The sequence below is a fragment of the Somniosus microcephalus genome, chromosome 10, assembly GCF_052327205.1.
Source record: "Somniosus microcephalus isolate GS21.2 chromosome 10, FLI_Smic_1.0, whole genome shotgun sequence".
In the NCBI taxonomy this organism is placed as follows: Eukaryota; Metazoa; Chordata; class Chondrichthyes; order Squaliformes; family Somniosidae; genus Somniosus; species Somniosus microcephalus.
In genome coordinates this window covers 67,524,643-67,596,731 of record NC_140996.1, presented here as the reverse complement: position 1 = coordinate 67,596,731, position 72,089 = coordinate 67,524,643, and the positions used below count along the sequence as shown (strand labels likewise).

At 46.0% G+C, this 72,089-nt stretch overlaps 1 protein-coding gene across 1 annotated transcript; it reads left to right on the top strand.

The window, feature by feature from the left end:
* Positions 1-13,895: 13,895 nt before the first annotated feature.
* On the top strand, positions 13,896-62,270 carry wbp4 (WW domain binding protein 4). Its single transcript, XM_085999897.1, has 10 exons — positions 13,896-13,913; positions 21,730-21,876; positions 31,312-31,374; positions 31,482-31,608; positions 33,658-33,801; positions 49,935-50,005; positions 52,005-52,080; positions 52,796-53,028; positions 59,177-59,349; positions 61,523-62,270. The coding sequence occupies exons 1-10, from the start codon at positions 13,896-13,898 to the stop codon at positions 61,722-61,724; spliced, it is 1,254 nt and encodes a 417-aa protein (XP_085856023.1). The 3' UTR covers positions 61,725-62,270.
* Positions 62,271-72,089: the final 9,819 nt, after the last annotated feature.

Genomic DNA, 72,089 nt, shown 5'->3' with positions numbered 1-72,089 from the left:
CCTGCCCCCTCCTCCTCCCCCCCCCCCTCCCTCCTCTCCCCCCCCCTCCCTCCCTCCTCTCCCCCCCCCCCCTCCCTCCTCTCCCCCCCCCCCTCCCTCCCTCCCCCCCTCCCTCCCTCCTCTCCCTCTCCTCCCCCCTCCCTCCCTCCCCCTCCCTCCCTCCTCTCCCTCCCTCCTCCCTCCCTCCTCTCCCTCCCTCCTCCTCCCCCCCCCTCTCCCCTCCTCCCTCCCTCCTCCTCCTCTCCCCCCCCCCTCCTCTCCCCCCCCCCCTCCCTCCCTCCTCTCCCCCCCCTCCCAATTTACAATTTTACAATTTAAATCGCTTTATTGGCATGATAAGTTACATCTTATGTTGCCAAAGCATCAAAATACATTTATGGTTTAGCACATAAACGCAGTTCTATTCATACAGTGTATAAACAGGTATATCCCTGAGTGTATAAATATACATTCGCATTGTTTATATATATTTTTTTCTTAGTTTACTGGTTGTCCCTCTGTTCATGGCAAGCTGTAACATAGTGCGCCGCCAGTGTTATAGAGCTTCTCTCCTCTCCCAGTAGGAATGGAGTTTTTGGTTGTCATTCAGATTTCTGAAATCAGGGCATATTTGTGAGAATTTTTGGTAGAAATTCTCCCTGATGCCCTGATATTTTCCACAAGCTGTGAGGAAGTGCATCTCTGTCTCCACCACTCCCTGACTGCAGTGAGAGCATATCCTGTCCTCTCTTGGCAGCCTGGTCTGCCTGTGTCTGCCTTTTTCGATCGCTAGGCTATGTTCGCTAAGTCTGTACCTTGTCAAGGTTCTTCTCAGTTTGTTATCCTTTACCATGGTCAGGTAATCAGCTATGTTGTATTGTCTGTTTAGGGCCAAGTAGCAATTGAGTTTGCTTTGGGTTTTTGTTGTTTCTGCCCAATATGTCAGATATTTTTCCTTTTGCTTAGCGACGATTGTGTTGGGTCGAATTCTTTGTGTTACCCTGTCACTGTCCTGGGGCTGGTTATTGTTAGTATTGTTAGTAGTTACTTCACTGAGTCCCAGGACTAATTGACTGAGGGTATTCTTCTTTATGGTCAGCTCTTGGCATTTCAGGGTGTCGTAGTGATAGCATTGGGATTGCTCATTTGTAGGTGATTCCAAAATTTGGTGGCTCTTTTTTGGATAGTGATTATTAATGGATATTGGCCTAGTTCCGCCCTGCATGCATTGTTTACTGTTTTCCTTTGAGTCCGGAGGATACTTTTACAGAATTCTGCATGTAGGATCTCAATTGGGTGTTTGTCCCATTTTGCAAATTCTTGTTGAGTTAGCGGTCCCCATACCTCACTGCCATAGAGTGCAATTGGTTCAATTACTGATTTGAAAATTTTGAGCCAAATGCTAATTGGGATTTCTATTTGGATTGATTTTTTGATGGCATAGAAAGCCCTTCTTGCTTCTCTTTCAGTTCATTCACAGCCAGTTTGAAGTTTCCCGTAGAACTGATTTTTAAGCCCAAGTATGTGTAGTTAGTGGTTTGTTCAATTTTGGTTGTTCCTACTGTGAAATTTATTTTGGGTCCCTGATGTTTGGATCTTTGCTGGAACACAAGGACTTTGGTTTTTTGGGGATTTATTGTCAGGGCCCAAGTCTGGCAGTACGACTCCAGCAGGTCCAGGTTTTGCTGTAGCCCCTCTTTAGTAGGTGACAGCAGAACCAGGTCGTCTGCATAGAGGAGGAATTTAACCTTGGATTCATATAGGGTGAGGCCGGGTGCTGTAGATTGTTCAAGTAGTTTTGCCAATCCATTTATGTAAATATTAAAGAGTGTCGGTGAGATTGGCGAGCCCTGCGTCACCCCCCGCCCCTGTGGGAAGTATTTTGTTTGTTTGTCTCCAATTTAACTGCACATTTGTTGTTTGTATACATTGATTTAATTACATCATATGTTTTCCCTCCTACCCCACTTTCGATAAGTTTCAGGAATAAACCGTCATGCCAGATGGAGTCGAAAGCCTTCTGGAAATCTACAAAGCATGCGTAGATTTTGCTTTTGTTATTGTGAACGTGTTTGTCAATTAGGGTCTGTAGGGTGAAGATATGATCGGATGTTCTATAGTTTGGCAGGAATCCAATTTGGCTTTTACTCAAGACATTGTGCTCCTCAAGGAAGTTTATAAGTCTTTTGTTTATGATGCTACAGAATACCTTCCCCAGGTTACTCTAAACCCCATTTCATTCACTCACTAATAAATTTACCTCAAATACCCCAAAATACACATTTCTAACATCTACCAAATTAACCTCACATCCTTTCCCACCCTCCACCTCCCCCTAATCCTCTAAACTTCCCTCCCTAAACCAAAATAATACATATATAAACCACCACACTAACTACATCCCACATACCCTCCTCTCAACCCCCATCCTCCCTTCCATCTAACCCCCCACCCCCCACCCACCACACCCCCCCACCCACCACCCCCCCCACCCACCACCCCCCCACCCACCCACAACCCCCCACCACCCACCCCCCTCCCACCACCTCCACCCCCCCCCACCCACCTCCCCCCCACCCACCCTCCCTCCCACCTCCCACCCACCACCCACCCTCCACTCCCCCACCCCCCCCACACCCCCCCCTCCCCCCACCCTCCCTCCACACCCCCCCCCACCCCCCCTCCCTCCACACCCCCCCTCCCACCACTCCCCCCCCCTCCCTCCCTCCTCACACCCCCCCACCCACCCACCCCCACCCACCCACCACCCCCCCCCTCCCCCCACACACCCCCCCCTCCCACCCACCACACCCCCCCACCCTCCACACACCCCCCACCCACCCCTCCACCCCCCACCCCCCACCCACCACCCTCCCCCCTCCACCCCCCCCCACCCTCCCCCCTCCTCTCACCCCCCCCCTCCCTCCACCTCCCCCCCCCCTCCCTCACCTCCCCCCACCCCCCACCACACACCCCCCCCCACCCCCCCCCCCACACACCCCCCCTCCCACCACCCACCACCCACCCCCCCCCCACCCTCCCACCACACTCCCCCCCCCACCCCCACCCCCCACCCCCCACCCCCCCCCACCCTCCCTCCCCCCACCCCCACCCTCCCTCACCACCACCCCCCCCCACCCACCCTCCCCCCCTCCCACCCACCCCCCCACCCTCCCTCACCCCCCCCCCTCCCTCCACCCCCCCCACCCTCCCCACCCCCCCCCCCTCCCACACTCCCCCCCCCCCCTCCCACCCCTCTCCCCCCCCCCCCCTCCCTCTCTCCCCCCCCACCCCCACCCTCCCACCCCTCCCCCCCCTCCCTCACCCCCCCCACCCTCCCACCCTCCTCACCCCCCCCCCCACCCTCCCTCCTCACCCCCCCCCACCCACCCACCTCACTCCCCCCCACCCTCCCTCCCTCCACTCCCCCCCCCTCCCACCCTCCTCTCCCCCCCCCACCCTCCCTCCACCTCACTCCCCCCCTCCCACCCTCCTCACACCCCCCCCCTCCCTCCCTCCTCTCACCCCCCCCTCCCTCCCACCTCTCCCCCCCCTCCCACCCTCCCTCCTCTCTCCCCCCCTCCCTCCCTCTCCCCCCCTCCCTCCCTCCCTCCTCCCTCCTCTCACCCCCCCTCTCTCCCCCCCCCCTCCCTCCCCCCCCTCCTCCCCCCCTCTCCCCCCCCCCTCCCCTCCCTCCTCTCTCCCCCCCCTCCCTCCCTCCTCTCTCCCCCCCCTCCCTCCCTCCTCTCTCCCCCCCTCCCTCCCTCCTCTCCCCCCCCCCTCCCTCCCTCCTCCCTCCCTCCTCTCTCCCCCCCCCCTCCCTCCCTCCTCTCTCTCTCCCCCCCTCCCCCCCTCCCTCCCTCCCTCCTCTCTCCCTCCTCTCTCCCCCCCCCTCCTCTCTCCCCCCCCTCCCTCCTCCCCCCCTCCCTCCCTCCTCTCTCTCTCCCCCCCTCCCTCCCTCCTCTCTCTCTCCCCCCCTCCCTCCCTCCCTCCTCTCTCCCCCCCCTCCCTCCTCTCTCCCCCCTCCCTCTCTCCCCCCCCTCCCTCCCTCCCTCCCTCCTCTCTCCCCCCTCCCCTCCTCTCTCCCCCCCTCCCTCCCTCCCTCCCTCCCTCCTCTCTCCCCCCCCCCCCTCCCTCCCTCCTCTCTCCCCCCCCTCCCTCCCTCCCTCCTCTCTCCCCCCCTCCCTCCCTCCCTCCCTCCTCTCTCCCCCCCTCCTCTCTCCCCCCCTCCCTTCTCTCCCTCCCTCCTCTCCCTCCCTCCTCGCTCCCCCCCTCGCTCCCTCCCTCCTCTCTCCCCCCCCTCCCTCCCTCCCTCCTCTCTCCCCCCCCCTCCCTCCTCTCTCCCCCCCCCTCCCTCCCTCCTCTCTCCCCCCCCTCCCTCCCTCCCTCCTCTCTCCCCCCCCCTCCCTCCCTCCTCTCTCCCCCCCCTCCCCCCCTCCCTCCCTCCTCTCTCCCCCCCCTCCCCCCCTCCCTCCCTCCTCTCTCCCCCCCTCCCTCTCTCCCCCCCTCCCTCCCTCCTCTCTCCCCCCCTCCCTCCCTCCTCTCTCCCCCCCCCTCCCTCCCTCCTCTCTCCCCCCCCCCTCCTCTCTCCCCCCCCTCCCTCCCTCCTCTCTCCCCCCCCCCTCCCTCCCTCCTCTCTCCCCCCCCCTCCCTCCCTCCTCTCTCCCCCCCCCTCCCTCCCTCCTCTCTCCCCCCCCCTCCCTCCCTCCTCTCTCCCCCCCCCTCCCTCCCTCCTCTCTCCCCCCCCCTCCCTCCCTCCTCTCTCCCCCCCCCTCCCTCCCTCCTCTCTCCCCCCCCCTCCCTCCCTCCTCTCTCCCCCCCCTCCCTCCCTCCTCTCTCCCTCCCCCTCCCTCCCTCCTCTCTCCCTCCCTCCTCTCTCCCTCCCCCTCCCTCCCTCTCTCTCCCTCCCCCTCCCTCCCTCCTCTCTCCCTCCTCTCTCCCCCCCCCTCCCTCCCTCCCTCCTCTCTCCCCCCCCTCCCTCCCTCCCTCCTCTCCCCCCTCCCTCCCTCCTCTCTCCCCCCCTCCCTCCCTCCTCTCTCCCCCCCCCCTCCCTCCCTCCTCTCTCCCCCCCCCTCCCTCCCTCCTCTCTCCCCCCCCTCCCTCCCTCCTCTCTCCCCCCCCCCTCTCTCCCCCCCCCTCCCTCCCTCCTCTCTCCCCCCCTCCCCTCCCTCCCTCCTCCTCCACCCCCTCTCTCTCCCCCCCTCCCCTCCCCTTTTTTGGTTCTGAGTGTGTTTCTGTATTGTGTTAGTGTCTGACAATAAGTAAGGCGTCGTTCTCGTCTTTCCGGATGTCTGTGTTTTTGGTTTGATATTTTTCTAAGTTTTTTCCTCATGTTATGGCAATCTCGGTCAAACCATTTTTCATAGTTTTTTGTTTTGGGTTTGTTCTTGCGAGCTTTCAAGTTTGCATTTGTTGCCAAATTATCAAAAATATTGTTTAGTTTACTAACTGCCTGGTTTACGCCGCCTTTATTGTGAGTGTATATGTTATCCAGAAAGGTGTCTAAGAGAGCTTGAGTTGATGCATTGCTAATTGTTTTCTGGTATTTTTCCGTGTCGTTTTTGGCCCATCTGTACGATTTTTTGGTGTTGTACAGTTTACTGGGTTGTGTTTCTATGTTTGTTTCTGTCTTTTTGAGGAACATAGTAATTTGACTGTGATCTGACAGTGTTGTTTGTGGTTTGACTGTGAATGCTCTGAAAGAGGATGGGTCTAAGTCTGTAATCATATAGTCTACTGTGCTGCAGCCAAGAGGTGAGCAATAGGTCGATCTTCCTAGGAGGTCTCCTATGAACCTAGCATTGACAATGTACAGACCCAGGTTTCGACAGAGCTGTAGTAGCTGTTTTCCGTTGGTATTTGACTGCTTGTCGCAGTTATGCCTGTATGGAAGGGAAGGGATGTCAAAGTGGTTATTCCCGAAAACGTAATTGTTTCCCTGATTATTGGTGAAGTCTGGTTCTTCGCCCGTTCTTGAATTGAGGTCCCCACAGATCAACACGTTCCCCTGGGCCTGGTATTGGATAATTTCCCCCTCCATGTTGGAGAAGGTGCCCTCTTTAAAGTACGGGGAATCGATTGGAGGGATATAAAGTGCGCAAATGTAAACATCTTGGGTGTTTGAGATAATCTCCCTCTCAAGTTTGAGCCACATATGGTTTTCGCCCTTTTTTATAAATTTGATGTAATTCTTAAGTTCTGTTTTAAACCAGATCAGTATGCCTCCGGAGTCTCTGCCTTGGGTTACACTTGGTAATTTATTGGAGGGGACCATCAGCTCAGTGTACCCTTGGGGACAGCCAGTGTGTCCTTTTCCTTTATACCAAGTTTCCTGTAAAATGATAATATCTAGGTCTTTAGTTTCATCTATGAACTCTGGGGTCCTACTTTTCACTTCTCGCAGTGAAGAGCGTAGACCTTGGATATTCCAGGTCGAAATATATAAGGATTTCATGTTAAGTTTGATCTTTTACTATGATAGGTTAAAGAGTGGTACGTGTTTGTCGTGTCTAAGTGTGGGGAAAAAAAAGATCACATCAGTTGTCTACAAAAGTTAATACAATTTGGTTACAGTTCTTTCTATTAATTAGTCCTTGATCCATAAGGCGGAAGTAGATGCTGCTGCACATCTGCTTATTGTCTCTTAATGGATTGTTTCTGTCTCCCTCCCCCCCCCCACTCCCTTCCCCCCCCACTCCCTTCCCCCCCCACTCCCTTCCCTCCCCCCCAACTCCCCTCTCCCCCCAACTCCTACCCCCCAACTCCTTTGGCCTTTGATTTCTCATATTATTGAAGTTTTGCTGAGCAAAATAACTGAGTTTCAATGCTCCGACCACCATTTGAGATCCCATCATTTGTTTACATTTTTGGTTGGAACACTCCCTTTCTAGATGAAGTATAAAACTAAGCAGGGAGCTCAGCTTAGTTTCAGGCATTTTATTGCCAAAGGGAAAGCCCTGACTGGACTTCCTCGATAAATACTGTTATCTTGTCCTTTTCTGTAAATATCAGGACTTGCATTAGTCATGGCATGTGGGCAGAGTTTGATAAACAGTTACTGTAGTGCAAAATTCTCTAATTTGCCTTTAGAATTTGGATTCTGGTAAATAAGGTTCGGACAATGGAAACCTCTACACATAATGGTTCTAAGGATTCTGCATACTTTGGAATATTTGAGAATTGTTTTGGAATGAAAATTAAATATGGGCAAGAACGGAACCATTGTTTTCGGCACCCGTTGCAAAGTCCGTTCCCTAGCCACCAATTCCATCCCTCTCCTTGGACACAATCTGGGGTTGAACCAGACTGTTTGCAACCTCAGTGCCCTATTTGACTCTGAGTTGACCCGTATCCTCTCTCTCACCAAGACTGCCTACCTCCACCTCTGTAATATCGCCCGTCTCTGGCCTTGCCCATCTGCTGCTGAAACCCTCATCTATGCCTTTGTTACCTCCAGACTTGGCTATTTCAATGCTCTCCTGGCCGGCCTTCCATCTTCCACCCTCCATAAACTTGAGCTCACCAAACCTCTGCAACCTGTATCCTAACTCGCACCAAGTCCTGTTCACCATCACCTCCTGTGCTCGCTGACCCACATTGGCTCCCGGTCCAGCAATGCCTTGAATTTAAAATTCTCATCTGTGTTCAATTCCCTCCATAACCAAATCCCTCCCTATCTCTAACCTCCTACAAACCTCTGAGAACTCTGTTCCTTCAATTCTGCCCTCTTCCCACCACTTCACCATTAGCAGTTGTGCCTTCAGCTGCCGAGGCCCTAAGCTCTAGAATTCCCTCTCTAAACTTCTCCTCCTCTCTACCTCGTTCTCCTCCTTAAAACCTACCTCTTTGTCCAAACTTTTGGTCACCTGTGCTAGTATCTCCTTATGTGGCTCAGTGTCAAATTTTGTCTGATAACACTCCTGTGAAGCGCCTTGGGACATTTTACTATATTAAAGGTGCTATATAAATGCAAGTTGTTGAATGGAATGTGCATGTTTTTAATGGCAAATGCTTTATTTATTTTTTAAAAAAAAACAGCTTTGTTGCACTGCTGCTGCCTGTCTAAAACGCCAAAAGATATCCAAGGGGTAAGGCTAGTGGTGGTGAATATAGACCGACGCATTTTATTTGTATTTGTACAGCAGCTGTTCTTTTATTAAAAAAAAATACCAGCCACCAACAATCTAAATTGGGCAATACATTGGTCCTTTGGCTGACTTCTAATGTAAATTCCATCCAGATTTGGGCGTCTAGAACTGGCATGTTGCAAGCAGCCCTCTAAGAACTTCCACCACTTTGAAAGTAGACGCGTGTGGTGCAGCCGACAAGGGAACTTTGAGACTTGGGCTGACAGCTGCTGGCAGAAGTTAGCTGGAGGGCGAGCAGGAGAACGTGCTCATATCTTCAGCGTTTATTGCTGAACCATGATCCAAGTTTATTTTACTCTCTCTGATTCCATCTCTCTCCTCCCGCTTAATACACTTTCTGAATTCAAAGTAAAAAGGGTATAATTAGTACACTGTTCTTTTTTACGTGTAGACGCCTCTCTTTTTAAAAAAAAATCTTGCCTCAATAAAAATAAACTTACCTTTCTTTTAAAGTATTTAAAAATAATAAACCTGTGGAAAAAATGTTTTAATTTTACTTAATTCACCACTTACCTTGTTAAAAGCAGGCCTTGCGACTGCTTTTTAAAAGCGTAGCTGCTGGAGACTTACCCTCCCGGAGAAACCTGCAAAAAAAACAAGTTCCAGGTGTACGCGCTGCCTCTCCGGCGCACGCGTTCGACCTGTGAACCCCTTCCTTGAAGGGAATGGAAGTTCCGGTTTCCCACGCATGTGCAGTACATGCACGAAACTGACACTTTCATTGGCTCTATGTGTGAGTACCCAGCGCGTACTCACCCATGGGGACCTGAATTTCTGGCCAATTGTTCTGTGCACAAATATCATGTCCATGTTCAGACTCATGGGAGAGGCTGAGGCCTTCAAGTAAAATTTTGAGTAAAAACATTAAAAGAAACAAAAGATACATTAAACTATGTTGTTGTTAAATATGTAATTTGAACAGAAATTTTAGTTGGACAATAAAATGGTGGATCAAAAATTTTAGATGACGAATCGGCTCTACAATTCCACCCATTGGCCAGAATATGAAACTGCATGCAGACTTGAACCAAATGTGTTTAATAGAAGAATTGCAGAGTCACAAGGGTTGTGTGATGCAGAAGATGTGACAAGGGGTTAAATAGGAAAACCCTAATACAGTGCCACCTACAGGCATCACAAAAAAATTACAAACATAGCCAGTGTGGTTGCAGTTAACATTGAAAAACCCATACAAAATGTTTTGTAGGTGATTGCACATACCAATTTTAAGTAATTATATCACTGTCCATTAAAGTGGTACCTGTACTTGTAAACAGGGATCCTGAAGCTTTCTTTGATGTTGAATGGGTCATTCGGAAAAGTATACGCCCATGCTTTCTCTTTAATGGATTGTTTGGGGAATGATTGCATTGTTGATTGTTAACATTTTATTAGGTAAAAGACGTTCTATAAATACAAGTTGTTGGGGAGGAGAGAGAAGGGGTGGTGGAACAGATTGTTGTTGAGCAGGATCAGGCATTCTGGTGTGCAGAGAAACAATTGCTGAGTACTGGGCAAGTTATAGAAGCTGCACAGCTTCGAGCTATTTGTGTTGGTTCGTGAATAACATGACAGGAATGCGTAGCTTTTTTAAGGCCTATTTTCACTTACTCTTGGTTTTTCTCATACCCAAATGTGAAGTTTATTCAACAGGCCTCAGCTTCTGTGGGGCATTTGGAAGAAAACATGGAATTTGTGTTTTTTTTAAGAAACAGTCCTGAGGAGGTGTTTGCGATGAGGAAGAGTTGCTGAATTGTGATTGCTCCATATCCCTGTAGAGCCATTGTGTTTATTGTTTGACGTGTCCACTACGTTCCTGTCTGGTAGTTCAGAGATCAGACTGAGAGCTCGTACTAGATGACCCTGCTCCCTGGCAGCAAGTTTACTCTTGTTTCATTTTAGAGGTGTGTAGTCCTTTGCGGTGCTCGCAGTTGTGTTTTGTCTGTCTTGTTTGACATTCTTTTGGGAGTTTTGGCAATTGATTGGAGAAAGATGGGTGTGTTTTCCATCAATTTCTTTCATCAGTTATGGAGTTGTAATGCCAATTTGTGTAACTTTATTCAGGGTATTGGTCATTTTGTGTAACTTTATACATGTTTTAGTTGATCTATGGCATTGGTTACAGGGGAAAAAAATTGTCGTCTCATAAGTGTTTCCCTGCTTCCCGATTCTTTAGAAGTACCCAGGGTTGGAGTAGTGAGGCTGGGGCTTGGGACTCTGGGGGTGGGGTTGGGGGGTGGTGGGGAAGCTTGTTCTGGCACATCTCGAGAGAATGCAGTCTGGATCTGGACCTGTGAGCATCTGCTTGGTAGGGAGGGGGGAATAGTTTGGGCTCAGGAAAGCAAGAAAGGATGGGCCTGTAGGAACTGGGGTTCCTAGCCGAAGAATTGAGATCGACTCAGAAAATCAAAAACAATAAAATTTAATGAACAAACGAAGCTGTACAAGAAACTGTAGGATACAATGCAAATAGGTCTGGTCTGCTTGAAAGCCTCTCTGGAAACTGCCAGCAGGTTCAGAGCTCAACTGCCAGCAGGTTCCGAGCTCTGACGTCATGACGTCGTCACGTTCTTCCCGCCGTTGAGAGATCACGTGACGGACGGCATGACGTCATCACGCGGAGTACAGGAAAGAAGCCCTAGTACAGCTAACAGATACATTAAAGGTGCAGCCCCCAGCTGTACTACATTGCTGTAAAAGGAATTATATACAATTGCCCGTAATCCTCTGGTGGTTCTGCCACATGCGCCCCCCCCAGAATTGCTTTTAACAGAGAAGGTAAGGCGAGAAGGGGGTCTGACGAGTCTGTTCAACCGACTGCGATACCCCAGCAGCTGGAACGGAGCGCTAGAAGACGAACTGGCCGTTGGCTGTGGTTGGGATGACGCCGCAGACGGAGGAGAAGAGGAGGCCGGCTGTGGTCGACCCGGTGAGGCGGGCACTGGCGACTTGGCGGATGACTGTGGCTGTACTGGACCGGCAGTCGACGGTGGACGACCACGACGAGGCGGCTGAGCGGTGACGACTGGTTCGCTCAGATCCAGATGCGCCGGTTTCAACCGGTCGATGGAGATGTGGTCAGGCTTACCGCCGACGTCGACTGTGAAGGACTTGTCACCTGACGAGATGACGCGGAACGGACCTGTGTAAGGCGGTTTGAGCGGGTTTTTGCGAGCATCCTGCCGAATGAACACGTATTCTGCGCTCTTAAGATCCACCGGGACATGGGAGCACTGCAGGTCATGATGCGACGTAGGCACTGGGATGAAATTTCTAGCCGCTTCCTGGTGGCTGACGAGCTGCTGAGCTGGGGACCAGGTTTCCGTGTGAGGAGGAAGAAAATCGCCAGGCACTCTGAGTGGTTGGCCGTAAACCAGCTCTGCTGAAGAAGAATGTAGGTCGTCCTTAGGCGCCGTGCGAAGACCTAGCAGCACCCAAGGGAGCCTGTCCACCCAACTAGGCCCACGGAGACTAGCACGCAGTGCGGTTTTAAGGGACCTGTGGAACCTTTCACACAGACCGTTCGCCTGTGGATGGTAGGCGGTGGTACGATGAAGCTTGGTGCCCAAACCTTGAGCTACGGCGTTCCAAAGCTCAGAGGTAAATTGAGGCCCCCGGTCGGAGGAGATGTCAGCCGGTACCCCGAACCGAGCTACCCACGACGAGATGAAGGCTCTGGAGACGTCTGCCGCTGTGGTGGCAACCAAAGGAATTGCCTCTGACCACCTGGTGGTGCGGTCTACCACGGTGAGGAGCTGAGTGTACCCGCGAGAGGAAGGGAGAGGACCAACCAGGTCCACGTGCACATGGTCGAATCGATGCTCCGGAACCGGAAAAGTGGCAACTGGGGCCTTAACATGGCGTTGTATCTTGGACTTCTGGCAACTCACGCAGGTATTGGTCCAGTCACGGACGTCGAGATGCATGCCCTTCCAGACAAACTTCCTTGCCATGAGTCATTGTGATGCTCTCATGCCAGGGTGTGACAACCCGTGGATAGTGTCGAAAATTCTCCTGCGCCATTCGACTGGAACGATTGGACGTGGGACGCCCATCGAGATGTCACACCGGAGTGTGGTCCCTGTGGCCTGGAAACTGACATCAGCCACTTGTAAGCTGGAAGGTATGCCTGCACTTCAGGGTCTGCCTTCTGTTCTTTTGCCAAACCAACATAGTCGACTCCCAGGTGTACTGCGTGGAGCTGGGCGCGGGAGAGACAATCCGCCACCAGGTTGTCTTTGCCTGAGACATGTTGTATGTCGGTTGTAAATTCAGATATGTATGTAAGATGACGTTGCCGTGCCGACCATGGTTCCGCTGTCTTGGCCATCGCAAAAGTAAGTGGCTTGTGGTCTACAAAAGCCGTGAATGGGCGTCCTTCCAGTAGGAAGCGAAAATGGCGGATGGCCAGAAACAATGCCAGAAACTCCCTATCAAAAGTACTATACTTGCGTTCGTTCTTCCGCAATTGGCGGCTGAAGAAAGCCAGTGGTTGTCATGTGCCGTCGACCCACTGCTCCTGTACTGCCCCGATGGCATAATCAGATGCGTCGGTGGTAAGGGCAATGGTTGCGCCCGGAAGGGGATGTGCCAACATGGTCGCAGCAGCCAAAGCGTTCTTAGTGTCGAGGAAAGCCTGGTCCATCTGGGGTGTCCAATCGATCGGGTCTTTGCCCGATTTACCTCTGAGGGCCTCGTACAAAGGTTGCATCAACAATGCCGCCTTGGGGACGAACCGATGATGAAAATTGACCATTCCCAGAAATTCCTGGAGGGCCCTGATGGTCTGAGGAAGAGGGAACGAGGTGACTGCTTCCACCTTCGTGGCCAGCGGGACGGCGCCTTCTGAGGTGATTCTGTGTCCCAGGAAATCAATGCTGTGCAACCCAAACTGGCACTTGGCCGGGTTGATAATAAGGCCATGTTGGCTGAGACGAGAAAAAAGGATACGTGTTCTTTCGTGCTGTTACTGGCAATAAGGATGTCGTCTAGGTAGACGAAGATGAACGGCAGATCGCGCAACACGGAATCCATGAGACGTTGGAAGGCTTGTGCTGCATTCTTCAGCCCAAACGGCATACGAAGGAACTCAAAGAGCCCGAAAGGTGTGATGACAGCAGTTTTGGCGCTGTCAAGGGCGGAGACCACGTAATAATAACGGGTCGAATCCGCTGCTACTCCCCGGATTGCAAATTGGGCTTCTGCCTGGAAAAACCACGCGGCCGGTTGTTGCTCCCAAAATTGCGGCAGTTTGAGGGTGACGGCGTTCGTGTCCATGATGTAACTTCAACGAAAATTGTTCGAAGAAATCGGGGTCACCAATGTAGGAACTGGGGTTCCTAGCCGAAGAATTGAGATCGACTCAGAAAAACAATAACATTTAATGAACAAACGAAGCTGTACAGGAAACTCTAGGATACAATGCAAATAGGTCTGGTCTGCTTGAAAGCCTCTCTGGAAACTGCTAGCAGGTTCTGAGCTCAACTGCTAGAAGGTTCCGAGCTCTGACGTCATGATGTCATCACGTTCTTCCCGCCGTTGAGAGATGACGTGACGGACGGCATGACGTCATCATGCGGAGTACAGGAAAGAAGCCCTAGTACAGTTAACAGATACATTAAAGGTGCAGCCCCCAGCTGTACTACATTGCTGTAAAAGGAATTATATACAATTGTCCGTAATCCTCTGGTGGTTCCGCCACAGGCCCATCAGCCGGCTGCTGAAGACAGGATATTTATTGACCTGTGGGAAGTGGTCCATGCCCAGAGTATGACTGATTGTGATGATGTGAGTTCCATGCCTGTCTGTAGTTGTCTCTCTGAAATTGCTCCCTCCTGAACACCTATTGGATTCAGAGTCTTTTCAGTCCATTGTATGCACCCAGGCCTGGGCATGCATTATGGAGGTTGGGCTGTCTTATTGGTGCCTGGGATTTGTAGTCCCGTTCTTAGGCACAATTCCAAGGGTCTGGGACAGGCTCCCTTCTATATGGGGGAGAGGGACCCATGTGTGGCTGTGGTAGAGGCTGTTTCAGCCCAAACAAATTGTTAAGTTTGCCTATGGGAAGTTTGTTTTAGAGCACTTAGAAAACGGAATGGACAAGTTTTTGCTGCTTTTCTGAATAGTTAGTTTTTATATATTGGATATCCTGTGACACTGCTCATGGGAAAATCTTGGATCTAAATAGCAGGGAGTGGAGTACCCAGAGTAGCACTTGGTCTTTTTAAAGGGACTCCATAGCTTCTGATCATGGAATTTTGCTTTCTTCATCCTCTTATCTCAGTAATGTGTTGTCAACAGTGTACCAGGGAAAATATGGCAGGAAGAATGTGTGACATGAGAAGTGTGAGCTACATGCAAGACAAACACAAATGAGAAGCAGTAAAAGGCATTTGACAAAAGTTTCGCACAAGACTATTATTTAAGCTCAAAGCTATGGGGATTCAGGGTAATGGATAAGAAATTGGCCATCAGTCTGAAGCTATCTGCCCAATATTAGGACTTGAATGAGCTGCATCAACTATGGCACCTGCCATCTCCTGCATGTCTGGAGTATAATTCTTTCCACCTCTTTGACTGCCATCTTGGTGTACTGCTTGACTTCGAGATCAGCTTCGATTTGTTCAGTGTTCTCCCTGCTGGCCTAATTGCTTCTGTACCGACAAAACAACCACTCCCCAGAGTACAGAGGCCCATAACCCCATCACCCGTGTCTCCCAGAGGCCCATAACCCCATCACCCGTGTCTCCCAGAGTACAGAGGCCCATAACCCCATCACCCGTGTCTCCCAGAGGCCCATAACCCCATCACCCGTGTCTCCCAGAGTACAGAGGCCCATAACCCCATCACCCGTGTCTCCCAGAGGCCCATAACCCCATCACCCGTGTCTCCCAGAGGCCCATAACCCCATCACCCGTGTCTCCCAGAGTACAGAGGCCCATAACCCCATCACCCGTGTCTCCCAGAGTACAGAGGCCCATAACCCCATCACCCGTGTCTCCCAGAGGCCCATAACCCCATCACCCGTGTCTCCCAGAGGCCCATAACCCCATCACCCGTGTCTCCCAGAGTACAGGGGCCCATAACCCCATCACCCGTGTCTCCCAGAGTACAGAGGCCCATAACCCCATCACCCGTGTCTCCCAGAGGCCCATAACCCCATCACCCGTGTCTCCCAGAGTACAGGGGCCCATAACCCCATCACCCGTGTCTCCCAGAGTACAGGGGCCCATAACCCCATCACCCGTGTCTCCCAGAGTACAGGGGCCCATAACCCCATCACCCGTGTCTCCCAGAGGCCCATAACCCCCATCACCCGTGTCTCCCAGAGTACAGGGGCCCATAACTCCATCACCCGTGTCTCCCAGAGTACAGGGGCCCATAACCCCATCACCCGTGTCTCCCAGAGTACAGAGGCCCATAACCCCATCATCCTCAACCTTGACTTTATATTCCTCCTGACCTCACCCTATTCCAGTGATCTCAATCCCTTGCACTCCTCTGACACCTAATTCTTCCTTATTATTGTTGCCTGTTCCTTCAGTCACAACGCTTCCATACTTTGGAACTTCTGTCTCAGCTTCCCTGCCTTAAGAGCATAATAAAGACCCTTTCTCACAGTTTTGCATTTGTCCTGATAAGCCTCTCCTTTGTTCTTTTAACAATATTAAATATATGCTCTCTAGTTAACGACTCATCAACCAGTAGTGATCATTTCTCCCGATTTGGCTGGGCAAAACTCCTCATAATTTTGAACACATGTCGGATCTCCTCTTGACCTTCTTTGTTCTAATGAAAAGAACCCCACTCAGTTTATTCCCTCGAAACTAAAGCTTCTAATCCCTGGGATCATTGTAATCAATCTCTTCTGTACTCGCCCTATGGTCTTAAACATAGAAACATAGAAGATAGGAGCAGGAGTAGGCCATTCGGCCCTTCGAGCCTGCTCCGCCATTCATAAGAACATAAGAAATAGGAGCAGGAGTAGGCCAATCGGCCCCTCGAGCCTGCTCCACCATTCAATAAGATCATGGCTGATCTGATCCTAACCTCAAATCTTCTATCACTCTGCATCCACCCGAACCCATGTGATCTCCCGGGAGAGGCGAAAAACCAGATAAAGACCCAATGGCCAATTTGGGAGAAAAAAATCTGGGAAATTCCTCTCCGACCCATCTAGGCGATCGAAATTCTTCCAGGAGATCACTCTGTCCCTATATTTTCTACAGTACTTACCTTCTGTAAAGGCGATCTCCACCCCAGCCAAGAACAGGAATAAAACCATCTCCTGAAATCTAACACAGAATTAGAACACAGTAGGAGCAGAACAAGGCTACACGGCCCCTGGGCCCACTCCACTACCCACAGGGCCATGACCATTCCGAACCTAGACTCATGTCCAATTTCCTGCCCGCTCCCCGTAACCCTTAATTCCCTTTACTTCTAGGAAACTATCTATTTCTGTTTTAAATTTATTTAATGATGTAGCTTCCACAGCTTTCTGGGGCAGCAAATTCCACAAACCTACCACCCTCTGAGTGAAGAAGTTTCTCCTCATCTCAGTTTTGAATGAGCAGCCCCTTATTCTAAGACTATGCCCCCTAGTTCTAGTTTCACCCATCATTGGGAACATCCTCACCGCATCCACCCGATCAAGCCCCTTCACAATCTTATATGTTTCAATAAGATCGCCTCTCATTCTTCTGAACTCCAATGAGTAGAGTCCCAATCTACTCAACCTCTCCTCATATGACCACCCCCTCATCCCCGGGATTAACCGAGTGAACCTTCTTTGTACTGACTCGAGAGCAAGTATGTCTTTTCTTAAGTATGGACACCAAAACTGTACGCAGTATTCCAGGTGCGGTCTCACCAATACCTTGTACAACTGAAGCAATACCTCCCTATTTTTATATTCTATCCCCCTAGCAATAAAAGCCAACATTCCATTGGCCTTCTTGATCACCTGCTGCACCTGCATACTAACTTTTTGAGTTTCGTGCACCAGGACCCCCAGATCCCTTTGTACTGCAGTACTCCAGTTTCTTGCCATTAAGATAATAACTTGCTCTATGATTTTTCCTGCCAAAGTGCATAACCTCACACTTTCCAGTATTGTATTCCATCTGCCAAATCTCTGCCCACTTACTTAGCCTGTCTATGTCCCTTTGCAGGTTTTTTATGTCCTCCTCACTCACTACTTTCCGTCCCATCTTAGTATCATCTGCAAACTTTGATATGTTACACTCGGTCCCCTCCTCCAAATCGTTAATATAGATTGTAAAGAGTTGGGGACCCAGCACTGACCCCTGCGGAACACCACTAGTTACTGGTTGCCAATCTGAGAACGAACCATTTATCCCAACTCTCTGCCTTCTGTTAGATAGCCAATCCTCTATCCATGCCAGAATATTACCCCCAATCCCGTGATTTTTTATCTTGAGCAATAATCTTTTGTGTGGCACCTTGTCAAATGCCTTTTGGAAGTCTAAATACACTACGTCCACTGGTTCCCCTTTATCCACCCTGTATGTTACTTCCTCAAAAAACTCAAGCAAATTTGTCAAACATGACTTCCCCTTCATGAAACCATGCTGAGTTTGTCCTATTAAATTATGTTTATCCAAATGTCCCGTTACTGTCTCCTTAATAATGGACTCTAACATTTTACCAACCACAGATGTTAGGCTAACAGGTCTATAGTTTCCAGCCTTCTGCCTACTACCCTTTTTAAATAAGGGTGTTACATTAGCAGTTTTCCAATCTGCCGGGACCTTTGCTGAGTCCAGTGAGTTTTGGAAAATTATTACCAATGCATCCACAATCCCTACCGCTACTTCCCTCAAGACCCTAGGATGCAAGCCATCAGGTCCAGGGGATTTATCCGCCTTGAGTCCCATTATTTTACCAAGTACCACTTCCTTAGTGATTTTAATCGTATTTAGTTCCTCCCCCCCCCCCCCCCCCCTAGAGCCCCCTGTTTGTCCAGTGTTGGGATATTCTTAGTGTCCTCTACTGTAAAGACTGATACAAAATAATTGTTCAGCGTTTTTGCCATCTCCATGTTTCCCACCATTAATTTCCCGGTCTCATCCTCTAAGGGACCAACATTTACTTTAGCCACCCTTTTTCTTTTTATATAACTATAGAAACTTTTACTGTCTTTTTTATATTTTTTGCTAATTTACTTTCATAATCTATCTTCCCTTTCTTAATCAATCTTTTAGTTATTTTTTGCTGTCTTTTGAAGACTTCCCAATCTTCCATCCTCCCACTAGATTTGGCTACCTTATATGCCCTTGTTTTTAGTCGGATACTATCCTTAATTACTTTACTTAGCCACGGATGGCTATCTTTTCTTTTACACCCTTTTTTCCTCAGTGGAATATATATTTTTTGGAAGTTGTAAAATAACTCCTTAAATGTACACCACTGATCATGTACCGTCTTACCCTTTAATCTATTTTCCCAGTCCACTCTAATTAATTCCGCTCTCATACCTTCATAGTCTCCTTTATTCAAGCTCAGCACGCTTGTTTGAGATCCAACCTTCTCACCCTCTAATTGAATATGGAATTCAACCATGTTATGGTCACTCATTCCAAGGGTTCCTTTACTAGGACATTTTTAATTAATCCTGTCTCATTACACAGGACCAAATCTAAGGTTGCTTGCCCCCGGTCGGTTCAGTTACATACTGCTCAAGAAACCCATCCCTAATACACTCAATGAACTCATCCTCAAGGCTGCTCTGCCCAATTTGATTTGTCCAGTTAATATGATAATTAAAATCCCCCATAATTATAGCTGTTCCCTTATTACAAGCCTCAACTATTTCCTGATTAATACTCCGTCCAACAGAGTTGCAACTGTTCAGAGGCCTATAGACTACACCCACTAGTGTTTTTTTCCCCTTATTATTCCTTATCTCCACCCAAACTGTTTCACTATCCTGCTCCTTTGACCCAATATCATTTCTCTATTATAGTGATTCCTTCCTTTATTAACATAGCCACCCCACCTCCTCTCCCCTCCTGCCTGTCCTTCCTGATTGTTAAATAACCTGGTATGTTTAATTCCCAGTCATGGTCACCCTGCAGCCATGTTTCTGTAATGGCCACAAGATCATACCCATATGTCATTATTTGTGCCGTTAACTCATTCATTTTGTTACGAATGCTACGTGCATTCAGATAAAGAACTTTCAAATATGTTTTGTAACACTTAGTTCCTGTTTTTTCCCTTTTTAGTACTTTACTTTTTACTCCATACCTTCTGTCCCTTCCTGACACATTCTGTTTTTTAATTCCCCCACTGCTACCTAAGTCTATGACCTTCTCTGTTGTCATTTCTATTATTTGCTCTCTAGAAACCTCCCCCCCACTAATTAGTTTAAAGCCCTCTCTACAGCCCTAGTTATATGATTCGCCAGGACTCTAGTCCCAGCACTGGCCAAGTGGAGTCCGTCCCAACAGAACAGCTCCCTCCTGTCCCAGTACTGGTGCCAGTGTCCCAAGAAGCAAAACCCATTTCTCCCACACCAGTCTTTGAGCCACGCATTTAACTCTTTAATTTTATTTATCCTAGCCAAATTCGCTCGTGGCTCAGGTAATAACCCAGAGATTATTACCCTTGAGGTTCTGTTTTTTAATTTGACCCCTAGCTGCTCATACTCCTTTAACAGAACCGTCTTCCTTGTCCTATCTACGTCGTTTGTACCAACATGGACCACGACAACTGGATCCTCCCCCTCCAAGTTTCTTTCCAGCCCAGAAGAGATGTCCTTAACCCTGGCACCAGGCAGGCAACACAGCCTTCGGGACTCCCGCTCTTGACTGCAGAGAACCCTATCTATCCCCCACCACTACAACATTTCTTTTTACTCCCTCCACTTGAATGGCCCCCTGTACCACGGTGCTGTGGCCAGGTTGCTCATCCTCCCTGCAGTCCCCGCTCCCGCCCTCACAGGGAGTAAGAACCTCGATCCTGCTGGACAAGAACAAGGGCTGCGTCTCCTTCAACACTACATCCTGGATCCCTGTACCTTCCTCACTCGTAGTCACACCGTCCTGTCCCTAACCACGGACTACATCTGCAGTAATTAACTTCATAGGTGTGACCATCTCCTGAAACATAGAGTCCAGGAACTTCTCCCCCTCCCTGATGTGTCGCAGTGTCTGAAGCTCGGTCTCAAGCTCCATAACATGGAACTTGAGTTCCTCTAGCAGCAAACACTTGTCGCAGATGTAATCACCGTGAGCCTCAATGGGGTTCACCGGCTCCCACATCTCGCAACAGTAACACATCACCTGCTCCATTCTATATAATTAATTAAATTTCTTATTATTAGTTATGAAGACCCTGCCCGGATATATATGATAATATCACACCACTATTCAATAGGACTTACCAACTTAAAGGTATAAAAGAGAAGAGAAGGAAGAAAACCAACCAACCAGCTGATCACCAACCTCCTCCTTGAATGCTGTCTGTGGAGCCTGTTTGGTTGACTCGTCTCGCTGCTCCGCCTCCGCAGTGCTGTCTAAGCCTGGGAGTGGGGAACAAAACAGAGCAAAAAACACACCCTCACCTCCCACTTATCAAAACTCCAACAGCACTCAATGCACAAAGCATTCAATGAGATCATGGCTGATCATCCAAACCCTAGCACCCGGTCCCTACACCGACAGCCATCCCACCCAATCCCTATCCCCGTAACCCCACGTATTTAATCCCCCCTAACACTAAGGGTCAATTTTTATCATGGCCAATCAACCTAACCCGCACATCTTTGGACTGTGGGAGGAAACCGGAGCACCCGGAGGAAACCCACGCAAACACGGGGAGAATGTGCAAACTCCACACAGACAGTCACCCGAGGCCGGATTTGAACCCGGGTCCCTGGCGCTGTGAGGCAACAGTGCTAACCACTATGCCACCGTGCTGCCCTTGACTTCCTTCCTAAAGCAAGGCACCCAAAATTAGACATACTATTCTAATTGACCAGACCAATGATTTGTATAGGTTTAGCATTACCTCTTCGGTTTTGTACTCTATGCTCTTGTTATAGAAAAATCACTTGTTGAGAAGAGGGAAGGAGAGGAGAAGAAAATTTGGTGAAGAAAATTGGCATAGGAGGGTAAGAGTTCTGAGAGTCACAGCACGAGACTGGTCCCAATTTCTTTAAGCTGCTGAATTTTGATAATTCTTGACAAACCAGATGAAATGTTTTTATGGCATATAGTGTGAATCAACAATAAGGACTGCGCAACCATGAAACGTATCTGCTTTAAGAAAAAAAACAACTTTTGATGACTAGTGTTATATATTTAGGAATTATGGGCTCTTGCGACTAAAAGCAAAACTAGTTCTGTAACTTAGTACAGTCGATGCATTTTACATGCCTGTTCATTGGTTAGGATATTTACTAGAGTTAATGCTGTATTTTGTTTTAATCCACCACCATAAAAGTGCAACATGGGAGCTCACTCAGCAGGTTTCCATCCTGTGGCATAGGGAAGCACTGAGGTTACTTAATCTGCCTACTTGCTGCATGAGAAATTTCATAATGAGTACTGGCTTTGTAGCAGCTAGAAAATGTTAGTATATTGTGTATATAAGGTGCCTTTGTACATACAAACAATGTATCAACATCTGTGTTTTTTATATAATCTGCAGGGCTGACTACTGGAAATCTCAGCCAAAGAAGTTCTGTGATTACTGCAAATGTTGGATAGCAGACAACAAACCAGTACGTTGTATTTTGTTTATTAATTGCGATGTTAACCCTTTTGATTAGTGGAGAATTTCAATAGAGAAGTTTAAAAAGAAATGTTTTCAGCGTAATTCACAACATGTTAGTGAACTGGATTTTGATAGTGGTACTTCATTTCAGATCAAGTCTGGTAAGATTAATTGCTATTCAGATCATTTTTCTGTGCACCAAACTATATCTTTCTTTGTTCATCATAATGCATTCTTAGAGGGAAACTATATTGTAATATCAAGTCGGACTATTTTTTATATGTAGGTGAAGGGCAAACACACCTAGTGTAGGACACCAAGGTTGAAAAGAGTTGGGAAGGCAAGATAAATTGGGCAGTAGGGATGAGGTGACACCAAGCGTGGGTTTTTAAAAGCCTGTAGATGGTAAAAGGAAAGCAAAGGGGAGGGAGGTAGGTAGGTAGAGTTTCACAGTTATACAGTCCTGGGAAAGAATGTGATAGAACAGTGGTTCTCAAACTTTATCGGCAGGGCCTCACAAAAAGAAATGATTCTAGTTTCTTGCACCCTACTAGCTAACAGTGACTTAGGTACCTTAAACGTGGCAACAGAACTGAGTACAATGTCAGTTCAAATGTGGAAATAGTGTCTCTATAGCTATCTTTCCTGCAATTCCGTGTTTGATTCCCTCCAATCAGGTTTCCACCCCCCCCCATCACAGTACTGAAACAAACCTTATAAAAGTCACAAATTACATTCTATATGACTGACTGTAGTAAACTATCCCTCCTCAACCTTCGCGACCTCTCTAGCCTTTGACACGGCTGACCACACCATCCTCCTCCAGCGTCCCTCCTCTGTTGTCCAGCTAGGTGGGACTGCCCTCGCCTGGTTCCATTCTTATCTAGCCAATTGTAGCCAGAGATTCACCTGAAATGGCTTCTCTTCGCACTCCCTCACTGGATCTATCCTTGGCCACCTCCTATTTCTCATCTACATGTTGCCCCTCGGCGACATCATCTGAAAGTACATCCGGTTCCACATGTATGCTGACGATACCCAGCTTTGTCTCACCACCTCTCTTGACCCCTCCACTGTCTGATTTGTCACACAACTTGTCCGACATCCAGTATTGGATGAACAGAAATTTCCTCCAACTAAATATTGGGAAGACCAAAGCCAGTGTCTTCAGTCCCTGCCACAAATTCTGTTTCCTAGCCACCGACCCCATCCCGCTCCCTGGCAACTGTCTAAGGCTGAACCAGGCCGTTTGCAACCTTGGGTGTCATATTTGACCTCGAGATTAATTTCCGACCCCATATCCGCTCCATCACCAAGACTGCCTACTTCCACCTCTGTAACATTGCCCGACTCCACCCCGCCTCACTTCATCTGCTGAAACCCTCATCCATGCCTTTGTTACCTCCAGACTTGACTATTCCAATGCTCTCCTGGCCGACCTCCCATCTTCTACATAAACTTGAGCTCATCCAAAACTCTGCTGCCCGTATCTTAACTCACACCAAGTCCTGTTCACCCAATACCCCTGTGCTTGCTGACCTACATTGGCTTCTGGTCCGGCAACGTATCAATTTAAAAATTCTCATTCTTGTTTTCGAATCCCTCCATGGCCTTGCCTCTCCCTATCTCTGTAACCTTCACCAGCCCTACAAACCTTCGAGTTCTCTGCCCTCCTCCAGATGGCAGTTGTGCTTTCAGCTGCCTAGGCCCTAAGCTCTGGAATTCCCTCCGTAAACCCCTCCACCTCTCTCTCCTTTTAAGATGCTCCTTAAAACTTAACTCTTTGACATTTTCAGGTTGGCAAACTGTAACTAGTGGGGTGCCACAGGGATCAGTGCTGGGGCCTCAACTATTTACAGTCTATATTAATGACTTGGATGAAGGGACTGAGTGTACTGTAGCCAAATTTGCTGATGATACAAAGATAGGTGGGAAAGCAAGTTGTGAGGAGGGCACAGTGTCTGCAAAGGGATATACAGGAAACTTTGTGTTATCCGGAGGCTAAATGTCCGGCAAGCTCGAGCCACCGGCAAAAATCAGGAGCCGTTTCGTTAGTTTTTTTTTCTTTTCGTTGCTTTTTTCTCAACAGTCAAGCTCTGCAAGGTCTCGCTGAAGCTGTTGCTAAGCTACAGAGACGCTTGCAAGGTACGGCCGACTGTTTAGAAGCTGTTGCTAAGCAACAGGGTTTGTTGCCAGATACGGAGCTCAAAATCTCCGTATGTTTCAACATTAGCGCTGGTTTGTCCGGCAGTTTTGATGGGACGGCAACAGCTCGGTCCCGTCGGTGCCGGATAGCACAAAGTTTCCTGTAGATAGGTTAAGTGAGTGACCAAAAATTTGGCAGATGGAGTATAATCTGGGAAAATGTGAGGTTATCCACTTTGGTAGGAAGAATAGAAAATCAAAATATTATTTAAATGGAGAGAGACTACAGAATGCTGTGGTACAGAGGGATCTGGGTGTCCTCGTACATGAAACACAAAAAGTTAGCATGCAGGTACAGCAAGTAATTAGGAAGGCAAATGGAATGTTGGCCTTTATTTCAAGGGGGTTGGAGTATAAAAGCAGGGAAGTCCTGCTACAACTGTACAAGATATTGGTGAGACCACACCTAGTGTACTGCGTACAGTTTTGGTCTCTTTATTTAAGGAGGGATATACAGGAAACTCTTTATTATCCGGGACCGGCGTGGTGCCGGTTTATCAAAAAGTCCGGATTACAGAGAGGTATAGTTAAAAGGTACGAGAGCTCCGTACACAGCAACAAATCCAGGCTTCCCTGGTGCTTAGCAACATGTGCAGGAACTCCGGCCACAGACCAATTGTCCCTGTTGCAACAAGTGCAGGAACCCCGATTACACAGCCACAGATCCAGGAACGGCCACTAATATGAAGTAAAACTTACCTGAACCTACTCCTGAATTTTGCCGGTTAACGGAGATTTCCGGTTATTTAGGTGCCGGTAAATCGAGAGTTTCCTGTTCTTGCATTGGAGGCAGTTCAGAGAAGGTTCACTAGGTTGATTCCTGGGATGAAGGGGTTGTCTTATGAGGAAAGGTTGGGCCTATACTCATTGGAGTTTAGAAGAATGAGAGGTGATCTTATTGAAACATTAGATTCTGAGAGGCCTTGACAGGGTAGATGCTGAGAGGATGTTTCCCTTCGTGGGGGAATCTAGAACTAGGGGTCATAGTTTCAGAATAAGGGGTCGCCCATTTAAGATGGAGATGAGGAGGTATTTCTTCTCTGAGGGTCGTGAATCTTTGGAATGCTCTATCCCAGAGAGCTGTGGAGGCTGAGTCGGTGACTATATTCAAGGCTGAGATAGACAGATGTTTGAACTACAGGGGAGTCTAGGGTTATGGGGAACAGGCAGAAAAGCGGAGTTGAGGCCAAGATCTGATCAGCCATGATCTTATTGAATGGTGGAGCAGGCTCGAGGGGACGAATGGCCTGCTCCTATTTCTTATGTTGACCAAGCTTTTGGCCATCTGTCCTGATATCTCCTTCTGTGACCCGGTGTCAGGTTTTGACTAACGCTCTTGTGAAGCACCTTGGGACATTCTGCTATGTTTAAGGTGCTATATAAATGCAAGTTGTTGGTTTGTTTGATGCCCTCAATTATTTTTTTTTTTAAATGACTAGAGTTTTAGAAAATGCCCCGTGGCAATAAGGTGGATTATTTGTACCTGCTTCAAATGAAAAATCTAAAATATGCATAAGGCAGACAGAAAATAATTGAAAATGAATGGATGGCAGATGGCAAGGCCTCCTCACTGGAATGCATGGAAGTATTGCTGGAGACTTGAGAATCCCTTTCCCATCATTACTACAAGCACAGAGATGTCATTGTATCAGCATAGAAATTTAACTACAACTGCTGTGGGAATGAGAAAAGCACAACATTTAAGTAGCTAAGGGAACTGTAGCTAAGGAAGAAAGGTTGGAACATGAGAGGAAACTCTTCCTGGTCTGGGAACTGGAGAGGAACCTGCTTGGCAACTCGTATAATGACAGAAGACAGAAATACCCTGGGAAAGTCATGCCTGTTACCAGCAGCTGAATGACAATTTGCATTTATATAACCTCTTTACTGTAGAAAATGTTCCAAAGTGCTTTAGAAGGAGGGGAAAGATAGCTAAAGGGAATGAAGGAGCAGATACGGGGATAGGGTGGGATATGTGTTGGTGTAGGGGTTACGGGGATCGGGTGGGATATGTGTCGGTGCAGGCTCGATGGGCCTCTATCTGCACTGTGGGGTTTCTGTGATTCTGTGATTGTGATAAGTGCATGTTAGGAGAGGTGATTGAAACCTTGATGGAAAAGATGAGTTTTGAGAAGGTTCTTACAGGTGGATAGATGCAGGTTTAGAGAACATAACACAGAAATAGGAGCAGGAGTAGGCCATATGTCCTCTTGAGCCTGCTCTGCTATTCAATAAGATCATGACTGATCTTTGACCTCAACGCCACTTTCCTGCCATATCCCTTGATTCCCTTAATTTCCAAAAATCTACTGATCTCTGTCTTGAATATACTCAATGACTGAGTATCCACAGCTCTCTGGAGTAGATAATTCCAAAGATTCACAACCCTCGTGAGTGAAGAAATTTCTCATCAATCTTAAATGGCCAACCCCTTATCCCGAGGCTATGACCCCTAGTTCTGGACTCCCCACCCAGGGGAAACAACCTCTCAGCACCTACCCTGTCAAGCCCTATAAGAATTTTATACGTTTCAATGAGATCACCTCTCATTCTTCTAAACTCCAGAGAGTATAGGCCCATTCTACTCAATCTCTCCTCATAGCCCTCTCATCCCAGGGATCAGTCTGGCGAACCTTAGTTCTGGAGGGAGTTCCAGAGAATGTGGCTGAGGCGGTTGAAGGATGTGTGAGCAATTGTGGGACAAAGGATGTGAGGGGATATCCTTTAGTCCACGGTTGCAGGGTGCGAGAGGGGCTGGAGGATATTGTGCAATGGACACTGTCTAGGCTGCTTCCTGTACTATTGCACAGGCCAATCTCAGTGATGGTGACAGTGCTGTAATAATGAGATTCTGGAGGCTGTTGATGGTGGGGACTGGCTATACTCTGGCTACAACATCTGACCTCGAATTAAGAATGTTACAGTACAGGAAAATCCTAAGATGTTTTATAAGTATATTAAGGGTAAGAGGATAACTAGGGAAAAAATAGGGCCCATTAGGGACAAAAGTGGCAATCTGTGTGTGGAGCCGGAAGATGTAGGAGGGGTTCTAAATGAATTTTTTGCATCTGTTTTCACTATGGAGAAGGACGATGTAGACATAGAAATAGGGCGGGGGGACTGTGATATGCTCGAACATATTAACATCGAGGGGGAGGAGGTATTGGCGGTTTTAGCTGGCCTAAAAATGGATAAATCCCCAGGCCCGGATGAAATGTATCCCAGGCTGCTGTGTGAGGCAAAGGAAGAGATTGCGGGGGCTCTAACACATATATTCAGGACCTCTCTGGCCACAGGGGATGTGCCAGAGGACTGGAGAACCGCTAATGTAGTACCATTATTCAAGAAGGGAAGTAGGGAAAAACCGGGGAACTACAGGCCAGTGAGCCGAACATCAGTGGTAGGAAAATTATTGGAAAAAATTCTGAGGGACAAAATTTGTCTCCACTTGGCGAGGCAAGGATTAATCAGGGATAGTCAACATGGCTTTGTCAAGGGAAGATCATGTCTGACTAAATTTGATTGAATTTTTTGAGGGGGTGACTAGGTGTGTGGATGAGGGTAACGCAGTGGATGTGGTATACATGGATTTCAGTAAGGCCTTCGATAAAGTCCCGCACAGGAGACTGGTCAAGAAGGTAAGAGCCCATGGAATCCAGGGTGCCTTGGCACATTGGATACAAAACTGGCTTAGTGGCAGAAGGCAGAGGGTAATGGTCGAAGGTTGTTTTTGTGACTGGAAGCCTGTGGCCAGTGGGGTACCACAGGGATCGGTGCTGGGTCCCTTGCTGTTTGTGGTCTACATTAATGACTTGGATATGAATGTAAAAGGTATGATCAGTAAGTTCGCGGATGATACAAAAATTGGTAGGGTGGTAAATAGCGAGGAGGGTAGCCTCAGTCTGCAGGACGATATAGATGGGTTGGTCAGATGGGCGGAACAGTGGGAAATGGAATTTAACCCGGAAAAGTGCGAGGTGATGCACTTTGGGGGGACTAACAAGGCAAGGGAATACACAATGAATGGTAAGACCCTAGGCAAGACAGAGGGTCAGAGGGATCTGGGTGTGCAAGTACACAGATCCCTGAAGGCGGCGGAACAGGTGGATAAGGTGGTTAAAAAAGGCATATGGGATACTTGCCTTCATTAGCCGAGGCATTGAATATAAGAGCAAGGAGGTTATGATGGAGCTGTATAAAACACTGGTTAAGCCACAGCTGGAATACTGTGTGCAGTTCTGGTCGCCACACTACAGGAAGGATGTGATCGCGTTGGAAAGGGTGCAGAGGAGGTTCACCAGGATGTTACCAGGGCTGGAACGCTTCAGCTATGAAGAGAGACTGGGCAGATTGGGTTTGTTTTCCTTGGAGCAGAGGAGGCTGAGGGGGGACATGATTGAGGTGTACAAAATTATGAGGGGCATAGATAGGATGGATGCTGAGGAGCTTTTTCCCTTAGTAGAAGGGTCAATAACTAGGGGGCATAGATTCAAGGTAAAGGGCGGGAGGTTTAGAGGGGATTTGAGAGAGAACTTTTTCACCCAGAGGGTGGTTGGAGTCTGGAACTCACTGCCTGAAAGGGTTGTGGAGGCAGGAACCCTCACAACATTTAAGAAGCATTTGGATGAGCACTTGAAATGCCATAGCATACAAGGCTACGGACCAAATGCTGGAATATGGGATTAGATTAGACAGGGCTTGATGGTCGGCGCGGACACGATGGGCCGAAGGGCCTCTATCCGTGCTGTATAACTCTATGATTCTATGAGTAGGCCATTTGACCCATCGCACCTGTGCTGGCTCTCCGAGCTATCCATTTCTACTGTACTTTTTCCCCCCCCCCCAATTTTCCTTAAAATATTTATCTACTTTCCCTTTTATAAGTTATTATGGATTCTGTTTTTTGGTAGGACATTCCATGTCCTAGCAACCCTCTGTATAAATAAATAAAAACCTCTTAACCCTCTCCATTTTTATTGGTGATAATTAAATTTACACCCTCTAATTTCTGACTTACCGACCAGTGGAAATAGTTTTTTCCCTCTATTTATTTCCTCGAAGCCCCTCATAATGCTGGATTGAATTCTGCCGCTTTTTGCATGAAAACTGTAAATCAGTCACCATGTTTATTATGTTCCACCTGTTTCTGATCCCTCAAGGCCGTTGCTAGCGTAAAGCTAGTTGTCAGTGCCAAATGTGCTTGTACTGTTTGCTGACTGAATGCACTGCAAACTGGCTTTCAGCAGGAAACCGACCTTGAAGGGGCTGGGAGTGGTTGCTGATTGCTCATTTCTGATTTGTAGTCTTTTGAACTTTGAGCATTACAATTGGAGGCCTTGTTTGCCACTTGCTGATTGGTATGGTGCTTACATTTTGAGTTGTGTGGGTAGATTTTCACCTTCACTGCCTAGGCTGATGATCTGGCGGAGCGGATCCCTCGCCCTTCATAGAACCTGCCTGATTTTCATGCCAATTAAAGATGCTGGCAGACTTGCTGTGTATTAACAGCATTTTCAGTTTTACATTTCTCACAGTATCCATGTTTTTTCTTTTTATCTCTTGGATCATTCCTTGTGGCGCAGCAGCATCTTGAGGCATGGCAGTGGTATTACTCCAGGGGTTTGGGAAGATCCAGTTGACTTGTAGGCTATTTTGAGACCATAATTTCGATCAGGTCATTTGGGAATCCCTACAATCCACAATATAATTGAAGTATTTATCCAGTTGGATAAATATTTATCTGGCAAATTAAGTCGTAAGACAAAACTACTGCATTTAGGGGTAAATGAGCAATTGTGTGTTTAATGTATTTATATGAAATTAATTGCTAAAAGCGATGCAAGGGAGTGCTTTCAGATTTGATGAAAATCACAAGTTTTAATGGTTTAATGCCTAGTCCTTGAAAAAAACAGTAGTGTGTATTCACCTAATAAGCCTGGTTTTGAACCCTATTCAGAATGGCAGGATAAAAATGTAACCAAATTTGAAAGCATTCATTTGCCTCAATTGGTAATTTCATATTGCTGTCATCAAACAGTAGAAGCTTGCAACACAGAAGGAGACCATTAAACATTTATCTGTGCTGGCTCTTTGCTAGTGAAATCCAAAACGAGTCCCACAGCCTTGCTCTCTCCACTCTGTATCTTCCCCTGCCTCAAATATTTATCCATTTTTTCCCTTCTTAAAAAGATGTTCTAAAATGTTTCAACCACACTCCCAACAGTCCTCTGTGTAAATTAATTTCTTTTAACCTCTCCTCACTCTCTCAGTGATCATTTTAAATTGATGGCCCCTTTCACTGAATCTCCAACTAGAGAAAATAGTCCTTCCCTATTCACCATATCATAATTTTAAAAACAAGGAGGATGCAATTTCATGGTATATATTTAGAATTGTGCCATTAACAAGAAGCCGTCTACATATGAAGGGAGGAAAGGGGATGCCACTGATCAGTTTATAATGGAAGAACACATTTCTTACTAGATATCACTTGCCTGAAATAAAGCTTTGAGATTTCAAACTAGTTTCCTTTAAAGTCTTTTAGAAAAAGCAAAGATACTCTCAACTCCTCGCAGGATCAGCCAACACACCCTTCTTCACTTGATGCATACGTTGCATGTTCAGAATACTTGCTGGAAAATTCTGCAATCTGCATGTGCTCAGAATACACAGACTTGGTGAAAACACTCCAACTTTTATGATGTATCCAGTCAAAGCCCAGGCTATTTAGACAGGCTGATGCCTTGATTTTTTTTAAATGAAGGCATTAAAGAACACAAAAAGACAATTCAGTGACTAATTTATTGTGAAATATGTAATTTTTAAATTTTCTTTAAAGCCTTATTTTGGACTCCAGAAATTTCAGTTACTAAGAGAAAATTGAGAATGAAAATTGTTTCAAAAAGCATTTTGAGTAATTTGGTTCATCAGCAAACTGTCGGTGAAATGTTGACATCTGATTTTCCCATTGTAAAAATATTTGCATACAGAAACCGCCTATTTACCTAGCAATTTTCATTGTAAACACATATAAATGTTAAGGGTAATAAAGTAATACACATTGTACATGAATTTTAACATGCGGATGGATATGGAAAAAGCACCCGTTTCCAAGTTGTGACTAAAAGCAAATCTGTATTGGTTGATATGTTTTACAGTCCTGTGTTTAAACATTGAAGCTCTTGCTTACATTTTTAACAACTGGGTTATCATTGTTTTTCTCAAATGTTTCCTACAGAGTGTTGAATTTCATGAAAGAGGAAAGAACCATCAAGAAAATGTGGCCAGGAAAATCAGCGAGGTACCTCTGCTTGTTTCCCTCAATCTGTATTTTCTTTTTTCTATCTGTCGTACACACATTTCCCCTTCCAGGATGGTTCTGAACAGCCTGTTCACCTGTGTTTCCAGATTAAAAAGAAAAGTTTGGAAAAAGCAAAAGAGGAGGAGAGGGCAGCAAAGGAATTTGCTGAGATGGAGAACGCAGCTATGAAAGCTTATCAAGAAGATCTGAAGCGACTTGGAGTAAATGTTTCAGGTAGCTTTAAGTCTTGGTCATAAAAGTCAGGGTTTCTTTGAGAACTTTTAGAATTATATGTAACATCTTGGTCATTTTGAATTGCTAGGTAAGTAATGTAAAAAATAGCCTGTGTTATAGGGGTCCAAGCAATTACATTTGGAATATATCATGCTCTACAGTACAGCCACCATTTTACTGCTGACAGAAATTGCTGCTTATTCTCATCTGTACTACAAAGATGGCAATAAGGCACCAAAGAAACACAAAAGACAATTCATTGGATAAATGTAATTATTTTATTGTGAAATACGTAATTTTTTATTAGAAATTTCAATTAGAGGGAAAATGGCAGATGAAAGTTTTTTCAAAAAGCATTTTGAGTATTTTGATTCATCAAACTGTCAGTGAAATATTGATATACGGCTTTCATATATAAAATATTAACACACAGTTCAATTATTGTTTACACAAGTAGCTTCTATTGTAAATGCACATCCTGGTGCCATTTTGCCCATTTTTAAATGTTACAAGGGTTACCTGAGAAATTTATTGAGATTTGTTTGTGGAAGTCAAATTTCATATCATTATAAAACAACCAATCAAAAACCACTTAGACAGTCATTCACACAGTGTATCTCTCAGAAAATTCCGATTCACAAAAAAGAATGACATCCCTTAATGTCGAGGCAATGGCATTTTTAAATTTTCTTCTCATTTCCTCCTCTCTATTCCCTCTCTCCACCTCCATTTTAGGGAACGTTTGGCATTTCCTTTAGGTAGGCTTGTGAGGAGGGGCAGTATTGCTGCTTCACTTTTTTAAACAGCCAGTTACTGCAAACAGCAATTAACCTCCAATTGATCTCAAGAAGTGCCTATTTAATGTACTTCACAGGGATTAACTTAGACCAAATGGCCTTTAAAAGGACAGTCTACCTGAAACATAGCTCAACTGAGTTTTTCCAGCATTTTCTGTTGTTATTTCGGATTTCCAACATCTGCAGTATTTTGCTATCTTAATAGCGATACCTTTCCTTAAGGTAGTTTCTTTACAACTGCCTCTGGACCTGTGTTTGGAGTTGTAATTTTGCCAGATACATTGTGTGTCTGAGTAGCTGTTTGGTGAATTAGTTTGATGAGTGGGTGCGGCCATATTTACATTGGATGCTGTTCCTCATTGTAATGTGTATAGTCGCACTTTGTTCTTCGTTCCACTTTCTCACCTCAGTGACGGCAGGTGTGAGCTACTCTTTTGCATACTAATTTCCTTTCAGTAGTTGGTACCTTCCACACTTTTAGTATAGTTTCAGTACTTCTTGTATTCTCAGAACTGCTCCAAAAGTTTGAGAGAGACTAATTGTCAGGAAGATTTCCATTTGTCTGATCATTGGTGTGAGAGAGTTTGAGAGAGACTAATTGTAAGGAAGATTTCCATTTGTCTGATCATTGGTGCATTCATTTTCATTGGTGCATTTTAGCCTCAGCTTAATATTTATCTTTTTGAAACCTGAATGATTCGAATTCTTCACTGAGGAAGGGCATATGGAGGAAGTGAAGGATTATGAATAAAAAGATACTTTGGCCCCCGCCTCTGCACTGAACATAATGGAAGGAGATGAGTACATTCCCCACCACGTATAGCGGGCACGTTCGTGCTGTACACGATGGCCGGTATAACGTGGCCAGGGTAGTCCCAAAAATTTTAAAGGTATCCCCAATGTTTTCCCCTTCTCGCTCCCCAACCCAACCCCCAAGAGCGAGATCATTTCCCTGAAAAAATAATAAAGGAACCAGATGGAATTCTAAGTGTGGTGTCTGGGGCATGGCGATAACTGACTAGCCATTTGGTTTAAAGACAGAAACTGAGGAAATCCTATGTGAAAGTAACTTTTCCACTGAAAGAAATTTAAACACGAGTGCAGGGTTTTAATAATGACAAAAAGATGAATTTGAATTAGGAGCATTCAAAATCCTTTTGGTGAGTATTAAAAAAGAGGAATATTTTAAAACTTGGACACATTCTATTCCTTTAAGTTCTGTAACTGAGTAACAAATGCATTGTCTTCTTAGCTTCATCGTCGAGTACAACAGAAAAAAAACCGGCGGTAAAGATCTCTGATGCACAAAGTGGTACAAAGCAGACTAAAGCAAATATCTGGGTGGATGGCCTCTCACCTGAAGGATATACCTATTATTACAACACCAGAACAGGAGGTAAGACTTGGACTTGGCTTCTATTCAAACTCAGCTTAGTATACTTATAGAAAAATGTGCCTGAGTCAGGAATTTACCTGTCCATCACTACTGATTTATTCCCCAAGCTATAGCAGACAGGGTAAAGTTGCTTCTAAAGCACAAGCTTTTAAATTGAGAAATCTTTTGAAGCACAGCAACTTTCTAAAAGCTATGCAGACAGGTCCACTTTTGTTGTCAAGTCCACCTTAAAACCCATCATTTAAAAATAAAAATATTAATTCTCCCTTTCCCTCTGTCTCCCCGTGCCGTGCAGCATCCCTTCTCCCCAGCAGACCAGTTGCTCGGGAGTGTTTGGCCTCTACTCGGTACCACCCTTTAGCAGCATAACTGAAAACATAAGTCCACCTCCTACTGTTCTGTATTGGGAATACAACCATAAAAATGCCTTTTTTTACTGGAGAAAGCTGATGTTCTTGGCTCACTGTTGTCCTCTAACTCGTTATCTAGATGATCTTGGCAAGTACCTACCTCCATTGGTTCATTATTGTTTTAATCCCCACCATACCCATTGAACTTTCACTTTCAGACCTACTACTGTCCTGTGCTCTGTCTCCACTCTTTTCTACTCCGAGTCCAGCTGTTCGCTTTAAAGTTCTGGTCTTCTGCTGTGGTTCCACTGGCAGCCATCCTAAATATGTTATACACCTCTGGAACTCTGTGGTTAAATGTTTTGGTGATTCATTTGCCATCAGCTTGTACATCTCCAAAGCATGGCAGGGACCCTCATTTCGCACCTCTCCTTCCAAGTAGAAGTGACTGTCTATTTTACTCTCTTGTCTCTAGTTGATGCTTTATTCTCATTCTCATTTTTTTCTTTCGTGCATTGTCTTGTGCTCACACACTCTCCACTATACCTTTGCTCCTCTTGCAGAATCACAATATCTTGATGCCCTTCATGCTTTTTGGGAAAATTAATGTATTTTCTTTCAGTCTTAAAAGAAAGGGTTTCTATGTATCTCTCACATGGACTAAGAGCAGCCAACGCCTTCATATATTAACATTCGTAGCCTCATTATCTTAAAATGTAACCCAAACATCTCAAATCTTAAATTGCCTTCAAGAAGCTTAGTTTTCTTTCCAATACCAACATTTCTCTCCTCACCCCAGCAACTCTTGACTTACTTTAAAGCCCTAGTCCATTAATACTCCTGTAGAGGAGAGGGTCTTCCTCTATCCCTAAACCGGATTCACAAAAAGCTGGTCATCTGATAGTTGATTCTCCTTTCGATTAGCCATCACCCTATCTATTGCAACATTTCTTGCTGTGATCATTGCTTTACTTTACTCCTTTCTATCTCTTCTAAACTGCAAATGTGACCGATGTGGTCTCTACATCCTCCTTGTGTTGTACTTGGGACTTGATTCCATCATCTCTTACACCAACCTATTCTTTCCCTGGCACTCATGCTGTGCAGCTCCCTAATTCTCAGTCTTGCCTTTCTCCTATACTCCACAAGCTTTGAAAACCCATGCTTGGTTTAAACTAATCACTACATCTTGCTTTGTCTCATCTCTTCATTTTTCAAGCTTGTTCTCCTTGTTGTATTAATTTAGAAAAAAAAATTAAGAATGTAGTCCTACCAAATTAATTATGTAAAAATTCATACTCGCACAAAGTTGCTCTATTTAAGTAGAGTAACTTATGTACTGTTGTACATGAATAACAAAAACTGTATGTTGCAGCGAAAATGCTATTTGTTATGTAAGGTAACTTAGCTTGAGAGAACAACTGTTTTATTTGGACTGTTAGATGTCTAAACTGATGTACTTATCTTTTGCTTCATACAAGTATCTTTGGAGTAAAGCTATCCAAAGTACATGCATACCTAATATATAGCAAACCCTTGTTAGTAAAGAGTTTTAATAAAGAACATTTACTTGGAGTATGTGCCCAGAGAACTCAACTGACAGAACTATATTAAATATGTAATGTGCAAATTAAGAGTATGTAGTTCCTATCGACTTGTTTTAATGTTGTCTGTCGAAGTAGTCTTCTGAAATTGTCACTCGGATAGATTAGAATAGACCCATGAGACAGGAAATTACTGTGACACTGTCCAATTTAAGAACTTTAGATTGGTGCAAGAGGCTTCTGATCTTTCTGGTGCCCACACTGTAAGTACTGCAGGCACAGAGCAAGACTTTTTGGTTCAGGGCGACTAGCTCAAATTTTCCCTCTAGCTGGACTTCAGCAATATTGCATTTTGTGGCTCCTGGTTTTAATAGAGTACATAGGGAGAAACTATTTCCAGTGGCAGAAGGGTTGGTAACCAGAGGACACAGATTTAAGGTACTGTAATTAGCAAAAGAACCAGAGGCACATGAGCTAAAAACATTTAGGCAGCGAGTTATGATGATCTGGAATGCACTGCCTGAAAGGGCGGTGGAAGCAAATTCAATAATAACTTTCAAAAGGGAATTAATAAATACCTGAAAATGAAAAAAAATTGTTGGGCTAAGGGAAAAGAGCATGGGATCAATTGGATAGCTCTTTCAAAGAGTCAGCACAGGTATGATGGGCTGAATGGCCTCCTTCTGTGCTGATCTATTCAACACATGTTGTGTTACTGAAAGTTTGTCATTTTCAACAGTCACATGTTGAGTAAATAAGTGTAAAGATCATTTGTGCCATTCACACTTCCAGTTTTCTGATGGAAGAAGGCAGTTGAAGGTTTGGAGCTATTGTATTAGGGTCTTAGAAGCATGGAATGACAGGGGCCCATTTGGTCCAATAAGCCCAGCCGTTCTACAGGCACTGTATAATCTACCCAGTTGTGCACTCTATCTGATCTATCTACCTGGACTACACTTCCTCCCACCCCGCTTCCATTCTCCCAGTTTCTCCGTCTCCGCCGCGTCTGTTCTGACGATGCCACCTTCCATACCAGTGCTTCTGATATGTCTTCCTTTTTCCTCAACTGAGGATTCCCCTCTACTGTGGTTGACATGGCCCTTGACCGTGTCCGTTCTATTTCCCGCACTTCTGCTCTCACCCCTTCCCCTCCCTCCCAGAACCATGATAGGGTTTCCCTTGTCCTCACCTTTCACCCCACCAGCCTCCACATTCAACGGATCATCCTCTGCCATTTCCGCCACCTCCAACGTGATCCCACCACCAAACACATCTTCCCCTCACCTCCCCTTTCAGCATTCCGAAGGGACCGCTCCCTCCGCGACGCCCTGGTCCACTCCTCAATCACTCCCAACAGCCCTTCTCCTTCACCTGGCACCTTCCCGTGCAAGCGCAGGAGATGCAACACCTGCCCTTTCACCTCCTCCCTTCCCACTGTCCAGGGCCCCAAACACCCCTTCCAGGTGAAACAGCGATTTACTTGTACTTCTTGCAATTTAATATACTGTATTCGCTGCTCACGATGCGGACTCCTCTACATTGGGGAGACCAAACGCAGATTGGGCGACCGCTTTGCAGAACACCTCCGTTCAGTCCGTAAGGGTGACCCTGAGCTTCCGGTCGCCTGTCACTTTAATTCTCCGCTCCACTCCCACTCTGATCTCTCTGTCCTCGGCCTATTACATTGTTGCAATGAAGCTCAACGTAAGCTCGAGGAACAGCACCTGATCTTTCGATTAGGCACTTTACAGCCTTCGGGACTCAATATAGAGTTCAACAATTTCAGATAATAATCCCTGCCCCCATTTTTCATGCAGTATGATTTTGCCATTCCCACTTGCAACATTTTCACAGTATGTTCTTTCAATTCCTTCCTCCCCTCCTAACCGCCACCCCCACACCCCCCCCCCCCCCCCCCGTCTCTGCACCTGCTTAATATCTGTTACATTTCCAGCTTCTTCCAGTTCTGATGAAGGGTCCCAGACCTGAAACGTTAACTCTGTTTTTCTCTCCACGGATGCTGCCTGGCCTGCTGAGTATTTCCAGCATTTCTGTTATTTAATATTCCAAAGGGTTGTTCTGCATAAATACTACAATCTCCAAGGATATTAAGCAAAAATGGATAATGTTTATCACTGGTCTGCTGCCCTCCAAAGATGACACATCCCCATGATCCCCAGCACAGGATGCATTGTGTCAACGGAGTATTTGATCATTCTAACCTAAGCCAATGCCTATCGCCTCCTATCTTAAATGATCAACTTCCATCACTTGAGAAGGGGTGGGATGAATTCTACTTGCTAGTCTTTCTTGTTCATTTTAAACTAGTGTCCTTTAGTTACTGTGCTCATACTCGTATCTCCATGTCTGCCTTTCAGAATTCTGAGAAGCGAGTCACGTTTCTCTTCAGTCCTTTTGCTAATGAAAACCAGTGTTGTACTGAAAGTTTCCTCATACGTTGGCTCCCACAATATAGAGATCTCGGCAAAATTCCAAGTACAAATTAAGCCTGTAAAGTTCCCTAGAGGGGTGGCGGGGCTTCCCTTGCTTTTGAGAAGGAATTCTCAAATTGCTATTTAGGCCCAGGGAGTGTACTTCTAGAGCAGTCTGCCAATGAAGATAACGAGCTCAAATATTTAATATCTTTCCCCTTGAAGTCATGCTCTTGTCTCTCATTCTTATCTTGGTTTGGCAACAGGAAAATAATGATGATGTATCTGGTGGTTTCTTCCCTGTTTTATTTGTGTATTTTTACTATTTTAAAAACTTGCGACAGGCTCTTTTTCATCTTACCATTTGTTTCTCCCTCATTACTCCAATCTTTGTGGATTAGTTTCTGTGTCTCGGGATGCTTTTACTACATTAAAGGCATTATATAAATGCAAGTTGATTTTTGTTCAGTTATTTAACTTTAAGCTATACCCATGATATATTTTATGACTCGAGTATTTTTTCATTGAAAACTAATCGCACAGTCAACCCATATATAATGAACAACAAATTGATACAGCCAAATTCACCCAGAAAAAACTTTTGCTATCAGTTGCAGTTATAATTAGGTGACTGAAAACCAGCTTAGATATACTTTATGGACTCCTTAGTCTCTGTTGCTATGGTAATTTTTATTTTTGATGAGTGAGTCCCTGTCTGCAACAGAGATAAAGTACTCCACTCTCCCCTGTGATAGTGCTACCTCATGAGCCAGTCCTGAAATGCTGCACCGAGCAACTTCTCATCCTCTGTGATTTCAACTTCCATCTCATCTCGCCTTGCCCTCTCTCCTGAGTTCACTGCCGTCCTGTTCTCCCATAACCTCTCCCTCCAGATAAACTCTCCTACCCATATTCACGGCCATCCCCTCGACCTTGCCATCTCACGTGGCTTCTCCATTCCCATTATCTCAATCACAGACAAGTGCATCTCTGATCCCTTCCTTGTATCTCGCACCATGCACATCCCTGTTCCTCATTCCAATCCTACTTCTGTGTCCGACCCTGGAAAAAACTCTTCCCACAAATCACTTACAACAGCACCTTCAAAAGCCCAACTGTCTAGCCTTTGGATCTCCATTCGCCACAGCACTTCTGAAGCAACCGATCTGCTCAATCACACCCTCACCTCCATTTTGCCTTATCGCCAGTAAAACCCTAATTCCCTCCCACCCTGGTTGTTCCCTTGGTATGGCACCTATTTTCACTCTTTTGTCAAATTTGAACGTTTATGGCTCACAACTGGGTTGGCCATTCACTGCCAGATCTAGCTGGACCACATCTAGCACTATTGGGTCCTGCTCGCCTCTGCCAAAACTGCTCACTACTCCAGGATCATCCAAGAATGCAAAGATAACCCCCCAGCTTCTTTTCTCCACTACCAATCATCTCCTTAAACCCTTCTCCTCAGCTCCAGCAAGTGCTTGGAGCTCATGGACTTCTTTGTCAGTAAAGTTGAGGCCACCTGTTTAGCTGCCTCGGTCGTATCTCTCCCTTCCCCTTACCCAGCAAGCCAAGCTTTCTCCAAGGTTCTCCCTTGCCCTAGCAGTGAACTCGCACCTTTCTCTAGTTTCTCTCCGATCTCCCCTCATGCCCTCACTGAGCTGATCTTGTCCATGAGAGCCATCTCCTGCCCTCTCAACCTTATTCCCACCAAACTGCCGACCACCCAACTTCCCTTCCTGGCCCCCATGTAAATGGTTCCCCCTCGTCGGGTACTGTTCCCCTCCCCTTCAAATCAGCCATCATCAACCCCCTCCTCAAAAAACTCTACCCTTGATCCCTTTGTCCTTGCAAACTACCGCCCCATCTCCAACCTCCCTTTCCTCTCAAATCCTTGAATGTGTGGTCGCCTCTGAAATCCATGCCCATCTTTCCCGCAACTCCATGTTTGAACATCTCCAATCAGGTTTCCACCCCTGCCATAGCACTGAAACGTTAATCAAAGTCGCAGATAACATCCTATGTGACAGTGACCATGGAAAAACGAACTCTCGTCATCCTTCCCTACCTCTCTGCAGCCTTTGACACTGACCACACCATCCTCCTCTAGCACCTCCTTAGTTATCCAGCTGAATGGGACTGCCCTTGCCTAGTTCCTTTCTTACCTCTCCAGTCATAGCCAGAGAATCTCCTGCAATGGCTCTCTTCCTGCCCACGCATAGTTACCTCTGGAGTCCCCCAAGGCTCTATTCTTGGCCCCCTCCTATTTCTCATCTACATGCTTCCCCTCGGCGGCATCATCAGAAAACACAACATCAGGTTCCACATGTTTGCGACACCCAGCTCTACCGCACCACCACCTCTCCTGATCCCTGCACTGCCTCTATTGACAGACTGCTTGTCCGACATACAGTCCTAGATGAGCCAAAATTTCTTTGAATGTAATATTACAAAGATCAAAGCCATTGTCTTCAGGCCCCGCCATAAATTCCGTTCCCCAGCCTCCGATTCCATCCCCCAGACTGTTCGCAGCCTTGGCATCCTATTTGACCCTGAGCTGACCATATATCCTCTCCATCACAAAGAACGCCTACTTCCACTTCCTTAATATTGCCTGTCTCCGCCCCGCCTCAGCCCATCTGTTGCTGAAACCCTCATCCATGCTGTTGTTATCTCCAGACTCGACTATTATAATGCTCCTGGCAGGCCTCCCATCTTCTACCTTCATTCAAAATTCAGCTGCCTGTATCCCAACTCGTACCAAATCATGCTTACCCATCGCCCCTGTGCTCGCTAACCTACACTGGCTTCCGGTGCACCAATGCCTCGATTTTTAATATTCTCATCCTTGTGTTCAAATCCCTCCATGGCCTTGCCCATCGCTATTTCAGTAACCTTCTCCATCTGTACAACCCTCAGATCTCTGCGCTCCTCCAATTCTGGCCTCTTGTCCATCCTCACTTCCTTTGCCCCACCACTCACAGCCATGCCTTCAGCTGTCCAGGCCCAAAGTTCTTGAATTCCTTCCCTAAACCTCTCCGCATCTCTCCCTCTCCCCAACTTTAAAATGCTCCTTAAAATCTACCTCTTTGACCAAACTTTTAGTCCCCTGTTCTAATGTGTCCTTTGTCTCAATTTTTGTCTGATTTGCTCCTGTGAAACACCTTGGGACTTTTTACTATGTTAAAGGTGCTATATAATTGCAAGTTGTTGCATCTCTGAACGCTTCAGACTCTAGATGAGATGCTGATCAAGACACCAAGTTCACCGCTGACCTGCCTCATGTTAAAGTTGATACATTAATAAATCTATTGTTTTGAATTGCATTCCTGAAGCTTGGTGAAAGAACTCCAGCATCCCAGTGAGACTAGATATAAATGAGTAATTCATTCATTATATGCATGCCCTATTTACATAGTTACATTCACTCAATGCTAGACATTCTCAAACTGGTTCTATGTTACATCCAGTAGGGTCAGTCAAATAGGTAGAAAAGATAACCAAGTGCTACCACTAACAAGGAAAGGAAAAGCTTTTATTTAAGAAACTTTCACTGATCCATTCTATTTCAGACAAGTGCAAAATTTATAGACTTTAAACTTATGAATCAAGTCTTTAATGCATTAAGTTTGGTTTGCAGTATGAGCTTGCACTCCCCTAGCAATAATTTGCATTGCAGTACATTATTTGCATCGCTGAATCTCGATCAACTCCTTACCCTTCAATGAGGCAATGAAAATCTTGTCCTTTATCCTACGTCCTCCACACAACGTAAGATTATAACCTTCCTTGATAGTGTCAGAGGAAACCATGTGCTGAGCACATGTGAAAATATCGGTAAGATCTTGCATACAGGCAGCGCTGCCCTGTGGTGGTCTATTCACATGTTGTATAAACTAGTAGGCTCTATTATAGCACCAGTTTGGTTCTGCTCAGCTAAAGGTACTTTTACAAAAGTTTGGGTCAGTCTCCAGCCTCTCTTTGGGAACAAACAGAATATCAAACAATGTGCTAATTAATCCAGTCTGTGTAGGTTTTGTACTGTTCTGGTTTCTCTGGAACCTAAACTATTGATGTTGAAAATATCATACCAGGGTGACTTTTCCAGACACACAATCTAAGCAGTTGGTGCATTGGTGCTCTACTGAGCCATTTAGTCCCATCTCATATGTCCCTCATGTCTGAAGCATCTTTGGCATCTGGTATTAGTTCTAATCAGGTTCATGTTAGATATTTCAGTCTTTCACGATCCATTTCTGTTTGGATTGTTGAGAAAAGTACCTGTTGGTGTCCTGTCTTAAGCAAGCTGTTTGTTAATTGTACAGAGGGCCCCATTGGCTCACAGTTCAACACCAGTTAATGTGCTCGCTGTTCCAACTGTTTACAGTTTTCTATATAAGAAAAGTTCAAGTTATTAGTGAGGGGGTTGGCTCTTGGAATTAAAGAACTGTAAATTCTTGTTGTAGATTGGCTGTACTTGATTTGGCATTCTGATGGGGAGGTTCGTGGGATTCAACCAGAATTATTTCTTGTATCGCTTCCCATTTCTATTTGGGTGAAGAAGTTATTCTGTTATTTTATCTGCCACCACAAAACTGGATTATCATTTCCATTATATGGATACTCGCAGAGTCTTATGTTCTCTCGCACAGCCATTTAAGCAGTCTGAGGAGTTATTTGTTTCCTATGCTGCAAGAATCAAGGCAAATTGGTGGCAAAGCCAAGAGAATGGCTCAGGCATCCTACACTCCAACCATTTTGCAGGGAAGGTGCCTAAAGGACAGGTTAAAGGTCATTCTGTTCAGTGCTTCCTGGTGATCTCTCATTTGGGTTCCAATTGATAACACATGCTCATACATTTACTAAACATTACTGTCTAGCTTTAACCGCAACTCTCAATCGTGCCTTCAGAAGATTTGGTCTTAGCATTTCCTAAGTATGTACTACTTAGCTAAATTCCTACAGTGTGTGGAGGATGCAAAATGAAGATTACATAGCTGGTAGGGCCTTCATTCTTGGAATGAGACACACCACCATCTCAACTTCCCATCTTTGGAGTTTTGGAGCAGGATTAGTTTTAAATGGTGAGTTGCTTTCAGTTTAGCTTGGGTTAGAATGAGCTGGCTGAATGACACAGGTTCTGAACGTTTGTGATAAAAATTAATTAGGGACCTTGTGTCGCACCACCTATGTGCAATGTCATTCTCTTGTGTGCTCAGCACGTGGCTTCCCCAGACCGTAACAAACTAAGCCTATGTTGTGTGGTGGAGGCATGTCATGTGAAGAATGAAGATAGATTAAAATATCTTGTCTCCCAAGTCCAACCAACAGCGATCACCTCTGATCTTTGGTTGCTTTCTTGCTCTGCTTTTATCTATTGACACTCTTGGCCTCATTATTTCTTTTGACCTCAAATAGACTTCCTACTTCTCCTATTCCTAAAGCTGGCAGTAAGAAGATAAACATTTAGTTCACTATCTCTGGGCACATCTGTGAAAGTGTTTAGCAAACTTCTTCCAGCGACCAAATTGGTTCCTCAGCACCCCACTATATACTGGTGCAACTAATATTTATAACCTAATAACTACTGAGACAAGCTTGAACAGTTCTGAAAGCGATTCACAAAACATGCCAATAAACCCACCCATTGCACATTACTATGGTTTCATCAACCTTTTGCTTCACAGGCTTCCTTTCTGCTCCATTTCTTTTCTATTGGCCCTTTTTTCAAGGATAACTAAGCTTCATTGTTGCTTTTATACTATCAGTACAAGTTTTGCAGCACTTCTCCTTCTGCTTGCTCTGCTTTAGAGAGAACTGTACCTTGTATAATTTAAAAAAATCATTTTTCCCAACAAATTCCCATTCTACAACAGCAGGCTGAAATTCTGATGACAGTGATTCAGTTCCTAAGGAAGAGTGTATAAATGTTCATGATAAATGTTTATGAATATAAATAAATGTTCATCAAGGCCTTGGAGAGGGTGAACAGGAGCTTTACCAGAATGATACCAGGGATGTGGGACTTCAGTTATGTAGAGAGACTGGAGAAGCTGGGATTGTTCTCCTTGGAGCAAAGAAGGTTATGGGGAGATTTAATAGAGGTGTTCAAAATTGAGTGTTTTGATAGAGTGGATAGGGAGAAACTGTTTCCACTGGCAGGGGTGTCGGTAACCAGGGGACACCAATTTAAGGTCATTGGCAAAAATACCGGGGGGGAGTTGTGGAGAATTTTATTTTATGCAGTGAGTTATGATCTGGAATGCACTGCCCGAGGGTGGTGGAAGCAGATACAATAATAACTTTCCAAAAGGAATTTAATATATACTTGAGGAATAAATTGCAGGGCTATGAGGAAAGAATAGACAGGGCTCACCCTCTGTCTTACCATCTAGATCACATTCTCACTCTCATCCCCCCCCCTTTAGACCTGGATCACGTTCTTTCCCCATCCCCACTGTGCCCTCAGTGCTCTTTAACCCCCCCCATCCTGAGTTCCTGACCCCTCTCTCCCTGAGTTCCTGATCTCGATCTCTCTCTAGCTCCCCTCCTCTCTCTCTCTCTCTCTCCCCCTCCTCCCCTCCGATCCCCTCTCTCTCTCTCTCTCTCTCTCTCTCGCTACCCCCCTCTCACCCCCCCCACCCCCCCTTTGAGTGTGATGGAATACTCTTCACTTCCTGGATGGGTGCAGCTGCAACAACACTATCCAGAACAAAGCAGTCCACTTGATTGTCACCTCGTCCACTAGCCTAATCACCCACCGTCTCCACCACCAGCGTACCATGGCGGCAGTGTGTACTACCTGCAAGATGCACTGGCCCAACTCGTAAGGCTTGTTCAGCAGCACCTCCCAAGTGCCACCATCTTGGACAAGGGCAGCAGGTGCATGGGAACATCATCTCCGCATTCCCTTACATTCACACCGTCCTTCCTCACCTGTATTTGCTTTTGTGAACTTTGAGTTGATTCTGCAGAGTCTGCTCTTGCAGAATAGAGAATGGTACAATTGGAGGAGGGTGGCTGAGCTCCTCTGTATGTAGCCAGTAAAGCAAGGTAGGACTCTCTGTCAAATCTGCATGTATAACGGTATGTGTTGTGTCTGCTTGTTGACAGCACAACCAACCAGATGCATGCTCGTTCTGTCAGAAATTTGCAGTTAGAAGCGGTGATCAGGCAAGTGGGATAACTGCTTTTAAAATTGGCTACCCCCGGGTAATCTGGGGCAGGTAATAGGAGTGGCCCTGTGCACTGGGTTTCTCCTAGCATTTGGAGATGAACACGTTGGGAAGCCATTTCACCAACGTGAGAGAGAATTTATGTTTGCAACCTACCCTGTTAGCCTTGAAACTGAATTGTCTTCTATTTTGAGGATTTGACTTTTTTTGCTGCGGGTTCAAGTAGGATAAAGGCAAACAAATGTTTTGAAACTGCAAGTGTACTGTAACTTATAGTACAGGCACCTTTTCTTCACTCCTGTTTAAATCGACGGCGAGAAGAGCCAAATAACAACTCGCATTTATAAAGCCCCTTTAAAGTAGATACAGAAGAAAAAAAATTGATGGCAAGCCAAAGGAGGAAATATTAGGAGAGGTGACCAAAAGCTTGGTCAAAGAGGTGGGTTTTAAGGAGAATCTTAAACCCCAGCTAAGTCCCACAAAAATATATCTACCTTGCGTCTGTCTTGCACTTGTCACAATCCAGGTGTCACGTTTATTAATCTTATTTTGAAAAAGAGAAAGGCAATGACCTGGAGCCGGAAATTTACAGTTACAACTCAACAGTTTATAAATAGCTTCAGTCCCCTGGATTTGTCTATTAAAGTAAGAAAGACTTGCATTTATAATAGCACCTTTCATGAGCTCAGGACATTCCAAAGCGCTTTACAGCCAATAATGTAGGGAACGCGGCAGCCAATTCGCACATAGCAAGGTCCCACAAATCACAATGTGATAATGACCAGATAATCTGCTTTGGTGATGGTTGAGGGATAAATATTGTCCAGGGCACCGGGGAGAACTCCCCTGGTCGTCTTCAAAATAGTGCCATGAGATCTGGCGTCTAACATTTCTTCCGAAAGATGGCACCTCCGACAGTGCAGCACTCAGAGTCATAGAGTTATACAGCACAGAAAGAGGCCCTTCGGCCCATTGCGTCCGCGCCGGCCATCAAGCCCTGTCTAATCCCATTTTCCAGCATTTGGTCCGTAGCCTTGTATGCTATGGCATTTCAAGTGCTCATCCAAATGCTTCTTGAATGTTGTGAGGGTTCCTGCCTCTACCACCCTTTTAGGCAGTGAGTTCCAGATTCCAACCACCCTCTGGGTGAAAAAGTTCTTCCTCAAATCCCCTCTAAACCTCCTGCCCCTTACCTTGAATCTATGCCCCCTTGTTATTGACCCCTCTACTAATGGAAAAAGTTCCTTCCTATCTACTGTCTCGGTACTGGAGTTTCAGCCTAGATTTTGTGCTCAAGTCTCTGGAGTGGGACAACCTTCTTACTCTGAGGCGAGAGTGCGACCCACTGAACCACAACTGATGAGTTTATAGTAATGGCCTTTAAAGGAACAGGCTGAGCCATCACAATCATGCCTCAACCTGAAACTACCAGTAAGAACTGCCATGGGAGATCTGCTAGCTGCTTGAAAAGGAGTTAATAGAGAAGGATAAGGTGGGAGGGAAGTGGGTTGATGTAGCCATTTAATTCTGACATTAATTTGTTTGTGAAACATGGCAAGGTTTGTGGCAGCAGTTCTGACTTAATTAAATTTGGCCCAAAAACTGTGTTTGCCTTATTTATGGTGGCAGATTTAGCTCCCATTTTAAGATGTCTTTACAATGTGATCTTGAACAGACCAAACCCAGTCTGCACAAGTATTTAGTCATGCACAGTTTGCTTTATTTACATGGAGTTACATAGAATATACAGCACAGAAACCGGCCATTTGGCCCAACTAGCCTGAGCTGGTGTTTATTCTCCACACGAGTCTCCTCCCATTCCATCTACCTCATCTCAGCCTTTCAGCATATCTTTCTAATCCTTTCTCTCTCATGTACTCGTCTAGTTTCCTTTTGAAAGCATCCAAGCTATTTGCCTCAACCACTAGTGGTAGCGAGTTCCATATTCTAACCACCAAGTATAGAAATTTCTCCTTATTACCCCCTTGAATTTATTAGTAACTATCTTGTATTTATGGTCCCTAGTTTTGGATTTTCCCACAAGTGGAAACATTCTCTCCACATCTACCCTGTCCAAACCATTGATAAGTTTAAATACCTCTGCCAGGTCACCGCTATGTCTTCTCTTTTCTAAAGAAAAAAACCCCAACCTGTTTGATCTTTCCCGATAGCTATAATCTCTCAGTTCTGGTACCATCCTTGTAAATCTTTTTTGCACTTTCTGCAGTGCTGCTATGTCAATTTTATAGCACGGAGACCAGAACTGTGCACAGTACGGTAAGCGCGGCCTGACCAGGGTCCTATGCTGAAGTCTTGTACTATTGCACCAAGCTTCTAATACCGAATTGAATGCCTGTGCAACTTGGCATGCAGATCATTTCTATTTGTGCTTCGGATTTTTTTTCTGTGATGGTTAAGTAGAGTTGGGGGAAAATTATCAAATCAAAATCAAATCAAATCAAATCAACTTTTATTGTCATTGTTAGTGCACAAGTGCAGTACAACGAAATGTAGGCTTGCGGCTCCCGAGAGTGTACATTTGGATTAAGATATTTAAACATTCAACATACATTTGGCTTGTAGTATATTAACATAAATATGACCATAATAAAGTGCATTGGCAGATGTGCAGGCTTTAGAGTTTATTTGTGGAGTTCAGTGGGATGACAGCCCTGGGAAAGAAGCTGTTCCTAAATCTGGTCGTACGGGTGCGAATGCATCTGTAGCGTCTCCCAGATGGTAGGAGGGCGAACAGACTGTGGCTGGGGTGGGTAGGGTCTTTGATGATGGACCGTGACCTCCGTAGACAGCGGAAAAAGTGGCCAAGGAAAAAGTGACGAGCAGGGGGGGGGAAATTCCTTGTGTAACAGTTCTGAGTTACTCTTGTACAAGGGAAATAAATACCTAGACTGAACATGCCTACCCATATGAAATAGAAACAAGAGTTTTAAAAATACTGGGTACTGTGCTCATGGTCCTTCTAGAGATTCAGTTGCACTAGAATTACTGATTACATGAACGTTAGACGTAATATTAGCTAGAAGAGCATTAGTGATTTCCTTGCACCCTGCCAAAAAAAGGCTGTGTTTATAAAGCCACCGTGAATAAAGGCTATTTGAATTAAAAGTAAATCTTGCTAAAATGTTAAGGACTGGGACTTTAGTTCTTAGTACAAGTCTAAGCGTGATCTATACGTGACTATCAACTGGCCATGGCCAACATTGGATCAAGTTGAATGATGACTATTTGTAAGTATGCAGATTTAAATGGAAAAAAATGTAGCAGTACTGCTGCTAGTGTAACTTATCGTGCCACAGAATGCCTGCTGCTGTGGCTCAATGAGTTCCTGATCCCAACTGAGGAACTCCATGGAGGGTGAAGTGCTTCCCTGAGAGAGAGGATAGGAGTAGTCAATGGAGGTAAAAGTGCTTCCCTCAGAGGAAGGAAGGAATCAATGGAGGGGGAAATGTTGATCTTGGACAAGAGGAGGAGGAGGAGGCGGTGGCAGTGGATGGAGAAGTGTTTTCTTGTGCAGCTTCTAGCTGGCCATTCATCAAGTGTACTGCCATTTGCCCTTTCTCAGAAATAGGAATGGTGAAGAACTTAAGAAATGCAGGAAAAATTCTTGCAGAGTATGCAAGTTCTTGATTTGGGAGCAACAAATCTCATCACTACCACTTTAACTTTAACTCCCAGCAAAACGTGTCAAGTTGGGTACAGAATGGTCAGTTTCACCTGCAGGAATGAGCTCTATTTAAAAATAAATTCCTGTCCTGTGGAATGGTAAGATGTGGATTTGCACAAAGACATTCCTCCATGTACTGGGTTTTGGTCTATTAACACACAACTTTATCAGCGTATTCTTCTCCGTCAGTTTTTTTTTAGAAAACTGACGAGCCAGTTAGGTATTAGCTTGTCTTTAACATCTCTGTGGACCTCGTTTATTTATGATGTGCATCAAATGCTGTGTGTAGCTGCTCCATAGCTGTGCACCTAAAGTGCTTAATTATCTATGCAGTATGTATTTAAATAATGTACTACAATACATGAGGTAAATATCAATGACTGTATCGCCCTCAAATATATAAGTGGTGCAATCATTGCAAAATTTATTTTTTAATAGTGTTTTCATATTGATAATGTAGCCCATCTTGCCATTGTTCCTCTGTGTATCTAGGTTCAGAGCAATGGCTTTTTAAGTGTGTGTTTGAACTAAATGATAAAAGCACAAGACTTACTGTACGTTTCCTCCTGAGTATGGTTAATACTTCTGTGAGGGAATCTATAATTTCCTTTAGATGATCTCAAGCTTGATTAGCCTTGGGTGACTTTATTTTAGTATTAATAAAGCAAAATAAATTTGCGAAGTAATTGTAGCTGTGGAACTGTTTGTGCTCGGCTAATCGTAAGTGCTAAAATTTGTACTGCATAGATAGATTCTAAATATGTGTTGGAACCGTTCAAAAAGATTAAATCAAATTGTTAGCATATGCTTTCATGGAGTGGTGTGTGTTTATATTTCAAAGGCATTGCTAAATTGTTGTATCCTGTATGGAAATGGGAACTTGTAATATACAGATTGTGTTCAGGCCAAGTGAGAGACTCACAGGCAATTATTTCTTCATTGTACAGAATCACAATGGGAAAAGCCTGAAGGGTTCCAAGGGAGCTCAAACTTTGTGCAGAGTGAAGTTGCACAACAGGTACATTGTTGGTTTGCATTTGCCTACCACATCATTGAGGGCTTTTGTATTTGTGGACCATAAATACTCTACATTAACCATTACTTTGTAAGTGAATGTCCCCTCTAGCAGACACTGTCCTGTGCTTGCCGGGAGGGGCAATTAGTTTAATGTAAGTGCACTCCCTATAAAACTATAACACTGGTCTATTTTATAGTCCGGTCTGATCATACGAATAAAGTTGGAGCCTTGGGCTATTTATAAGGTTTGAGCTGGCAGTATTCTGGAAAAAACTACAATCATTTTACTTCTGTGATCCTGTTTATTTCACTGTTTTCTGAACTAATGTTGTGCTTTTGGATATCGTGTCTCTACATCGAAAATTAAGCTGGTACATCACCTCTGACGTGGTGGTGTGTTGTGCTTTGATGCTTGTTGAGAACCCGGTGCATGTGGAGTTTCCAGGTGAGAATGCTCACTGGTTTTTAAGGATCATAGCCCATCTAATCACACAGGAGGGAGGAACAGAAGGTCCTTTCACTTCCCTACCAGTATGTGAATGAGTGCCAGATATCGGCCTAGGCTTGGTGAGATCACTTGATTTGCCACTCACTCAGCTTTGGGTGGGAAGTTGTATGTTGTGATCTCCTTTGCCAAAGTGCACAAAAGGTTTAACAGAAATTTGTAAACTTATTGCAGCTGGGTTTTCATGAAGATGAGCAGTTTGTATTCCAATTTCTTCGATGTCCGAGTGAATGCATTGCCCAGAGCAGCCTAAGGAGGACACATCTGTTTTATAGTTGCTTAAAGATTAAGCAGTTATGAAATTCTAATAGCCTCAAGACCCATAATGTTAAAGTGCATGGTGTTCTTGTTTATAAAATAAAGCAGGGATTAATCTGATATGGATCAATAACTTGTGCAGTCACCTTTTCAGATGAGACATTTAAACAAGTTTAACTTGTTCTGCCCTCTCAGGTGGGCATAAAAGATCCCATGGCACTATTTGAAGAGGAGCAGGGGAGTTCTCCCGGTGCTTTGACCAATATTTACCCCTCAACCGACACCACCAAAATGGCTATGTACCTCATTGCTGTTTGGGATTTTGCTGTGCGCAATTTGGATGTCATGTTTCTCTATATTACAAGTGACAATGCTTAAAAAGTAGTTAATTGGCTGTGATGTGCTTTGGGACATTCTTAGGACCTTTCATGTCCTAAGGATCTTATGTAAGTATATCTTGTCTCATTCTAATCTAGGTCTGCGCTAGTTATTGTTCCATGTTATCAGATTAGCCCTCGCTCCGGGAGAACTCCCCTGCTCTCCTTCAAATAGTGCCATGGGATCTTTTATGCCCACCTGAGATGGCAGAACAAGTTAAACTTGCTTAAATGTCTCATCTGAAAAGGTGACTGCACAAATTATTGATCCATATCAGATTCATCCCTACCTTTATTTTATAAACAAGAACACCATGACTTTAACATTATGGGTCTCGAGGCTATTAGAATTTCATAACCTTCCAGCAACTTGAAAATAAGCATGTCCTTCTGTTGCAGTGGGTGCTGTGTTTCACCTTATTGACTGCTGTGCTGCCTAGTTACCTTCATCCAGTCTAATTTACCACAGCACTGATGGCAGAGTTGTGCTGGTTTGAACACATGGTTGTCGTGGTCTTATACAGCAGCCACGGTCAAACAACACTAATAGTGCGTGATTTCCTGACACGCGCTTCAACTTGAGTAGTCTGTGGAAGCAATCGGGACAAAAGCAAACTGAATGCAACGGGAGCTGGTTACACTTTGCAACAGTTGGTTTACTCGATAGCAGACTAACTTTCAAAGATCTACCTAGTACATCCAAAGGCCAGATATGAGTTAAAAATGAATGAAGCAAAAACAATCCACAGAACAATTGTTGATACAGTTTCCATCGCAGTAAGCAAAACCTTCATCAGCTCTGTCTGTGCAGTTCCAATGTTTACCTTGCCTCACTGTTTGCATAATTGCATTCTTATCAGGACCTTTCAGCCTCTTCATGGGTAGAAGGACTTACTCCAGAGGGCTGCACCTACTATTACAATGTCATAACAGGAGGTACGTACACTGTCTGTGAGCTGTTTATGTTACCAGTGTATGGAAATCCGTGTTGTTCCAGTTTCAATTTTGCTTACTGAAGTTCTAGATTATAGTACATGACTTTTGGTTTTAGTCTAACATTTACTATGGTAGTTGCTTGTGTTTTTTTTGGTAAGCCAGGCTTCTGACAGGTGTGGAAACCCATCACAATGGTTGAGTCTCTGAACCAAGCTACTGAGAAATCTACACAGGTAGAGTTTCTGTTTGCCTGGTCCACGTTGTGTCCCCATAGAGACACATCAACTGACCCAAGTGCACAGAGCTTAGGTGCAGGTTGGCAGAGCAAGGGCACCATGGCACATTAGTACTGCTGAATTTAACCAGCTGATGCTGCACCTCTTAATAATTAACTTCCTACTGCTTGTACAGCCAAGGCCAATCTAGCTGTTGTGGCACTGGCTTGCAGGATTACCTGAAGCTGAGTGGGAAGAAGCCCAGGTTCCAAGTAACAGGTCCAACCCTGAAGGTTGCATTAGTGAGCCAGTCAATCATTCACAGTGCCCTGAGATACAGCAGACCTGCTTGCTTCAGGTATCTGAGTAAAAGGTGTGCCATAGATCGTTAACTTCTAGACTTCGGTCTCCAGGCTGCTTTGTCTCCAAGCAGATCCTTCTTACCTGGTTATTACTACTTATACTCTGCAATAAAAGTTTCATTTTATGGTACTTATCAGAATCGCGATGGGAAAAGCCAGATGACTTCATCTCTGCCAGTGAATGCTCAGATACAGCTGTTAAGAATGAGACTGAGCCAGAGGTGTCCTCCGCAGCCTCAAAGTCCAAAGAACCCACAGCTGTAGAAAGGGCTGAAAAAGGCTCTGAAGGACACCATGCAGCAGAGGAGGAACAGCTGTCCACAGACACAGAGGCTACCGATCCACACCAGGAAACAAACCTCTCTCTCCAAGTAAGTTACTGCTACTAATATGATACTACCTCAACCCTAATATAACTTTAAGATGGGTTTAGCCATGCAAGGATATGGAGTCCTTGGGGCGACTGCTGTATGCTGTCGTGCGTTCTCTCTCTCTCTGCCTCAGAGAACACAGGTTTAATAAATTTGGGCTGGTCATGCACACACAGTCAACTTTTCCACGCTAAACCCAATGGTATTTAAAATAAGTGTTTGGTACAATGTGAAAACAGGAATCGTGTGTACATAGATTGTAATACAAGAAGGCAAGAACAGGAAACTTTTCCTGTGAATATATTTGGGCTCCACTTGTCTTTTGTCAATTAGTAATGCAGCAAGATTTGGACGACATTCAGACTTGGGCTGATAAGTGGCAGGTAACATTCGCGCCACACAAGTGCCAGGCAATGACTATTTCCAACAAGTGAGTGTCTAACCACCGCCCCTTGACATTCAATGGCATTACCATCGCCGAATCACCCACTATCAATATCCTGGGGGTCACCATTGACCAGAAACATAACTGGACCAACCACATAAATATTCTTGTTAGGCAGTCCCTCGGAACTGAGGATGACTTGCTTCCACACTAAAAATGAGTTCTCAGGTGACTGATGAGTCCAATGCGGGACCTACAGTCTCTGTCACAGGTGGGGCAGATGGTGGTTGAAGGGGCGGGTGGGTGGGGTGTTTGAGTTGACGTGCGCTTCTTCCGCTGTTTGCGCTTGGCCTCCGCCTGCTCCCGGCAAAGAGACTCGAGGTGTTCAGCGCCTTCCCGGATGCTTCTCCTCCAATTTGTGCAGTCTTGGGCCAGAGATTCCCAGGTGTTGGTGGGGATGTTGCACTTTTTCAAGGAGGTTTTGAGGGTGTCCTTGAAGCGTTTCCTCTGCCCACCTGGGGCTCTCTTGCCGTGTCGAAGCTCCGTGTAGAGCGCTTATTTTGGGAGTCTCGTATCGGGCATGCGGACGATGTGGCCCGTCCATCGGTGCTGATCGAGCGTGGTCAAAGCTTCGATGCTGGGGATGTTAGCCTGAGCAAGAACACTGACGTTGGTGCGTCTATCCTGCCAATGGATTTGCAGGATCTTGCGAAGGCAGCGTTGGTGGTACCTCTCCAGTGCTTTGAGGTGCCTGCTGTACATGGTCCATGTCTCTGAAGCATACAGGAGGGCGGATATCACTACTGCTCTGTAGACCATGAGCTTGGTGCTGGGTTTGAGGTCCTGGTCTTCAAACACTCTCTTCCTCAGGCGACCGAAGGCTGCACTGGCACACTGAAGGCGGTGTTGGACTTCATCATCGATGTCTGCCCTTGTTGACAGTAGACTCCCGAGGTATGGAAAGTTGTCCACGTTGTCCCAAGGCCACGTCATGGATTTTGATAATCGGGGGGGCAGTAATGTGTGGCAGGGGCAGGTTGGTAGTGGACCTTTGTCTTACGGGTGTTTAGTGTAAGGCCCATGCTCTCGTACGCTTCGGTGAAGGTGTTGACGATGGTTTGGAGTTCGGCCTCCGAGTGTCGGCAGATGCAAGCGTAGTCTGCACACTGTAATTCGATGACAGAGGATGGGGCAACCTTGGATCTGGACTGGAGGCGACGGAAGTTGAACGGTTTCCCGTTTGTTCTGTAGATTAGCTCCACTCCAGGGTGAGATGGAGCATTGCAGCCAGAAAGATCAAGAAGAGTGTTGGTGCGATGACGCAGCCTTGTTTGACCCCGGTCCGTACGTGAATTGGGTCTGTGGTGGATCCGTTGGTCAGGATCACGGCTTGCATGTCTGCGTGAAGCAGGCGGAGGATGGTGACAAACTTTTGAGGGCAGCCGAATTTGAGGAGGATACTCCATAATCCCTCACGGTTGATGGTGTCGAAGGCCTTTGTGAGGTCGAAGGCCTTTGTGAGGTCAAAGAAGGCCATGTACAGTGGTTGGTGCTGTTCCCTGCATTTCTCTTGTAGTTGATGCACGGTGAAGATCATGTCCATTGTGCCCCTTAGTGGGAGGAATCTGCATTGTGACTCTGGGAGGAACTCTTCAGCCAATGGGGCAACAAGAGCAGGTCAGAGGCTGGGTATTCTGTGGCGAGTGTCTCACCTCCTGACTCCCCAAAGCCTTTCCACCATCTACAAGGCACAAGTCAGGAGTGTGATGGAATACTCTTCACTTACCTGGATGAGTGCAGCTCCAACAGCACTCAAGAAGCTTGACACCATCCAAGACAAAGCAGCCCGCTTGTTTGGCACCCCATCCACCACCTTAAACATTCACTCCCTCCACCACCGGCGTACCGTGGCTGCAGTGTGTACCCTCTACAAGAGGCACTGCAGCAACTTGCCACGGTTCCTTCGACAGCACCTCTACCACCTAGAAGGACAAGGGCAGCAGGCGCATGGGAACACCACCACCTCCAAGTCTCACACCATCCTGACTTGGAAATATATCGCTGTTCCTTCATCGTCGCTGGGTCGAAATCCTGGAACTCCCTCCCTAGCACTGTGGGAGTACCTTCACCACACGGATTGCAGCGGTTCAAGAAGGCGGCTCACCACCACCTTCTCAAGGGCATCTAGGGATGGGCAATAAATGCTGTCCTTGCCAGTGACGCCCAGATCCCATGAACGAATAAAAAAAAAATTAGACTGCTTACATTTTATACAGCTGTAAGACAAATGGAGAAAGAGAGCGACAGAGATACATGTCCACACACCAATCGTGAAGCACCAAATTTAGTTTAGAATCCTTGGAAAGTCACTAACCACTAGTGAGCCAAACCTTGCATTCAACCCCCAGTTGTGCCAAACCCTAGGTCCCCATCCATAGTGATGCTAGATCAATGTCCCTTCCCCATGCTCCAAAACTCCATTCCGGAATACCATTTAATCAAAGAGGAATTATTCAGTCCCTGTAAATCAGTGGACCTGATGTTACCCTTGTGTGGTATAAATATCCCTAGTGTTATAAAACTGCAAATCCTGTGACTCTGTTATCTGCTAGTGTATGATAAAGACACAGATTGACTGTCACAAACTATCAACTTTCATGAAAGGGCTTTGTTTTTTGTTTTCTTACTCCTGACAAGATTTGTAAAATAGAAATAAGGAGATGGAGCAGTTAAGTGGGTTTGGATGCTACTGTTAACTCTGGTCCCTAGCTTTGACTTCAGCCTAAACTGATTGATTGGCTGAAAACCCTCTATCAAAGATGTAAGAGTATTACTTGAAAGTGAATTGTTTGCCATTGAATTGACAATTTTACTGAGGTCAACATGTGGTCAGCTGATGTGGAAAGGGGAAAACATACACTGGCGTCGTGGGTGGAGCAGAATAAAGAGCTTAACTGTGTACCTAATTAGAAATTGCTTGATGCTGGTACTGGGTTCTAAAAATGGCAACTATTCTCTTCATAATCACATTTTACCTAAAACAAGATCAGTTTCAACTCGTATTAACATTAATCTACAGATTGGCACCTAATTCAGCATTCTTGGTTTGAAAGGATTTTTGTTGATGCTGTTCATATTGAAAATGGGTTGAATTGTTGGTGTCCAAAGTCTCATAATTTTAAAGAACTAAAACTTTGCAAGAGATAAATTATATTAACTCTTTAAATAATTCAAACAGCATTGAGCTACGCTAGTCACGAGAGTATTGTCTGAAGTTATTGTTTGTAATTAAAAATTACTCGAAGTAGTCCCCTAGTGCCTTGTGTTGCAAAACTCCAGCCCTCTCCGTCACTGCATGTCTTGGCCCCCGAAAGGTTTGTGTTACTAAACTTGGACCCTCCATCACTGTGTGTGAGTGCTGTACACACTAAAATCTTCATTCCCTTTTCCCCTTTCACTACCTCCTCTTGCCAGTTTATTTGGGGGTAGTTAAAATCTCCCATGATTTATTATTTTGGCTTTTACTCATCTCATAGATTTGCCTACATATTTCTCCCTCCACTTCCCTTCCACTGGTCTGTAGTATACTATTAGCGTGATCGATCCCTCCTTATCCTTTATCTTAATCCATATGAATTCTGTTTCTATCTTAATGTTAGATATGTCCTTTTTTCTACTGCCATTATATATTTCTCTAATTAGTACAGCTACCCCATCCCCATCTTTTTTCCCTATACTTTCTAAGTATGTTATATCCTGCAATATTTAACTGCCAATCCTGTTCTTTATGTTGCCATGTTTCAGTTATCCCGACTATATCTGGTTCCTCTCCGAATTATTGCCTCCAGTTCCCTCATTTTGTTTTTTGATGCTGTGTACATTGCTTTACAATCATTTTTTTGTTTTTATTAATGATCCTTTGTTTCAGTGCCATTTTTAAATGTTTAATTGTAATTCAAGAATAATCTTGAACTTTTTTTGCCAGCATTTATTGCCCATCCCTAGTTGCCCTTGAGAAGGTGGTGGTGAGCCACCGCCTTGAACCGCTGCAATCTGTGTGGTGAAGGTACTCCCACAGTGCTGTTAGGTAGGGAGTTCCAGGATTTTGACCCAGCGATGATGAAGGATCGGCGATTTCCTTCTAAGTCAGGATGGTGTGTGACTTGGAGGGGAACTTGGAGGTGGTGGTGTTCCCATGCGCCTGCTGCCCTTGTCCTTCTAGGTGGAAGAGGTTGTGGGTTTGGGAGGTGGGCTGCTGAAGAAGCGAGTTGGTGAGTTGCTGAAGTGCATCTTGTAGATGGTACACACTGCAGCCATGGTACGCTGGTGGTGGAGGGAGTGAATGTTTAAGGTGGTGGATGGGGTGCCAATCAAGCGGGCTGCTTTGTCCTGGATGGTGTCAAGCTTCTTGAGTGTTGTTGTAGCTGCACTCATCCAGGCAAGTGGAGAGTATTCCATCACACTCCTTACTTGTGCCTTGTAGATGATGGAAAGGCTTTGGGGAGTCAGGAGGTGAGACATTCGCCGCAGAATACCTAGCCTCTGACCTGCTCTTGTTGCCACAGTATTTATGTGGCTGGTCCAGTTAAGTTTCTGGTTAATGGTGGCCCCCAGGATGTTGATAGTGGGGGATTCGGCGATGGTAATGCCAATGAATGTCATGGGGAGGTGGTTAGACTCTTGCTTGTTGGAGATAGTCATTGCCTGGCACTTCTGTGGCGCGAATGTTACCTGCCACTTATCAGCCCAAGCCTGAACGTCGTCCAGGTCTTGTTGCATGCGGGCATGGACTGCTTCATTATCTGAGGAGTTGTGAATGGCGCTGAACACTGCAGTCATCAGCGAAAGTCTCCATTTCTGACCATATGTTGGAAGCAGCTGAAGATGGTTGGGCCTAGGACACTGCCCTGAGGAACTCCTGCAGCGATGTCCTGGGGCTGAGATGATTGACCTTCAATCACCACAACCATCTTCCTTTGTGCTAGGTATGACTCCAGCCAGTGGAGCGTTTTCCCCATGATTCCCATTGACTTCAGTTTTACTAGGGCTCCTTGATGCCAGACTCGGTCAAATGCTGACTTGATGTCAAGGGTAGTCACTCTCACCTCACCTCTGGAATTCAGCTGTTGAAGTGTCCTTGAGAATACCAAGGTCAAGGAAATAGAAACCAGAAACTGCGAAGGCAGCAAGAAGTAAAATAAAAAGGCTAAACTGATCTTTGGCTGCTAATATGGCTGGCGCCCACAAATGTCACACCTTGCTGTTAGGAACAATATAAGTCAGTATGCAGAAGTTATACAGACAATGGGCGATCAGAAAACGCATTACCATGATTGCAAACGCATTACCATAATGTTTAGGTGATCGTGAGCACATTACCAGGATATTTACTTAACTGTAACCCATTCAGTTAAATGTGACTTCTTTATTTCAAACTGCCAGGCCAGGAAATCAAATTAAATGTATACGTGCACAGCTCAGGATTGGCTCAGAATGTACGATGTGTTAATGTCTTCTCAAATGCAAGTATAATAATGTAGCACACTGTATGGCAAATTGCTTGCTCTGTTGGATTCGCAGACTCTTGCAGGAGTCGGTGTCGATATATCAGAGTAAGACTCCACGGATAATAAATCGTTTGAATTCTCCAGTTGTTCGACTCAGTGTTTACTGAACCAGACTGAGGGTAAAAGAATCCGTTCTAACATCCTGCGTTGGTTTCAGTTAGTGTGCATTTACGTATTAATATCTGATGTGTTGCAGCAGCAAAATACTGCAGGAGATGGCAGTGATGCAAAGCCTCCTGAAGGAATGCACGACACAGAAGTAGAAAACAACTTGCCTCACGATGAGGCCCAAAAAGAAGCAACAAAAGTCTTCAAGAAAAAAAAAGTAAACCCATATGGAGAATGGGAAACTGTAAAAGAGGAGGATGGGTGAGTAGCTAATCACCTATCTTTCTGTTCACACTCGATGTTGAAAGATAAATTTCCACTGGTGTTTATTAACCTGCTAATCACCAATTTGCTTTTGAATTCCATGGCCACAAAATGTATGCTCTGCTCAATTCAGTTTTCTTTCATCCACCAGTGAAATTTGATAGTGAATGTTTTAAAGGGACCATAGCCGATTTTCTTAATTTATTCACTGGATGTGGGCGTTGCTGGCAAGACCAGCATTTATTGTCCATCTCTAGTTGCCCTTAAGAAGGGGATGGTGAGCTGCCTTTAACCGCTGTAGTCCGTGTGGTGAAGGTACTCTCACAGTGCTGCTAGGGGGGAGTTCCAGGATTTTGACCTAGCGATGATGAAGGAACGCCGATGTATTTCCAAGTCAGGATGGTGTGTGACTTGGAGGGGAACTTGGAGGTGGTGGTGTTCCCATGCGCCTGCTGCCCTTGTCCTTCTAGATGGAAGAGGTCGCGGGTTTGGTAGGTGCTGTCTAAGAAGCTTTGGTGAGTTGCTGCAGTGCATCTTGTAGATGGTACACACTGCAGCCACGGTACGCCAGTGGTGGAGGAAGTGAATGTTTAAGGTGGTGGATGGGGTGCCAATCAAGCGGGCTGCTTTGTCTTGGATGGTGTCAAGCTTCTTGAGTGTTGGAGCTACACTCATCCAGGCAAGTGGAGAGTATTCCATCACACTCCTGACTTGTGCGTTGTAGATGGTGGAAAGGCTTTGGGGAGTCGGGAGCAATGTTCTCTTTAAGCTGCGTGGCCGCGGAGCGTTCCAAGGAATCCGCACAGCCGGCTTTCCGGCTTTTCCATGCAAAAACTGCGCATGCGCGGTATTTTGAATGGCCCACGCAGTCGCTTAGAGGGGCCGCGCGGCGCCAAACAAAATTACAGGGAACATTGGTCAGGAGGTGAGACACTCGCCACAGAATACCCAGCCTCTGACCTGCTCTTATAGTCACTGTATTTATGGCTGGTCCAGCGAAACATGTTAACATCATTAATGTCACAAGACTTCATTTTGATCCTCCAGTCTGGGAAAACAATGGATGACATCCCTTTCAGAGATTTACAATGTATAGGACACTGCTAATGTACCTTTGCTTCCCTGCGCCATCTGTTAAAGGGACCTTTCTTGCTACTGCAGCTGTAGTCCCAAGGAGTGCCATCTCCTGAAGTGAAGTTAGCCGGTCACCCTAAACAAGGCTCTAATTAGAGCCAATGTGGCTGCATATTCTTGGCTTTAAATATCCGTGTCAAGTAAACCTGCAGGGTATTGGGTTTAACTCTAATCCTGCTCGATATCCCATTGATGCACCCCTGCTGTCAATCACTTCCTCCCCTGGCATTTGCCAAGTTCCTAAAGAACTTTGTGGCTGTAAAGAGCCCCGTAATGTCAGGAATGTGGGCGAGGGAGATAGGGAAAGGAGGGGGAGTGGCAGTGTTGGAAAAAGCAAACTAAAAAGTGATCAGAAAGTAATGTGTGAATGTAACATTACAGCAGGTTATAGTGTACTCACCATAGCTCGTAAATGGTTATAATTTGAGTAATATGTACAGGAAAACCAGGGATAAAATTGTGGAATCCAGGGAAGTTGATCATTAGAGTAGTTGATATGTAGTATCAGCTGTGACTCAGTTGGTAGCATTCACGCCTCCGAGTCAGACAGTTGTGGATTCCAGTCCCACTCGAGAGACTTGAGCATATAATTCAGGCTGACACTCCTGCGCAGTACCGAGGAGTGCTGTACTGTCGGAAGTGCTGTATCTTTGGCTCTTTCGGATGGACATAAAAGGACCCATGGCACGATTCGAAGAAGGGCGGGGGAGTTCTTCCTGGTATCCTTGCAACAGTTATCCCTCAACCAACATCACACAGACTATCTGGTCATTATCACATTGCGGTTTGTGGGAACTTGCTGTTTGAAAATTGGCTGCCACTTTTCCTACATTACAACAGTGACTGCACTTCAAAAGTACTTCACTGGCTGTAAAGTGCTTTGGAACATTCTGAGGACTTGAAAGGTGCAATATAAATTTTAATTGCTTTAATTGATCAGAAGTTTTATTTAGTTCTTACTGCCATGTCTGCAGTATAAGTGTTAATTGTGCATTGGTCTGTTTACTTAAATATTTCCCACCTTTGTGTTTTACAGTGAGCAGATAGACTTGCAGCTACCTACAGTGGAATACTCAGCAGCACCAGTGATTGATGCAAAACACGAGCCCAAAGTCAAGTTTAAACAAAAAGAAATAACTTCCCTGGGGGATGACGCAGGAGGAGAGACAGTGTTTAAAAAAAGGAAAGTTGAAAATGGCAAATCCAGAAACTTGCGGCAACAAGGGAATGATAACTGAATTTCAGTAAAGAGCAATTCAGAAATGTGTTCAATACTATCTGGTCTTGATTGCTGTAGTAAAGGCAACCTGCCTAGATTTTCAACTAATGGAAGTTAATTGGCCTTGTTTGATGTAAAATACTGCATTATTTTTTTTAAAATGTATCTCTTAAAACATCAGTATTGTTTTGAATTAACTAAACTTGTAAGTTTGAATAAGAGTGCAGAAACCTGCAAAATGTAGTGTTACTGCGGTCCTTTTATTAGATTCATTTAGGTTTGTGACTGGTTTGACAGGAGCATTTACTGCACCTGTCTTGGTAATTCTTTTGTTAAGACATTAAGTTTTTTTGATGTACTAAATATAAAAGGAAATAATGTATGTCGTGACACCCTATAATTGTGCGTTAAATGGAGCTCTGTAGTGTGTGTTGTGGATTTAATGATTCTTTAAACATAACTGCATCTTTGCATAAAGTCCTTACAGAAAGCTGTTTGCAATATTTTTGCACAATAACTTGTGTATGTAAAGTTACAGCTGTCAAAAATAAAATTGTGAACTGTGCCCACTGAGATTTTATTGAGTGCTGATATTTTGGTCTGCATCAGATCCTTCAATTCTGCTTTTCTGCAGCATTGGTTTAAATCCAAATGTTGCACTAAAAATGCAGAGGAAAAGGCCTTGCTGTCCAGTAGTTTTAGGGACTTGCTGTCATATTGTTGATTGCAGCTGTGTAGCCCACACTACTGTTCATTTGACTGAAGGAGGAATAGCATTGAGTGAGAATGTTAAAAGATTTGCATGTGGAAGTGAGAAAGGAATCAGCATTGTGTTCTAATGTGTTAGTATTGAGCTTTAAAGTCTAAGACCTAAACTGTAGCCCATCTCTGCCCCTGCCTCAGCTCAACTGTTGCTGAAACCCTCATCCATTCCTTTGTTACCTCTAGACTTGATTATTCCTGGCTGACCTCCCACCTTGCACCCTCTGTAAACTTGAGCTCATGCAAAATTCTGCTGTGCGTGTCCTAACTCTCGAAGTCCCATTCACCCACCACTCCTGTGCCTGCTGACTTAACATTGGCTCCTGGTTAAGCAATGCCTCAATTAAAAAATTCTCATCCTTGTTTTCCAATCCCTCTGACCTCACCCCTCCCTGTATCTGTAACCTCCTCCAGCCCTACAACCTTCTGAGATCTCTGCACTCCTTCAATTCTGGACTCTTGCGCATCCCCAATTTTCATCGCTCCACCATTAGTGGTCGTGCCTTCAGATGCGTAGGAGCACTGAAATAAGCAAAGACAGACACTAAGGGAATTTCTCAAGTGTGATTAGTTGATGTGTAGTCTGGCATTGATTAATTTCTATTATGTTTGGTATGTTTGTTTTGTGGTGGCTCTCATTTCAACTTTGTGCCCAAGAGGACGTGATGTTTTGTGACAGAGCGATGATAAGGTGAGGAAGTAGTGAGCAACGGGGATCTGGGATTTCATTTCAGAAAAACGGATTCTGATGCACTGACAAACAACCTGTCCACAACAGGGATCTGATGCTTGCCTGCTCCCTTCCTCCTAATCATCATCCTCCTCCTTCTCCTGTGGTGGTCGTGGAACCCATGGTGGCAAGGGTTGCGTCCTCTTGATGGCCAAGTTGCGGAGGATGCAGCAGGCAGCACAAATTGGGACACCCGCTCTGGCGTGTACTGGAGGGCTCCTGAGTGGTCAAGGCAGTGGAACCGTTGCTTCAGAGCTCTGATGGTCTGCTTGATGAGGTTCGTCGTGGCAGCACGGCTCTGAGTGCTGGCCACGAATGGCGGGGTTGCTGAGCGAAGTAGTCAGCCAGGTGTAGAGTGGATAGCGCTTAGTTCTGAGAAGCCATCCTTGGATTTGACGTGGCTGGAAAATTGCTGGCACACCAGACTGGCGCAGGATGCAGGCATCATGACTGCTGCCAGGATGCTGGGCATTCACACTCATGATGCGCTGGGCGTGGTCACACAACAACTGCACATTAAGTGACTGGTAGCCTTTGTGGTTGTATATCTCAGGGTTGATGAGGTGCCTGCAAAGCCACATGTGTGCAGTTGATGGCGCCCTGCACCATGGGGAAGCTTGATATCCTGGCAAAGCCACATGCACACTCCTGTTTCTCTCTGTTTAGAGAGAAGACAATGAAGTCCATTCGCCTGGCGTACAGAGCTTCTGTGACTTCCTGGATGCAGTGATGGACAGCGAACTGGGAAATGTTAGCTATGTCTCCTGCTCCAGACTGGAAGGATCTGGTGTTGGAAAAAACAGGGCTGGTGACCTTGAAGGCCCGTGGCAGCACTGCCATAGTCGTCCTGCTTTGAGGTGGCAGGAACTGGCAGAGTTCTGTGACCACCGCCTGGGTGAAGCAGAGCCTCCAAATACACTCTTCCTGGCTTAAGTGCAGGTAGGTGAAGTGCTGTCGGAAGACCATAGATGGGTAAGGACTCCTGCTGAGAGCCCTCCTCCTCCTCCCTCTGCGAGCATCTTGTCGTCTTCGCTGCCTCTGCTCCATCTCCCTGTCATACTCGAGCGTGAGGGGGACTGCAAGTAGAGTCCTCATGACTGGGAGCAAGTGGTGTGAGCAGAAACCTTTAAATGAGAAGCAAGGCGTTCTCCACTTGTAGCAACACTCCCCGTCACCTCAGCAACTTTAAATAACTTTTTGAAAACTCCAAACAGTTGCACAAACTTACACAGAGCCATTAAAAAGCAAGTCAGCTGCAAGTTGTTGATGATCCCTTTAAATAGTGTTGCTGGGGGGTCCTTCCTGTTGCTGAACGAATGTTCAGCTGGTCGTGATTTGGAGAGGGTGTTAAACGGAGCGATGACATCCAAAATGGCAGATCGTGTGTCAAATCGGCGTTGCACACTAATTGACATCACAATCGCCCTTGTTTCCATTTCTGCAGAGAAAGCAGGCAATGGCAGTGCTGCTGGCTTGCCCAAAATGGCAGCTGCCGAGGGTACCCCTGGAAGTGGGCGGAAGCTAGGCAACCCCCATTTTTTCTTCCAAACTGGCCTTAACAGCCGCGCAAACGGGTCCAATTTCCCGGCCATAATGTCCTGTGCTTCCACTGGCATCCTGGGCCGGCTATTTACAAGTCGTGTCAGGGCAGAACTAGATTGGATTTCAAAAACAGACGCAAGGGAAGAAAGTAGAGTAACAGTTGGAAATTGTGCTTTAGGCTCTACATGTACAGGGAAAACTAAGAGATGTAAAGTGATTAAATCAGGAGAGAGAAAGAAGAAACAAGTGAGAAAAACATTAGAGCCGAAGGACAGGCTAGGGTGTGTGGCCCAAATAAGCGTTCTTTATACAAACGCACAGAGTATAAAGAATCAATTGAATGAACTGAAGGCACAAATTCAAATTGGAGGGTATGACATGGTAGCCATTACTGAGACATGGCTGCAAGATGGTCAGGACTGGGAACTAAATATACCAGGTTATAAGGTTTACAGGAAAGATAGGGGAAATGGCAGAGGGGGAGGAGTAGCCTTAGTGATTAAGGATGAAGATCACTTCAATGATGAGAGGATATAATGAGAGGTAAGCAGGCAGTGGAGAGTTTATGGGTAGAATTAAGAAATAGGAAAGGATTTAAGATTGTAATGGAGTTTTGTACAGGCCCTCAGTAGCAACTGTGAAGTGCTAGATTGTATAAATGCAGAGATTAGACAAGCGTGTAGTAAAGGCAGGGTGGTTTTAATGGGGGATTTTAACTTTCATATAGATTGGGATAAGCTGACTAGCATCTGTCAGCATGGTAGTGAATTTCTTGAGTCTGTCCGTGATAGTTTTCTACAACAATATGTCCTAGAGGCAACAAGGGGGCATGCCATATTAGATTTAATAAGTAATGAGCCAGATTTAGTTAACAGCCAAAGTGTGCGTGAAAATTTATCCAATAGCGATCATAACATGCTCGAGTTCAATGTAGTGTTTGAAAGGGCTACTAAAAAACTACGTGAAACAGCTACTAAGATCCTAGATTTGAGTAAGACCAACATCAAAGGGATGAGACAGAGACTGTTAATGGGTAAAACAACAGAAGATTAGTGGGAGATGTTCAAAAAAGAGAGTACAAAGGGGTAGAAGTTGTACTGCAGCTATACAAAGCCCTGGTTAGACCACACCTGGAGCACTGTGAGCAGTTCTGGGCACCACACCTTAGGAAGGATATATTGGCCTTGGAGGGAGTGCAGCGTAGGTTTACCAGAATGATACCCGGACTTCAAAGGTTAAGTTATGAAGAGAGATTACACAAATTAGGGTTGTATTCCCTAGAATTTAGAAGGTTAAGGGGTGATCTGATCGAAGTTTGCTAGATATTAAAGGGAACAGATAGGGTCGATAGGGAGAAACTATTTCCACTGGCTGGGGAGTCTAGGACTGGGGGCAGAGTCTAAAAATTAGAGCCAGACCTTTCAGGAGTGAAATTAGGAAACACTTCTACACACAAAGGGTGGTAGAAGTTTGGAACTCTCTTCTGCAAATGGCAATTGATGCTAGATCAATTGTTAGTTTTAAATCGGGGATTGATAGCTTTCTGTTAACCAAAGCTATTAAGGGATATGGAGTTAGGTCACAGATCAGCCATGATCTCATTGAATGGCGGAGCAGGCTCGAGGGGCTGAATGGCCTACTCCTGTTCCTATGTTCTTATTTTAGGCAGTTCTTCCTTTTCCCAGAAAATCATGGATATATGAAACAGACTGCCAGCTCGAGCAGTGAACGCTGATTTGCCTGGACCTGTTTCTGGCTGGGGCGGAGATCACCTTGTAGATTTCCTGTAATGTAAACCAGGGCCACGGTGATCTCCCGGACTAGTTTCGATTGTCTAAGGAGGTCAGAGAGGAATTTTCCAGTTCTTTACTCCTAATTGGGTTTATTATCTGTTTTTTGCCTCTCTCAGGAGATTCCATGGTGGGTGGGGAGTGTAAGTATCATGATACTTAAGACATCAGGATCATATGAGATAGGTTGGATGGACCAGTAGGAATTTTCCTGTCCGTTATTTTTGTAAGATTGTATCTTACATCACACGTCTCATCTTTAACCTGCCTCTTTCATTGTCCGGTGTTTATGCTCCACACAAGACTCCTCTCACTGTATTTCATCTCACCCTATCAGCATATCTTCTATTCCTTTCTCAATCATGTTCTTATCTAGCTTCCCCTTAAAATCATCAATGCTCTTTGCCTCAACTACTCCATATAGTATCGAGTTCCACATTCTCACCACTCTGAGTAAAGAATTTTCACAGGGGGTCAGGAGGCAGGGTGGGGGCGATCTCAATTCCTTATTGGATGTATTAGTGACTATCTTATATTTATGACCCCTAGTTTTAGACCCCCCCACAAGTGGAAACATCTTCTCTCCATCTACCCTATCAAATCCCTTCATAATTTTGAAGAGTTCTATTAGGTCACCTCTCAGTCTTCTCTTTTCTAGAGCAAAGAGTCCCAGCCTGTTCAGTCTTTCCTGATAGACGAACCCTCTCAGTTCTGGTATCGTCCTTGTAAATCTTTTTTGCATTTTCTCCAGTGCCTCTATATCCTTTTTGTAATATGGAGACTAGAACTGTGCACAGTACGCCAAGTGTAGTCTAACCAAGGTTTTATATAAGTTTAACATAACTTCTCTGCTTTTCAATTCTCTCCCTCTGGAACTGAACCCCAGTGCTTTGTTTGCAGTTTTATGGCCGTGTTAACCTGGGTTACTACTTTCAATGATTTGTGCATCTGCACCCCTAGATCCCTTTGCTCCTCTATCCTATTCCAAGGAGTATGTGGCCTCCTTAATCCTCCTACCAAAATGCACCAACTCACACTTATGTCCCAGTGCTGGGGACCAGAACATTTTCTGGTGTGAGCAGCCAATCGGTAAGTGCGTGGTGAACAGATGTGGAGTTACGCTCCTTCTACTCACTTCAGCAATGCACGTGTCCCGCAGCTCACAAAAAGCACCCCCCATGATCCTGCGTCACAGTGAATTTCCACCTCCAAACAGCTTCCTCGTAACCTCCGAGAATGGTGAGTGGGCGAGGGGTTTTTAACACCCAAGAATGGGTAGGATGGATTCAGCAGACAGGTATTGGAGAAGTTTGGAGATTTTCAAACGGACACCAGCAGGATGGGAGGCGCCTTGAATGAGGTGCACATGAGGGAGGTACACCGGGGTGGGAGGAGGTGCTCAGGAGAGGGACACGCAAGGGAGGGCTGCACAGGGGAGGACTGCATCAGGGGGAGGGGCACATGAGGGAGGTGCACAGCGGGGAGGTGGACAGGAGGAAGGTGCACAGAAGAGGGGCCGAGGTTGCAGGAGGCACTACCCACATAACAGGGACTACAGCCAGAGGCTCAGTTCCCTTGGCCTCTCGGAAGAGCAGTGCTTCCTCAGGCTGAGGTTGACACATCAGGTAGTGGCAGATATCTGCAGCCTCCTAGAAGAAGCCTTCCTGCCTGCTGGACCTGGTGGCCATGCATTACCAGTGGTTGTGAAGGTCACCACCGCCCTCAATGTTTTTGCTTCCGGATCCTTCCAGGGTACTACCGGAGACATCTCAAGGGTCTTGCAGACGACTGCACATTAATTGATAAGGCAGGTGATGGATGGATGGATTGTTTGCCAGCATTGGGAATTATATAAGCTTCCCCTGTGATGACAGAATGATTGTGTGCTCAGATTTGCCTCTCTGGCAGGATTCCCCCCAGGTGCAGGGTGCCATCAACTGCACACACGTGGCAATCTGAACACCAACACAGCAACCAGGAGTTTTTATAAACCACAGGGGAAATTACTCCATTGATGTGCAGCTGGTGTGCAACCACAAGAGGTTCATGCAGGTGTGCGCCAGATTCCCTCTGAGCTGTCATGAGGCAGACCAGCATTCCAGCCTTTCAGTTCCAGGAAGCAGACTTAAATGCTGGCTCAGAGGAGACAAGGGATACCCACTTCAAACTCATGACATCTGTGAGTAACCCCATCAATGAGGCGCAGGAGCGCTACAACGAGAGCCACATGACCACCAGGCTTGAAGATGCGCTTCAGGTGCCTGGAGGTGCCCCTTCAGTACTCGCCAGCCAAGGTGTCCAGAATGATAGTGGTGTGCTGCGTCCTGCACAACATTGTGCTGTAGAGAGGATTGCAGGTGGAGGAGGTCAAAAGGGTTCATGATTCATCCTTGGATAAGGAGAACATTGAAGAGGAGGAGGAGGAATATGAAGACGTGGCACCCAGCCTCATACATTGTTGCCCAGGATGCCCTAATAGCTCGAAGGTTCAGTTAATTATTCCGATTGGAACAAATAATAAATGAAAACCACCAGCACCAACACCCACCACCCTCCCTTTGCACTAAACAGTCCTTGAACCACTCATCCACTGATTGCACATCCGCACTATGGCTACCATCATGTAATGACATTCATCATGAAACAAGTGAAAGGGTGAGATGACACACGGGAAACAATAATGGGCAAGACATGGAAGTGGGGCAAATCAATTCATTTTATGTGGCATAAAAAAAAGAAACTTAACAGCATAAAATTTTGTCAAACACCCATGTGCATACCCTTGGTAAATTCCAATTTCTTGAACTTACAATTCCTACGTCTTATACATGGTGCATCCCGTGTGGCTTTAGCAGAGGTAGAGGCAGCTATTCAGATCGCTGCCCCGATTGCTGAGATGCTTTTGGCCTATGCCCACTGGGTTCTGGAGCCTCTGCGGGCCCCGCCAAAGACTGCTCCACCTGCACCTGTGCAGGGGCAGACGAGGCAGCTTGTCAGGTACTGGCAGAGGGAGGAGAAATGGGTGAGAAGTGGGAGCACTTTGAGTGGAGTTTCCAATTCCATGTTCTCTTTGGCCATCATCCCTCTCCTGGGCCAGCGACACGTCACTCCTACCACTCTGCTGCAGACCAGATTGGTGAAGATCAGTGAGGCATTAGAAGGCCACAGATAACGTATCTGTCACTCTGTTTAAGGTGGCAGACATGTTGGCATCAAAAATCTACATGGCCATGGGCATGACCTGCATGGACTCATTTGAGAGCCGTGCTTGAAGCTCCATAGGGGCGGCCTCTCTCTTCATGGCAAGTATTCTCGCAATTCCCTGTGCCACCAATCCTCTAGTGATCGAGTTTGCCTCCTCCATCTTCTCGGCTATTGTGTCAAACAGAGAAACATAGAAACATAGAAGATAGGGGCAGGAGTAAGCCATTCAATGAGATCATGGCTGATCATCCAAATTCAGTACCCTGTCCCTGCCTTCTCCCCATAGCCCTTGATCCCTCTAGCCTTAAGAAATATATCTAACTCCTTCTTGAATATATTTAATGAATTGGCCTCAACTGCCTTCTGTGGTAGAGAATTCCAGAGGTTCACCACTCTCTGGGTGAAGAAATTCCTCCTCATCTCTGTCCTAAATGGCTTACCCCTTATCTTTAGATTGTGACCCCTGGTTCTGGACTCCCCGGCCATCGGGAACATCCTTCCTGCATCTAGTCTGTCTAGTCCTGTTAGAATTTTATAAGTTTCAATGAGATCCCCTCTCATTCTTCTAAACTCCAGCGAATATAAGCCCAATCGACCCAATCTCTCCTCATACGTCATTCATGCCATTCCAGCTATCAGTCTGGTGAATCTTCGCTGCACTCCCTCCATGGCAAGAACATCCTTCCTCAGATAAGGCGACCAAAACTGCACACAATGCTCAAAGTGTGGTCTCACCAAGGCCCTGTACAACTGCAGCAAGACATCCTTGCTCCTGTACTCGAATCCTCTCGCTATGAAGGCCAACATACCATTTGCCTTCTTAACCGCCTGCTTACCTTCAGCGACTGGTGCACAAGGACACCCAGGTCTCGTTGCACTTCCCCTTCTCCCAATCTATTCCCGTTCAGATAATAATCTGCCTTCCTGTTTTTGCCACCAAAGTGGATAACCTCGCATTTATCCACATTATACTGCATCTGCCATGCATCTGCCCAATCACCCAACCTGTCCAAATCATATCGGAGTTTCTCTGCATCCTCCTCACAGCACACACGCCCACCCAGCTTTGTGTCATCTGCAAACTTGGAGATATTACATCTAGTTCCCTCGTCTAGATCATTAATATATATTGTGAATAGCTAGAGTCCAAGGACCGATCCCTGCGGTACCCCACTAGTCACTGCCTGCCACTCGGAAAAAGAGCCGTTTATTCCAACTCTTTGCTTCCTGTCTGCCAACCAGTTCTCTATCCAAGTCAGTAACTTACTCCCAATCCCATGTGCTTTAACTTTGCACGCCAATCTCTTATGCGGGACCTTATCGAAAGCCTTCTGAAAGTCCAAATACACCACATCCACTGGTTCTCCCTTATCAATTCTACCAGTTACATCCTCAAAAAATTCCATTAGATTAGTCAAGCATGATTTACCTTTTGCAGGATCTTGCGCAGGCAGCATTGGTGGTACCTCTCCAGTGCTTTGAGGTGCCTGCTGTACATGGCCCATGTCTCTGAGGCATACAGCAGGGCGGGTATCACTGCTGCTCTGTAGAACATGAGCTTAGTGCCGGGTTTGAGGTCCTGGTCTTCAAACACACTGTTCCTCAGGCAACCGAAGGCTGCACTGGCACACTGAAGGCAGTGTTGGACTTCGTCGTCGACGTCTGCACTTGTTGACAGTAGGCTTCTGAGGTATGGAAAGTGGTCCACGTTGTCCAAGGCCTTGTAGTGGACTTTGATAATCGGGGGGCAGCACTGCGTGGTGGGGGCAGGTTGATAGAGGACCTTTGCCTTACGGGTGTTTAGTGTAAGGCCCATGCTCTCGTACGCTTCGGTGAAGGTGTTGACGATGGTTTGGAGTTCGACCTCCGAGTGAGCGCTGTGTCTGGGGATGGTCCTCTGACCTGGGGGTGGTGCTGTGCTGGGATCAGTCCTGCGGCCTGGTTTGGCCCTGGGCCTGGTCCTGGATTGCGGCCGAGGCTGAGGTCCCGGGACAGAGACCGGGAGAGAAAGAGAGACCCAGGGGGAGAGAGAGAGAGACCCAGGGGGAGAGAGAGAGCCGGGGACCGGGGGGAGAGAGAGACCCGGGAACCGGGGGGAGAGAGAAACCCGGGGACCGGGGGGGGGAGGAGAGAGACCCGGGGGGAGAGAGAGAGACCCGGGGACCGGGGGGAGAGAGAGACCCGGGGACCGGGGGAGAGAGAAACCCGGGGACCGGGGGGGGGAGGAGAGAGACCCGGGGGGAGAGAGAGAGACCCGGGGACCGGGGGGAGAGAGAGAGAGACCCGGGGACCGGAGGGAGAGAGACCCGGGGACCGGGGGAGAGAGAGACCCAGGAACCGGGGGGAGATAGAGAGA

Bases quoted from the DNA above. Each gene is read 5' to 3' on its own strand.
- wbp4 (XM_085999897.1), top strand. The intron at 31,375-31,481 runs GTACCTCTGCTT...CTGTGTTTCCAG, and splicing joins TGGCCAGGAAAATCAGCGAG to ATTAAAAAGAAAAGTTTGGA. The intron at 50,006-52,004 runs GTACATTGTTGG...CATTCTTATCAG, and splicing joins AGAGTGAAGTTGCACAACAG to GACCTTTCAGCCTCTTCATG.